At 32.7% G+C, this 60,206-nt stretch overlaps 4 protein-coding genes across 5 annotated transcripts; all 4 read left to right on the top strand.

Annotated features, from left to right (window-relative positions):
• Window positions 1–419: 419 nt before the first annotated feature.
• LOC134696437 (low-density lipoprotein receptor-like) lies at window positions 420–12,744 on the top strand. 2 transcript variants are annotated; one of them, XM_063558249.1, is made up of 10 exons: window positions 420–542; window positions 1,375–1,479; window positions 2,674–2,778; window positions 3,022–3,126; window positions 6,187–6,291; window positions 7,463–7,579; window positions 7,843–7,947; window positions 8,862–8,915; window positions 9,187–9,267; window positions 11,781–12,744. In XM_063558249.1, the coding sequence occupies exons 1-10, from the start codon at window positions 428–430 to the stop codon at window positions 12,176–12,178; spliced, it is 1,290 nt and encodes a 429-aa protein (XP_063414319.1). In that variant the 5' UTR covers window positions 420–427; the 3' UTR covers window positions 12,179–12,744. The 2 variants fall into 2 exon arrangements, with proteins under 2 accessions (XP_063414319.1, XP_063414321.1); XM_063558251.1 differs by lacking the exon at window positions 2,674–2,778.
• Window positions 12,745–15,036: 2,292 nt separating this feature from the next.
• Window positions 15,037–19,455, top strand: LOC134697670 (uncharacterized). Its single transcript, XM_063559952.1, has 2 exons — window positions 15,037–16,163; window positions 18,389–19,455. Exons 1-2 carry the CDS (start codon window positions 15,377–15,379, stop codon window positions 19,453–19,455), a joined length of 1,854 nt encoding a protein of 617 aa, XP_063416022.1. The 5' UTR covers window positions 15,037–15,376.
• A 6,372-nt stretch (window positions 19,456–25,827) lies between these two features.
• On the top strand, window positions 25,828–27,071 carry LOC134697217 (galactose-3-O-sulfotransferase 2-like). Its single transcript, XM_063559346.1, has one exon. The coding sequence runs from the start codon at window positions 25,845–25,847 to the stop codon at window positions 27,030–27,032; it is 1,188 nt and encodes a 395-aa protein (XP_063415416.1). The 5' UTR covers window positions 25,828–25,844; the 3' UTR covers window positions 27,033–27,071.
• Window positions 27,072–30,483: 3,412 nt separating this feature from the next.
• On the top strand, window positions 30,484–54,886 carry LOC134697671 (uncharacterized). Its single transcript, XM_063559954.1, has 19 exons — window positions 30,484–31,335; window positions 31,613–31,683; window positions 32,088–32,205; window positions 32,993–33,061; window positions 33,569–33,657; window positions 34,465–34,627; window positions 35,318–35,401; window positions 40,313–40,377; window positions 41,794–41,871; window positions 43,377–43,437; window positions 43,926–44,061; window positions 44,753–44,859; window positions 45,705–45,794; window positions 46,905–46,968; window positions 47,651–47,703; window positions 48,145–48,237; window positions 48,867–49,001; window positions 53,777–53,996; window positions 54,684–54,886. Exons 1-18 carry the CDS (start codon window positions 30,940–30,942, stop codon window positions 53,936–53,938), a joined length of 2,034 nt encoding a protein of 677 aa, XP_063416024.1. The 5' UTR covers window positions 30,484–30,939; the 3' UTR covers window positions 53,939–53,996; window positions 54,684–54,886.
• Window positions 54,887–60,206: the final 5,320 nt, after the last annotated feature.

Consider the following 60,206-nt stretch of genomic DNA (forward strand, 5'->3'; position numbering starts at 1 on the left):
TTCATATTGTTACTATTTCCGAGAAGACTCTGAGACGTTCACAACAAGGTCCTTTGGAAATCGTAATGGCCGAATAGTTTACGAAGTAATACTTTTTTTTATCTTTTTAAAAGTGTATATGAATAACGACAAAAGTACCTTGCAGCCATATATTTTTTAGCACTGCGATCACCCACAGTGTTTTACAAGTGGTTGGGTTCGTATTGTTTTGCTGTTTGAGTTTTTTTTTGTAGATTGATTTTTGTCTTTTATCGTCTTAACCCCAATTTCGTTTTTCATTTATTTAAAAAAAAAAAACAATTATGGTTAAGTTGGTAGACTCTGAAAATTTGCAATTATCAAAACAGCATTTATCAAGATATCCAATTCAGGAAATTACTTGTGCATGTTATATATTTCTTTTTCTTTCTCTGGTTCCAGCTGTACAATGGGAAAGCTTGTAATGTTGGTTGTGATTTTCGTATCAGTTATATCATTGGCCTTTTCGCGAAGTTCGGACTACAAAAAACTTTCAGAAAAGAATTTAAAACGACAGTACAGTAGTAAGTATGACTTCGTCATTTGGAAAAACTATTGAAAACATTGAATTTAAAATTACAATTTAATTTCAATGTTATGCATTTAATGACAATAAACTATATTCTATTTAAGTAAAAGATCAATAGACCATTAAATAATTTGGACTGATATTAAAGGTTAAGTGCTTTTTTAAGAGTTGTTGCAAAAATAAAACCCAACACTTTACAAAGTAAGAGGAGGTAAAGATTAAAAAAAAAGAGGAGAAACGGCTCTTTTTTAAAACGATGATTAATGAAGGCTATCTACAAAACTTTCAAAATCTAGTTTTTTTATTCAAAATTTGGATACTTAAGTATGATTAAAAAACAATATCCAACTTAAAAGATAAAAGTGTGTCGATACATCATGAAATTTTACCTACACTATTTTACTTTGTGTGCAATTGACATTGTTCACCACAGCAGTAATTTTAAATCGTCATTGGTTGCAGATAAATTCGTCATATTATTACGTGAGTGCAGTTGAAGTTCCAAACTGTATGTAATGTGTGTGGGAAAAAAAATGATTAAGATGTGTCATTTGCTGATTAAAGAGTTATCACTAATTTTATTTATGGACAGACTACAAAAATATACAAAAGAAATATTGGTGATAGATATGTATATAAAATTGAGAATGGAAATGGGGAATGTGTCAGAGAGACAAAAACCCGACCATAGAAGAAACAACAGCAGAAGGTCACCAACAGGTCTTCAATGTAGCGAGAAATTACCGCACCCGGAGACGTCCTTCAACTGGCCCCTCCTAAACAAATATATATGCGTTCATGTGTTTATCAGCTATTTCCTTTTGTAGGTTGTAGTTACGATCAGTTTGTTTGTTCTGACGATTTTATGACATGTGCATCTCATTGTAACGGCATAACAGAATGTAACAATGGTGAAGATGAAATGTATTGTGGTAAGTTGTTATTACTCAATTCATTTCACTTGACTGGGCGGATTTTAACCGGTTCGTTCATAATAAACCGCGGTCAATCTATAGGTTTTAGAATAAACTCATAACTGAAGTGTCCAGTCATTCTTTTATAAATCCCTTTAATGACACTGATAGATGATTAGAAATAAGTTATGATTATAACAACAATCATCTTAATAACACACATCTTCAAATAGACTGCCCTTGTGCAAATTAAAACGTAAGCTCCGCCCGATCAGTTGAAATCACACTGGTTATACTCACTGTTTAATGTTTCAGCTTTAATCTCATTTATCCCAATAAAGTCTTTGTTCTTAATTCGAGGTCAGCTTAAGGTTACTTTCTTTGTCGCTCTATCGTGCATTATAACGTATTCCTCATCTAATCTATAAAAGTTTTAGAAAATGTTACATCTAATATTTGGGATAACAAATATTTAAAACCAATCTGTACTAATATTAAGAATATTCAAATTTGGAAAAAACACGTTATAAACAAACGATTTTATACATAAAATTTAAATAGAAAACAAGTTCTCATATAGAAACTGCTTCAATAAATTATTCCTACAAAGAAATATCTATCAAAATGGAAAATTTCTGAGAATAATTAATGTTATATTGTAGAACTGAAGTAGAAGCTAACTTACATTTCTTTATTTCATATTCCTTTTTGAAGATTTTTTTAGAGAAAGTGTTTATAATTATCTTCATGCAAAAACGAATTTTCAAAACAGGATATTAGCCAAATATATAATCTGATCATGGGTAATATGGTTTCAACTATTTCTGAAAGGTTTAAGTTTTTGTATTTACAAGTCCTATTATGTTTCCGAGCAAAAAATTAAATGCTTACATGTGCATGTTATATTTCGGGGAAAAACTACAAAGTGTTATGAATGAGAACAAAACAGTATCTACAAATGTATTTTCCATGACTTTAAAAAGATTGAAATACAAGTATTAGAACCAAAAATTACATTTCATTATATTATTAGTATTTTCCTGGATACTTATAAAGCTTTTCAGAGCGACATGTTTTCGGAGCTTGGACAGTGAAATTATTTGTGAATCGGCAATCTGAAGAAAAAAGAATATTAATATGTCGCTTCTTTATATTACGAAAGATATCAAATTTATTTCATGTGAAAAGTGATACTAAATGCTTACTTGATAGGTTGTTCCGATCCTGGCCAATGGCACTGTGATGACGGTATTGAATGTGCAAGTACTTGTGACGGTTCAGCAACTTGTCCAAACGGAGAAGATGAAAAGTGGTGCGGTATGTATTTATATTTATTATATATCATATTATGATAACAAGTCATCAATTATTCTCTATCTGTGTTAAAAGGAGACAAGAAAGTAAAGACCAATAACAAATCATAAGAAAAGACAAAATCATTAAAAACACAACAAAAGCAACACGTCTATAAAACACTATGCACATAAATACAGCAGAACGAACATCTCTTAAAACACAATGTGAACACAGGTCGAGTAATAATGAATGATTACTTAATAGGTTGTTCCGATCCTGACCAATGGCACTGTGATGACGGTATAAAATGTGCAACTTCTTGTGACGGTTCAGCAACTTGTCCTAACGGAGAAGATGAGAAGTGGTGCGGTATGTATTTATCCATATCATGTCAATGAACAAGCTCATATAATTATTATTTTGTTTGTTTGTTTGTTTGGGTGTTTGTTTCGACTATATACCATGTCTCAACAGAAATTAAAGTCCTGGGAATAGTATAAAAATAAATGTTATTGTGAATGGGAAGGTACCGCTGCTTGTATTCTGTTAATAAAGTGCCGCACGAGTACTCGACAGTGATCGATTATTGTGTTGACACTATTCAAATATCGAGATATGAAGCTATTTCATTTTTTATTAGCTCACCTTGCCCGAAGGACCAAGTGAGCTTTTCCCATCACTTTGCGTCCGGCGTCCGTCGTCGTCCGTCGTCCGGCGTCCGTCGTCCGTCGTCGTTGTTAACTTTTATAAAAATCTTCTCCTCTGAAACTACTGGTCCAAATTGAACCAAACTTGGCCACAATCATCATTGGGGTATCTAGTTTAAAAAATGTGTGGCGTGATCCGGTCAACTAACCAAGATGGCCGCCACGGCTAAAAATAGAACATAGGGGTAAAATGCAGTTTTTGGCTTATAACTCAAAAACCAAAGCATTTAGAGGAAATCTGACGTGGGTAAAAATGTTTATCAGGTCAAGATCTATCTGCCCTGAAATTTTCAGATGAATCGGTCAAGTCGTTGTTGGGTTGCTGCCCCTGAATTGGTAATTTTGTGGAAATTTTGCAGTTTTTGGTTATTATCTTGAATATTATTATAGATAGAGATAAACTGTAAACAGCAATAATGTTTAGCAAAGTAGGATTTACAAATAAGTCAACATGACCGAAATGGTCAGTTGACCCGTTTAGGAGTTATTGCCCTTTATAGTAAATTTTAAACCATTTTTCGTAAATCTTAGTTATCTTTTACAAAAATCTTCTCCTCTGAAACTACTGGGCCAAATTAATCCAGACTTGGCAATAATCATCTTTGGGGTATCTAGTTTGAAAAATGTGTCCGGTGACCCGACTATCAAATCAAGATGGCCGCCACAGCTAAAAATAGAACATAGGGGTAAAATGCAGTTTTTGGCTTATAACTCAAAAACCAAAGCATTTAGAGCAAATCCAACAAGGGGTTAAATTATTAATCAGATCAAGATCTATCTGCCCTATAATTTCAGATGAATCTGACAACCAATTGTTGGGTTGCTGCCCCTGAATCGGTAATTTTAAGGAAATTTTGCTGTTTTTGGTTATTATCTTAAATTTTATTATAGATAGAGATAAACTGTAAACAGCAATTATGTTCAGCAAAGTAAGATTTACAAATAAGTCAACATGACCGAAATGGTCAATTGACCCCCTAAGGAGTTATTGTCCTTTATAGTCAATTTTTAACAATTTTCATAAAATTTGTAAATTTTTATTAACATTTTCCACTGAAACTACTGGGCCAAGTTCATTATAGATAGAGATAAATGTAAGCAAGACTAGTAAAGTAAGATTTACAAACACATCACCATCACCAAAACACAATTTTGTCATGAACCCATCTGCTTCCTTTGTTTAATATTCACATAGACCAAGGTGAGCGACACAGGCTCTTTGGAGCCTCTAGTTTAATTGATTGATTTTCAATGTATCGAACCAGGAGTAATTGTCCGAATACTAGTACTAGTTAAGGAACAACAGTACTGTAGTTGATGAGTTGCCACTGTTAATTGTAGATTTGACGGTTGCAAATACAGTTTTAATGGCGAAGCGTAACGGAGACATTAAAACAGAGATTGACGGTGGCAACTCTTCAACTACAGTTCTGTTTTTTCGATTCTAATGCATTACAAAAAGAAAAAGTCCGGGAAACGTCATGAATGATTTTGGCACGAAGAAGCCATGGCTAAACGTGGCGTCATACAAATGAAAACTAACAAACTGGAGGTTACATTAGCTGTACGCTTCAATTCGAATAAAAATACATTAAAACGGCAAATTCGAGGTTGGTGTTGTTTTATTTTCGAATATATAGTAGTAACCGAACATTTGTTGATTCAATCAATTCAAAATGGCGGGTCTCTCCTTAGTTTCGCCAGGTCAACTGTGGATTTGACGGCAACTTTTAGCCAATGAAAAAAAACGATACATCCAAATTGCATTAGAATAAGTAATAACTCTCATCAAACTTACATGCTACTTAGCACCTAAAAATTCATATTCAAGAGCTTCAGTACGAGATCAAAGTTTTCTGTCAATAGAAGTAAGAAGATGTGGTTTGAGTGCCAATAATACAAATCTCCATCCACGTCACAATGTGTAAAACGTAACAAATCTTATGTCAAAGTTCGGCCTTCAACACGGAACCTTAAATCACACCGAACAGCAAGCTATAAACGACAAAAAAATGACAAGTGTGGAACAATTCAAACAAGAAAACCAACGGTCTAATCTACGTGAAAAACGATAAACGAGAAATACTTATGAACCACATCAACAAACGCCAACCAATGTACAACAGGCTCCTATAGTGGTCTTTTTTGTCACTTAGTAATTGTGTTGTGTTTCCTTTTTTGCCGACATGATTTCTTCATATATTTTAACTATTAAAAAAAGAAGGACGAAAGATACCAAAGGGACAATCAAACTCATAAATCTAAAACAAACTGACAACGCCATGGCTAAAAATAAAAAAAACAGAAAAATAATAGTACACATGACACAACATAGAAAACTAAAGAATAAACAACACAAACCCCACCAAAAACAAGAGGTGATCTCAGGTGCTCCGGAAGGGTAAGCAGATCCTGCTCCACATGTGGCACCCGTTGTGTTGCTTATGTGATTACAAATCCTGTAAATAGTCTAATTCGTTAGGTCACATTCATGAAAGGGAAGGGGATTGTAGTTACGACGTAAGGAATATATCCCACAATTGTGAAACGTTCCATAATGGTCAACCAACTCGTGTTGGCGTCCGTAAAATTTATTTTTTCAAAAAGTGATTAAGTCATTTGAATGTTTTTAATAATTATTATTAATCACGTGTAGCTTATGAATAAATAACTGCATGCTAATGAAACGACTGAAAACTAAGTAATGATTTTGTTTATATAGGTTGCAGTGATCCATCTCAAGTTCATTGTGATGACGGTGCAACATGTGGTACTTATTGCGATGGTTCAGCAGACTGTCCTGGTGGTGAAGATGAGCAATGGTGCGGTAAGTGGCAAGCCATTTAGAAATGGACTGTTCCAAATTAACAAAACTTTACCAAATACTTATGTAGTCTGAAATATCAATTATATAACTTATGGCATTTGTTTGTCTTGTATGGGTTTTTTAATTTTGGTTCATTTATATGTTTAGTGTGACGTTCATTTTCGCCCTACTAGTACACATTTACGTGGAGGAGCTAGCTGAAGCCCATCTTGGTTGCGGAATTTTCTATTTGTGTTTAAGACCTGTAAGTGACCTTGGGCTGTTTTCTGCTCTTTGGTCGAGTTGGTGTCTCTTTGAAAAATACCCCTTTCTTTCTCAATTTTTTTAACCAATGATACATTTGTAAATTTTAAATAACAAATTATCAATGCATCAATTTAAAGGTGACACTGGTTGTTAAGCAACCAAAAATCAATTAATTGATTTGTAGGGAGCTTGATAACTTCTATTAACAATCTATCAAACACGTTATCCCATATACCTTTGAAGTAATTGTGTAGTTATTATCTCACACCAAACTGACTATGATGTTTGTTTCTTCTTGGCTCGATATCAGGGTGTTTTGATGTTAATATAAAAATCTAATATTTGGTGTGACAACTCTCTACAAGAGACCAAAATTACACAGAAATGAACAACTATAAGTCACCGTCACAACTTTGTTTGACAAATCTGATTCTGATTTGTCTCCGGCTTAAGAAACGTCGATACAGTTCCAAGACAAACAGACAATAAGACAAACAGACAAACAATAGTGCATACAATACAACTTAGAGAACTAAAGACTAAGTTACACAAACTCCACTAAACGGAGGATTATAATGAGCGTTAAATGCCGTTTCATTATATTGGTAAATCTTTATGTTATCCTGATTTTATCTCAATTAAAATGTCTGATATATGAAATGTTTTAGTGAACATATAAAAAGAAAAAAATGCATACTGTGGTTACGTCAAAGTAGGAAACCACCTCAATGAAATGTGATATTAGAACCGCAATGCATGAACAGTTGTAGAATGATAGCAACGTGGTCTCTCTGTCAGACTTTTTTTTTGTAATATTATTTTCAAAGGGTATGTTTGTTTCAAAAGATAGACATATTATGCATTGCCTTACTTGATTGGTTTATTAGACATGAGTGTATATGACGACATTCTTATAATTGCTTAGGTTGCTCTGATCCAATGCAAATGCAATGTATGGATGGAACGTGTGCTACTTATTGTGACGGAAATCCGGAATGCGCAGATGATTACGACGAGATGTGGTGTGACATGAATATGCTTGGTATGTTATTGGGGATTTATTTGATATTTTATCAATATATTGACTTATTACAAAAATTCTCTAAGAACAAGTTGAAATTTGTTGAGGACTCTGTAAATATATCATATATTTGAAACAAAAATTTATAGTTGATATGATGAATTGTTTTTTTCAAAATTCAATTGAATAAATGAATATGTATAATGATACATAAATGACTTACAGCCAATGGTTGGCCACTGGGTTTCAAGACACAAATAGTTTTGAATCATAAAATTTAATAGGTTGTGCTGATCCAATGCAATCCACTTGTAACGATGGTTCTACGTGTGCTTATTGGTGTGACGGCTCATGGGAATGCGCTGATGGTGAAGATGAACAATGGTGTGGTATGTTATTTTATATATCAAATGATTGGTATAAACGATGTTTTAGAGTATGTAAACATTATAAAATGTACAAAGCCTCTACCCTCAGTTTATACTTGTGTAATGTATGGGTTTGGGTTAGTGGTATTCATTCAGGTGTATCAGGAGACTTGGTCGATGACACTGCTTGTGTCCCGCGAGTAATTGTCGGTCTAAAAGATTAAACATCGGTGTTTAAATCAGTTAGCCTTGGTTATCTATAAATGACTATTTTAAAATGTGGTGTTCTGATGACTTAATTTTGGTTTTTGGGAGAAAATAAAAAAATATTATTTTGATCATACTATAGAATTTTATCCAATGCAACCCAGAATCAAATGTCGGTGGTATATAGTTATTAAAGGTACCAGGATTATAAGTGAGTACGCCAGATGCGCGTATAATACTCGTGCTTCAACGATCGTCCTTCAAAACACTACCTGCACGACAAACATGTCGTTATCTCGCCCACAAAGCCCTGGTAGTATTTAGTAACTCATGTTATGTTAACTCCTTGATAAGGATAATAGATGTTACAGATTTAACATATACCCCCTACATCACTTAATTATGAGGAATTCCTAAACAATCTAAGTCCGTTTCTCTGTGTTACATTTCAATTTTGTATCGTTGTTCTCCTCTTACATTTAATGCGTTTTTCTCAGTTTTAGTTTGTTACCCCGATTTTTTTTTTTAAAAATTCATGGATTTATGAGTTTTAAACAGCTATATACTACTGTTGCCTTTATTTAGACCTGATTTATGTTTCCTCGAAATGTCAACTTCAACGTTCTGCTACGTTTGCTTTATCTTAATTTCAGTTACAGTTTAAGTTTAGAGTGAAAAATCTTTGTCTAACGGAGAAATTGTTTCATGTGTTTTTCGTATATTTACAGGCGATATGAATTATGCGTCATCAACCCATAACCCCTCTGACGTCAGCATGTGTGGTAAGTATAGTTAACAAACGATAAGTTTAGACAATTGAAACAAAATTAATCATTTCAGAAAGGTAATGCAAGGATCGGATTCCTTTCTCGTTTATCGTTTATTAGTGAAAACTATCTGTACTTCCGTAACATGCATTATTTTCACTTTCACTGGACCTTAAGTAACCAACATTCAATCAGTTTCTATTTCCGACGTCGGATTCCATTATCGATGACGTTGAATGAAATAGTATGATGGTTTGTTTTTTAATTGAATGCACCTTTATTTCAGGGAATGGATATGTTAGCATTGATGACATCTGTATGGGGTATGAAATCTATTCAAGTGTTGCGAGCCACGACTTTTGCCAAGGTTAATGTATTTTTCATATTATTTTGAAATCAACTATAGATGCTACTTCATAGTTATAACTGATTAATACAAACTTTCAATGATAACTTAAGAAGAACATAGTTTCAAATGCACTTAAACATTATGAAACTAACAAAATAAATAAATTTCTCTAATTCCTACCCGATTTATCCTCTTAAATTCTAAATAATAAAAACCCTCGGCAAGCCTTGCGTTTTAAATCTGAAATATTCATTGAATTGACATGATAAATATGGTATCAAACTAGATGCAGTGGTAGAATGGTTATTCATTTAACCGTTGTTGTCGTCTGTTCATATATATAAGAATATGTGATATGAGTGCCAATGAGACAAGTCTCCATCAAAGCCACAATTTTTAAAAGAAAACCATTTTAGGTCAAAGCACAGTTTTCAACAGGGAGCCTTTGCTCACACTGAACAGCAAGCTATAAAAGACCCCAAAATGACAAGTGTAAAACCATTCAAACACAAATACGGTCGAATCTATATATACCCCAAAAAAAAGAGAAACGAGAAAAGCTAAATAAAATGAACCGCATCAACAAAAGACAACTACTGAACATCAGAGTCCGGACTTGGGACAGGTGCAAACAAATGCTTCTGGTTTTTTAATGTTATAATATATACCAAACCTTCACCTTTATCTGATATCTCAAATGATACATTAACACAAGTGAACTTACACTGAACGAATAAATTTTATGTATGATACATTGAAAATATGAGTACTGTTGAAATGTAAAGTTATGGGGGGAGGAATAAAAAAAAACCAATACATTTATCTATAAAAAGGTAGGCATCTGATATTAGAACAATTGTAATTCTAATATTTACTCATTATGTTTGAATACAATTTTTGATAACCTTATTTAAATGATAGAAGGTTTTTTTTTGTGTTTATCAGCATTATTGGTTCTTTTCTTTCCGATACATTTTTGGCAGTACTATATATTTAGCTTATTGTCATGGTTTGCATATTAAATTGGATTCACAAGACTAGAACTGTTGCTACGTCTTATACACTACTAAAATGACTAATGGACTCATCTACAGTACTTATAAACAAAGTTCTTCGTGAAAAAAAACAGTAAATTAACTTAGTTATTCTATCAAATATCAGTTAAGATGATTGTTCACATTACTAGTATATATTTTCAACATTTAATTTCCTTATATGGTGTGGTCTTCAGTTGAACTGAGGATGAATAAAGCGTCTGTTTTAATGTAATATAAAAAAAGATGTGTTGTGATTGCCAATGAGACAACATTCAACAAGAGACCAAATGACACAGAAATTCAAACTATAGGTCCCCATACGGCATTCAGCAATGAGCGAAGCCCATACCCCATAGTAAGCTTTAAAAGGCCTCGAAATGAGAAATATTAAACAATTAAAACGAGAAAACTATAACGGCCTTATAGATGTACAAAATATGAACGATAAACAAATATGTAACATATCAACAAACGACAACCACTGAATTACAGGATCCTGACTTGGGACAGGCACACACATACATAATGTGGCGGGGTTTAACATGTAAGCGGGATCCCAACCCTCCCCTAACCTTGGAGTAACAGTACAATATAAGAACGAACTACATAAATTAGTTGAAAAGGCTTTATTCATCAGAAGGATACAAGTAGAAATACATCTACCAAAAACACAGAGTGGACGTGGTAGAAACTCATAATAGTTACCAGGAATTACTTTTATACGCCAGACACGCGATACGTCAAAAGAATCACCAGTTATGCTTGAATCAATATTAAAAAGAACAAGAAAAGAAAAATAGTATATTTGATATATAAAAAAGAAAATGTGGTATGGTTGCCAATGAGACAAATCTCCCAAAATGACACAGAAATTAACAACTATAGGTCACTGTACGGCCTTTGTATCAGCAAAGTCCATATTGCATAGTCGGCTACAAAAAGCCCCGTAATGGCAATTTCAAACTATTCAAACGAGAAAATTTACGGCCTCATTTGTGAAAAAAAAAAACGAAAAACAAATATGTACCGCAAAAACAAACGACAACCACTGAATTACAGGCTCCTGACTTGGGACAGGCACATACTTACATAATGTGGCGGGGTTAAACATGTTAGCGGGATCCCAACCATCCCCTAATCTTGGACAGTGGTGTAAGAGTACAACATAAAAACAAACTATAAAAATCAGTTGAAAAAGGCTGAACTCATCACAAGGATACAAATAGAAATACATATAACAAAAACACAGAGCGGATGTGGCCGAAACGCATTATAGTTACCAGGATTAAGATTTTGAACACCAGACGCGCGATACGTCAAAAGAATCGCCAGTGATGCTAAACTCAATAATTAAAAAGATCCCCCCCCCCCCCCCCCATAAAAAAAAAATCAGAATTAAAAAAATAGTATATTTGAGCTTGTTTTAGAATTAGATTGGCTTCTTCAGTTTCCCTGCCATACAGCGTTTTTGAAATCCTCATATTTTTACTTCAGATTTTTATTATGCATACGGGTACATGAAGAAAAAGCTCACCACTAGATCAATGGGTAAGACGCCAAGTGAAAAGGATCTAAAATCAAAGGTTTATCAGATTGTCAAAGCTCGCCATGATCAAAAGCGGAATGACGACAAGATAAAACAAGCCAAACGAGGTTCCCACGTGTCTGACAAACGTCACGGAGACGTAGAATTAGAAAGCAGAAAACAAACGTATCAAAAAAAGATAAACGACAGAAAAACAATGCTGAAGAAAAACTCCATGCAGAAAAAAGAACACATGCAGAAGAAAGGAAATAAAAAAACACTTGGTAACCTTAAATATCTGTTAACTGCAAGACGGAACGAAGCACTTAAACAACGCATTCTCAAGAAGCTCGGTGGAAGTAAATAATTAATTGAACTGAAAATATACAAGCTTTTCATCTCTTTTTGTTTACGACCAATTCTCATTTTTTTTTTTTATACAATGACAAAATTTGTAAAAAAGCACTGTACTGTTATTTTACAAGCTGAGTTCTGATATTAGTCGTTGGGTTTTAATGCAAAGCTTTACTTTTCCTTTTTAAAAACCCTTATATTGCAGATAGCTATAAATAAATCTAATATATTAGCAAACAGGTCCAATCAAGTAAATAAAAATGCTTGCTATATATAGTGTACATTCTAAATATGATTTTTTATTTTTTTATCAGTATTATATCTGAATTGTTTTTTGATGCTGAGATTTATCTTAGGTTATCTATTCTACTTTTGTGAAGCTATAATCAAACTTTATCTATCTTTGAAATTAACATTGGTAACAGACTGGAACGTACATGGACTATGGCATTGCTTTTTTTTGTTTTTATTAGACGTTGACATTTTTGTTTGTTTGTTTACTGTGTATTTATGTGTATCTGCTAAATGTCTCTATTTTTTTTTTTTTTTATGTCAAAAATTAAATACTTACAGTTTGAATATCTGTTTTGTTATCTTTCAACTATACCAGTAATGTTATTTAACTATCGTGGCTAAAAATTAGATGCATTTAACTGTTTAAGTTAATCTAATAAATATATTAATGGAGAAAGAACTATACAGAAATCAGCCGATGAACTGCTATAAAGGAGGGACGAAAGATACCAGAGGAAGAGACAAACCCATAGATAAAAAACAAACTTACAACGCCATGGCTAAAAAAAAGACGAACAGACAAATAATAGTACAGAAGTCACAACATAGAAAACTAAGCAATACGAACCTCATCAACAACTACGGGTGATCTCAGGTGCTCCGGAAGGGTACGAAGATGCTGCTCCACATGTGGCACCTGTCGTGTTGCTTATGTTATTACAAATCGAGTGAATATTCTAATTCAGTATACTCTGATTGAATTTATCGCCTTTTAACTTTAATATTGGCCAATCATGGATCCTTTGCACTTTCTTTCAACAATGATTTTTGTTCATAAAATTGAGAATGGGAATGGGGAATGTGTCAAAGTGACAACAACCCAACCAAATGAAAAAACAACAGCAGAAGGTCACCAGCAGGTCTTCAATGAAACGAGAAATTCCCGCACCCGGAGGCGTCCTTCAGCTGGCCCATAAACAAATATATACTAGTTCAGTGATAATGAACGCCATACTAATTTCCAAATTGTACACAAGTAACTAAAATAAAAATAATACAAGACTAACAAAGGCCAGAGGCTCCTGACTTGGGACAGGCGCAAAAATGCGGCGGGGTTAAACATGTTTGTGTGATCGCAACCCTCCCCCTATACCTCTAACCGATGTAGAAAAGTAAACGCATAACAATACGCACATTAAAAATCAGTTCAAGAGAAGTCCGAGTCTGATGTCAGAAGATGTAACCAAAGAAAATAAACAAAATGACAATAGTACATAAATAACAACAGACTACTAGCAGTTAACTGACATGCCAGCTCCAGACTTCAATTAAACTGACTGAAAGATTATGATTTCATCATATGAACATCAGGCACAATCCTTCCCGTTAGGGGTTTAGTATCATACCATCATAACATATATGAGAAGAACATAACCCGTGTCATGCCAACAACTGTTTTTAGAATAAATGTGTTTAGTTCCAACGCAAAGACCTTATCAGTGACTCAATATTAACGCCAAAATATGCAATCTTTAATGACTTGACAACAGTATCGTAATTATATCCCTTCTTAATAAGTCTATTCAAAGGTTTTGTAAGTTTCTGAGGTGAATACTGACACCTTTGTGCTTTATAAAGAATATTTCCATAAAAAATTGGATGTGAAATACATGAACGTATAAGAAGTCTGCATGTTGAGCTATATTTACGAATGATGTCCTTATACCGATGATAAAATTTAGTAAATGTTTTGACTAGTTTGTGATATCGAAAACCCTGCTGTAATAATTTTTCAGTAATACATAAATTTCTCTCGTTAAAATCTAAAACATTGTTATATACACGAGCGAATCGTACAAGTTGAGATATATAAACACCGTAAAATGGTGACAAGGGAACGTCACCATCTAAAAACGGGTAATTAACGATAGGAAATGAAAAATCATCCCTTTTATCATAAATTTTAGTATTCAGCTTTCCGTTAGTGATATAGATATCAAGATCGAGGAAAGGGTAGTGGTCATTGTTAGTATTAGCTTTATCATGCCCATAAAAAAGTAATGAAAATACATATTGTAGGATCATATAACGTCAGTGTATGGACATGAGATGGAAAATGGGAGAAAAGATTATTTTTCTTTCAGTACTATGTAAAATACTTCAAGGAAGCATAATAAAGTGTCTTGAAGGGCTATATAGAACCAAATAAAAAAAGAATACGCGATAACATAAGCACAAAGAAAATTAGACCAACACATACTAGTTTATTATATATTAATATGCGGAGCATATTAGGTAGATATTAGAAGAAACAGCAATAGAAGAAATACTGGTAGCGAAAAATGACATAAAAATAGAATACAGAGACCAAACTGGGTCAATATTCCCAATGGACCTTGAGAGAAAGAACAGACTTATGACTCTCATTAAAAAAATAGTCCGCCATACACTTGTGGAAAGTGTGATTTTAAAAATTGACATAAATGAACTATAACTGGTGTTTTATAGGGCTGATGTGATGTGAAAAAAAGTAAACAAAAATAAACCTGATTTTTTTGGGTGTAATGGACATATTTTTTAATGACATTTATGGTCTGAATTTGGGATTATTTCATGAGGAGAATGCGTTTTTATTAAAATTATATTTATTATAATTGGAGTTTATTATGAACTTGTCACCTCACTCTATTGGGTAGTTAATTATCTTTGCACACGGTCTATGATGTCACAGTGCACATTCCATTCTTATCTATATTGCTACGTCATTACTTCTCACGATGTTGGTGTATGATATCTGATGCAAGGAATACATGAACTTCTATTGTTTTGGTCAGCTTTTTGGTCAGGGTTTTGACCTGAAACTGTGTACTTTGTTTATTTATACATCAAGAAGGACTTCTTCATATAGAATAACTTTGAGTTTAGTCTGATGTTAATATAATTGGACAAATTATCAGTGTAAAACGTTCGTCTCGTTATGGGTCCTAAAAGAAGGGATACCAGGAAAAGGACACGTGGTCCAGAACTAGATCCTAATAATCCGAATAATTGGACATCAACAGAGCTGAAAGAGAAATTAGCTTTGCTAGGGATTAAAATATCCGAAAACTTCACTAATAAACAATTGAAGCGTATTTTCTTGGATAATAAAAAAAGTAGTCCGGAAAGTTCTGACAATGGAAATACTGAAATTAACAACATCAGTGCTACTGTAAATACGTCTTTATCACCAAATTTAGAAGATGATGTTATTCTATCACCTACAAATACTCAAAATGCCGAATTTTCTAGCTTAATTCCGATAGCATCTACATCGCGGATGAATACAGTGGAACCCACGCCTTTACCAGCAGTAGGTGCTTCTGCGCATCAAAACCACGCATTTCCGCCCAGGACTGATATCAACACGCTTGACTATGCTCTTGTTAACAACACTTTGCAATTATGTCAGCAAGTTATTGCCGGTGTTCCAAAACAGACTAATAATAATAAATTCAACTTGCATTCCGCCATGAACTTTAACCCCGGGCCTGGATCAACTTTACCCGTTAACCAAAACACTTTTGGTGTTCAAAACCCTACGTTGGGAGAATTTACACAAACAAACCCCAATCAGATGAATTTTCCGAACAGTTTTGCATCACAAGTTCCTATCTTTTCCATGCAAAACCAACACATGCAAATGACAAAACATGGATATCCTGCCACAGCATTTTCTGGAGTTGATATGGTTTCTCCAGAGATTCGCACCAAAATAATCTCAGGTAAAGACATAAACTTAAACATTCTTCTACTTCCAAACTATGAAACACCCAACCAGCAAAAGTTTAAGGAAAATGATGACCGATTAAAACGGAATTTAACTTTAGACGAATTCATTATAGCTTTTGGAAGATTCAAAAAAATTATGTGTCAAGTTTTTCCAAACAGGGCAGAGGAATTGGATTGCTACCTATCACACATTATTGAAACCGCAAATGTGTGGCCAGGAAAATTTTTTGAATACCATAAAATGTTTAGCGCAAAATGTTCAATCATGTTACAAGAACACAATATTAAAATTGACTGGTCAAGGGGTGATTTAGAATTGAGACAAATGGTTTGTGCTGGATCTACAGTTAATATGTGCAATTTCTGTTCTTCAACACTTCACAAATCATCTATGTGTGGGAATAACAGGGGATATCAAAATTCTAAAACTCAACCTACACAGGATAAATATGGAAGAGATATTGTGGTGCATGATGGAATGCAAATCTGTAATAATTTTAATCAACCCAAAGGTTGTGTCAAACCTTATTGCCGATATGCTCACGTGTGTAAAATCTGCAAGAAAACCCATGGAAAGTTTGAATGTTCCACTAATAAATCTATGCCAGGAACCCAACAGGAACATAACAAATCATTCCCAGTTAGACAGCCCAACAGTAAATCAAAATGACTAGATTCTATTGATACAACAGATGTTCCGTCAACACCTATAAACATTGATCAATTAGAAAGGGAACTTTTAAATCATCCAGATAGGCATTTCGTGAACTTTTTATGTTACAGCCTTCGTTATGGATTTGATATGTTAGTTTCAGATGTAAATTTACCTATTTATGAATGTAAAAATTCTTTAACTGCCAGGAAAAATCCTGAAGTAGTCACAAGTTTGTTACAACAGGAGGTTGACAAAGGTTTTTTAAAGGGCCCTTTTTCTCAACCGCCTTTTTCAAGTTATAGAGTAAGTCCATTGGGTATTGCTACACACAAATATTCCAAAAAACAAAGGCTTATAATTGATTTATCATCTCCTCATAATTTAGATGAGCACTACAGTGTTAACGATTTAATAGATAAAGACCTATGTTCCTTGACATACATTAAAATTGATGATGCTATTAATGCAATTCAAAGATATGGTTCTAAGTCCCTATGTTGTAAGGTGGACATCTCAGATGCGTTCAAACAACTTCCGATTAAAAAAGAACAGTGGCATCTCTTTTGTGTCAAGTGGAATGGTCAGTACTATCATTACGTTCGTTTACCTTTTGGGTGTCGCTCTAGTCCCCGTCTGTTCGACTCTTTATCTACAAGTGTGTGCTGGATAGCTCAGAACAATTATGATATTAAAGTCATTTTCCATCTTTTAGATGATTTCTTAACTGTAGACAAACCTTCTGATTGTGGAGAAAGAACAATGGCATTGTTAAGCCTTATTTTTAACAAACTTAATATTCCTTTGTCAAGTAAGAAGACTGTTGGACCAGTTTGCGAACTAGAATACCTAGGCATTATTTTGGACACAATTAATATGCAGGCTAGACTTCCGTTAGACAAGGTTGAGAGAATCACACAATTTATAAGTTTTGTTTTAGATAAAAAATCTTGTACGCGTAGAGAACTCGAACAATTACTTGGACATCTTAACTTTGCTACTAGAGTAATTTTGCCAGGTCGAGCCTTTGTTACTTACCTATATAGACTGATGTGTTCTGTCAAAGAGAGCCACCATTATGTCCATTTAAATAAAGAGTGTAAATCTGATTTAACAATGTGGCTACAATTTTTGTCAACGTGGAATGGAATTAACATGTTCTATGAATCTCATTTAACATCTGCAGCTGACATGCATTTATTTACGGATGCTTCGTCTACCATTGGTTTTGGAGGTTTTTATCAAGGAAAATGGTTTTGTGACACTTGGCCTACAGACCTCCCAACTATTTCGGATAAAACTCTATCTATTGCTTTTTTGGAGTTATATCCTATCGTGGTATCAGCTGTTTTATGGGGAAAAGGATGGTATAAAAAGCGCATTTTATTTCACTGTGACAATTTAGCGTCTGTTATTATTCTAACTAAAGGTCGGTCAAAAGATCCAATAATCATGAAACTGATGAGACGTCTTGTTATGTGTGCAGCAAAATTTAACTTTGCATTTTACAGCGAACATGTGCCTGGAAAATTGAACTTAATCGCTGACTCTTTATCTCGTTTACAGATGAACAAATTTCATCAGTTAGCACCAGAGGCAGAGAAAGCAGCAACTCCTTGTCCAACCCTGGAAGAGATTATTTGGACATCGCAGTAGAAAATTTACAAACTTTCGCTGTTGCAGATTCAACTAAAGCTTTGTACAACGTGGGATATGAACATTATCTTAAGTTCTTACAATTACAAGGATCAACTTGGTCAACTTTCCAGTTACCACCAGTTTCTGAGAACTTGTTGATGCGTTTCATAGCCTATTGCGAATCTAAACATCTGAGATATTCCACCATTAAATCCTACCTATGTGGTATACGTTTCTATTACTTACTTAAAGGGGGTGTTAATCCATTAGAGAATTTTGTTGGTAAACCATTGCCAAAATTAAAATCAGTATTAGTAGGTTTGAAAAAGAAACATGCCATTATGCCTAAGAGAATTCGTTTACCCATAACATTTGATATTTTATACAAAATGTGTTTTTTACTACGCAATTGTATTTTTGATAGTTATACAGATGTTTTAATAGAAGCTGCATGTGTAACAGCTTTTTTCGGGTTTTTAAGATGTGGTGAATTTTCTGTTAATGATACAAAAAAATTTGATCATGAATCAAATTTGTGTCTGAGTGATGTTCAAATAACAAATGATTGTATTTTTGTGCATCTTAAGAAATCTAAGACTGATCCTTTTAGGTATGGTATTACTATTCCTTTGTTCAAAAACAATACAGATATATGTCCTGTATTAGTACTTCAAAAATACTATAGACTCAGAATGAGTATTTTTAGCAATTCCGAGTCCTTTTTTATTACTAATAAAGGTGATCCATTGTCAAGAAATTTTTTCATTTCTCATGTTAAATGTACATTAGACAAATTAGGATTATCCAGCGAAAAGTATAATGGTCATTCATTCAGAAGTGGTGCTGCAACTACTGCACACAAAGCACGACTGGAAGATCATCTTATTCAAACTTTGGGACGATGGTCCTCAGATTGTTATACCAAATATATTCATACCTCTCCAGATGTACTTAGACAAGCTCAAATTCAAATGACCTCTACTTTGAACAATTAAAATTTGTACTGACAGCAAGGAGTGAATTGATTTTTTTTTTCCTTCTCATTATTTCAACTTGGGGCTACAGCTGCAAGCATCTGTATTTGGCTATTTCGATACAAAATTTTTAGTCAATCTATGAAAAATTATCTCAATTCCAAGTTTCAAGATTTAGTTAGAGTTATCTCCCTTTGCATATGGAGATAGAACATTATACATTATTGGTTTTTAATTGCAGTTGTATAAGTCCCCAGTTGCCATATTGTAAATAAATGCATATACTTTTAGATTCTTGAATAAATAATAGTTTAGTACTTAGTCTTTATATATATTAATATACTTCTCATCACACTTACAGTTTATTACAAACTTCAGACATTTGTCCTTTAGAAATTGAGATTTGGGTTTATGCTTATGAGACAGCAACTCAAGGCATTATTATAATTTCTGTGTTAAAGAGTTTATGGGTGAACTAGAGACATTAATTTGGTATTAGATAAACCACTTATAATAAATCAAGAACAAGTGAAGTCATAAAATTAAAATTATATTTATTATAATTGGAGTTTATTATGAACTTGTCACCTCACTCTATTGGGTAGTTAATTATCTTTGCACACGGTCTATGATGTCACAGTGCACATTCCATTCTTATCTATATTGCTACGTCATTACTTCTCACGATGTTGGTGTATGATATCTGATGCAAGGAATACATGAACTTCTATTGTTTTGGTCAGCTTTTTGCCACCACCTCCCCACCACTCTCCTTGCTGTCAGTGCCATGGGGACTTTCATTGATGTATATATGTTGTTACATAGTGTGATGATTGTGTTATATACTTTTTGTTTATTATTAGAATTTTACAATTGCTTGTCATTATTTTACTTGATTATTTTTATTTTTTATTTTCTTTGTATTGTAATAACAAATAATATTAACAATTGAATCAATTTTTGATACCATACTGATGTATGGTCTAAATTCCTTATTTTTAACGGTCTTTGTACCTCATTTTGACACCATACTGACGTATGGTTTAATTTACATTGTTCCTTGATACTTATTACATATTTCTGATACCATACTGACGTATGGCCTGGTTACCTTTCTATGGCATCATACTGACGTATGGTTTAAACGCATCATTTGACACCATACTAACATATGGTTTTAATTTCTTATTTTGTCACCATAATGACTTATGGTTTAAATTACCTTTTGACACCATACTGACGTATGGTCTAAGCATCTCTTTTTGACACCATACTGACGTATGGTTTAAGCACCTATTTTTGACACTATACTGACGTATGGTTTAAGCACCTCTCTTTGACACCATACTGACGTATGGTTTAAGCACCTCTTTTTGACACCATACTGACGTATGGTTTAAGCACCTCATTTTGACACCATACTGACGTATGGTTTAAGCACCTCTTTTTGACACCATACTGACGTATGGTCTAAACATCCTATTTTTGATACCGTACTGACGTATGGTCTAAACATCCTATTTTTGATACCATACTGACGTATGGTTTAAACATCTTGTTATTTTATACCATTTTTTGTTTGGTTTATACTTCTATACAATGTATTGTTGGAACAATATACTTATGAACCTTTTATATTTGTTTGTTAAAATCTTACTTTTTCATCTATTTTATGAATGGCTATTTCGATACAAAATTTTTAGTCAATCTATGAAAAATTATCTCAATTCCAAGTTTCAAGATTTAGTTAGAGTTATCTCCCTTTGCATATGGAGATAGAACATTATACATTATTGGTTTTTAATTGCAGTTGTATAAGTCCCCAGTTGCCATATTGTAAATAAATGCATATACTTTTAGATTCTTGAATAAATAATAGTTTAGTACTTAGTCTTTATATATATTAATATACTTCTCATCACACTTACAGTTTATTACAAACTTCAGACATTTGTCCTTTAGAAATTGAGATTTGGGTTTATGCTTATGAGACAGCAACTCAAGGCATTATTATAATTTCTGTGTTAAAGAGTTTATGGGTGAACTAGAGACATTAATTTGGTATTAGATAAACCACTTATAATAAATCAAGAACAAGTGAAGTCATAAACATAATTTAATGGGGTTTAGCACTTCACGGGGAAACGAATCATACTTACCATAATTTTAATCGCACCACACATGCATTTGCAAGTGTCTTCGCTTTACAATGAGCCATAATACATATTTTATGATATGCCTGAGCAACAGATGAAAACGTTACCTTTTGATGAATACTTAAATCGTGCAATTATTTTTTCCTGAAAATAAATTATCAATTATATTGACGTGTATGAGACTAAATTGATTTTTGATTTTGAGTTATTGGTCTTCTAATATAAGTTTCTGAAGTATTAGTAGTAATGATGAAATAATGTTTCCTGATCAATTAAATAACAAATACTTTGAACAGATATATATGCCAGAGTAGCAAATGGAAGGACTTATACGTGGAAAATGTTTATCAATAATTGTCTATCAATATGTTGTCAACAAGTTATTTTGATGTTGTTTTAAACCTACCAAACAACATATTGATCGGCTTGCTAAATATCTTAGGTATGTATCTAATGACATATATGTTGAGTCTGACATAATAAGATTTAATATGGTAAGTTTCTGTTCATATTTTCTGATACTCCGTTTGCCTTAAAGAGGAAACGAAAAACACTTGAATAATTTACAGTTGAAATTAGAAGTTTTTAAACTTTTACAAAACCATCTATCATGTTTCAAGTTACTTGAAGGCGATATCATCTAAAGGTTGATATTCAAATCTTTTTTTATTTTTAGTATTATATCATTTTTGTATGTAGTACAGTATTTTATTGAAAGAAATAGATATGCATAAAGTAAAAATGAAGAACTTTATAAGCACGCCTGCTACTTGCTAGTATTGACATTATTTACACTTCGTTTAGTCCTCTATTGTGGCTTTTTAAAATCGTATGGTTTTGACCATGCTTTTGTTTCTATTTATGTATTCAATCACAGTTATAAAGTTTTTTCGACTTTTTATGTTTACTTTGGCTTCATGTTTTAAGAGTGAAAGCTCTTGTAAGAAATTTAAATGGAAAAGAATACAAACTCAAGTTTGATACCTTTTTTTATTTATGAATTGAATGAATTTTTTTTGGAACTTTATTGGGGTGCGCTTCATTCTAAAAATGTGCGCACGGTCAACGCTTTTACAGGCCTATGAAGAAACAAAAAGAAGCATTCAATGCTCAAAATTACTTTTTTCATCTAGGATCATGAAAACACGAATTTTATCATTTTTTTTTAATTTAATTCACCTGTGCACTTTATTGTGGTACCTCGTGTTATCATGAATGATAAGTTTTATTGAGTAATGCAATTGTTTAAGGAATAACACGTGATGTGCAGTTAGCCAATTAGAATAACGTCTTATAATGAAACATACATATAATGTAATTATATATGTATATATATAGAATTCTGATTCGACAGAATTCGTGATTAGTAAAAGAATAGAACACACACATTTTTTTACGATTTCAACATGTTGAAATCTATCACATTTCACTCAAGAAAGTAATCCACAAAGCAATGAGTGTACATTTTGGTAGAATCTAAAAGACTTTTTGATATTGCCTTTGTCGTTGATTCATGCCTGTCGTATGGGTTTTCATAAATTACATCTTTCGTAATTTATTTTGTTATAAATCAGGCCGTTAGTTTTGTCATCTGAATAGTTTCACATTTTTCATGTGGAAGCTTACGTATTATAGCTGACTATACCGTATGAGGTTTCGAATGGTTGAAAATCGCACATACGGTGATATATAGATGATTTTATCTTCGTTGTTTGAACTCTGATAGATTGTAGTTTCATTGACAATCAAAGCTTTACCATATATCTCTACTTTGATTTCCATGGGACATAAATTTATAAAAGTTATTGTACAAAATTAGAAGCTTCATTTTTAGGAGTTTTTGGTGGGGTTCGTGTTGTTTATTTTGAATTCTTGTATGTTGTGTCATGTGTACTATTGTTTGTCTGTTTGTCCTTTTCATGTTTAGCCATTGCGTTGTCAGTTTATTTATGATTTATGAGTTTGACTGTCCTTCTAGTGTCTTTCGTCCCTCTTTTTGAACATGTGGAGCAGGATCTGCCTACCATTCCGGAGCACCCAAGATCTATGAGTATGACTGTCCAACTGGTATCTTTCATCCCTCTTTTAGGATGTAAATATTTGGTTCAGAACTGAAAAAGGTAGTAAACCTTCACATAAACCAGTCTAGAAAGTTACAAAACTTGAAACATAGACTGAATATTGACCTTATTTTTGTAAATACCTCTTTTTATATAATTTTACGAATTGTTGACAGGCATTTAAACGGTTAATCATCATAAGTACATTATGACTTATTATATGGTTGATTATTAAAAAAATATGTATTAATTATTTTTTTGCTCAACTTCCAAATCCAGATATTTTATGTGACTAAAAGGAAAAAACTCATTTTATTTTATTGATTGATATTAGGCACAAGTTTTATTTATGTTTCAGAATGCGACTCCAGAAATATCTATGGTAAGTTTGTGATAAAGTTAAATATCAGCATTAAAACATACAAAAAGTAGATACCATCATCAATGCCGTGAAAAACCTGAATGAACATTGTTGAATGAAACATAATCACTATTTTATTCTTACAAGTTAGATGGTTTCAATCGAATCGGACATAAAAGACTATGGTCACAGCAGAAACAAAGTACACCGAAGGGAAGCAATGACGTATTACACAGATAACTCTTTTGGAGAGTTGTCTCACTGGCAATCGTGCAACATCTTCTTATTTGAAATACTAAAGACCTCTTCTTCCATGAAAATTCAAAACTGTCACCCAAACCCCCAAAAAACATCAAAAGCACGTTATTTATCTAAAAGTTCCAAATAATGTTTTTCTATATTTAAGGAATGACTGTAATATTGTTTCTGTCTATGAAGAATTAACATAAAAAATTTGGTGCACACTGAATAACGCGCGTAGCGTGTTATTTAACAGTGTGCACCACATTTTTTATGTTATTTCAAATAGACAGAAAAAATATTACAGTCCTTTCTTATAATTCCATTTTAAACCGTAGAAAGAAAAAACGTTGATGACACCACGGTCACATGACTAAATTATGTCTATGGGCTCATAACAAAATAATGTCAGCCAATCCGAAGACGCGTTACATCCCAAATTAAATTATTATATAATACCAATATATATCAGTTAAACAAACTACTGTGTAAAATATCTCAAAAGGACATTTACACTCATTTGTCGAAAATAAACGGATAAAAAAAGCCGGCCCAAAAAACAAACAACAAAACACAAAACACAACATAGAAAACTAAAGACTTGGCAACTAAAACCACACCAAAAACTAGGGATGATCTCAGGTGCTCCGGAAGGGAAAGCAGATTCTTGACCCTATGTGGCATCCACCGTGTCGCACATGCAAGTACAGCACACACACGGTGATCAGTCTTACTCAGTAGGTCTAAACTGCATTTACTGAGTAACATATTGACCGACTTCCTTAGCAATTGAGAGCTTTGGCGTGACCGACTACCTTAGCACTTGAGAGCCCTAGCGTGACCGACTACCTTAACACTTGAGAGCTTTGGCGTGACCGACTACCTTAGCACTTGAGAGCCTTAGCGTGACCAACTACCTTAACACTTGAGAGCTTTGGCGTGACCGACTACCTTAGCACTTGAGAGCCTTAGCGTGACCGACTACCTTAACACTTGAGAGCTTTGGCGTGACCGACTGCCTTAGCACTTGAGAGCCTAAGCGTGACCGACTACCTTAGCACTTGAGAGCCTTAGCGTGACCGACTACCTTAACACTTGAGAGCTTTGGCGTGACCGACTGCCTTAGCACTTGAGAGCCTAAGCGTGACCGAATACCTTAGCACTTGAGAGCCTTAGCGTGACCGAATACCTTAAGTTAGCACTTGAGAGCCTAAGCGTGACCGACTACCTTAGCACTTGAGAGCCTAAGCGTGACCGACTACCTTAAGTTAGCACTTGAGAGCCTAAACGTGACTGACTACCTTAACACTTGAGAGCCTTAGCGTTGCAACAATGTCGATGTTAATGCAGATAACTTGCAATCAAATTTTAATGATATACTTTTAGGAAATTGCAATTTAAATCAATTTGAAACATGATTTTTTACTGCGCTTTTTACGTGCAACCTAAAAATATAGATGTAGTTGGGCGAAATTTATAGAATCAATGTAAGATTTGAACAAAAACTTAATGCCACCTAATTACGTTACCTTGTCATAAAGATTTTATTATTTTTTCTTGGTTTTTTTCAGGTGTTTATCGCTTGTTTTTACAATGTTAACAACATCATTGTTCATTTACCATTTGAATAAACACGTCTTGTCTGATCAACAAATTAATGCGCTTTGTAGAGGGAATTGGCTTTACCTCTTTTGTAATCTGCCATTTAGAGCAATGAATGAAGAAAGCAGCTCTTTGATAAATAGCGATACAGTTGCGTTTGGAGAATCAACTTTTAATAGACAGTGCGCGAAGAAAACAACAAATGTGGCATTTTTAAAAGTTCATAAAGCGGGAAGCACAACTGTCATGAATATTTTCCTCAGATTTGCAGAATCAAACAGTCTTAATGTTATGTTACCAGTGCCAGACAACTATTTGGGATTCGATCAAACTATTAATTTAAATAATATTTTACCACCGCCAAAACATCAGACATACAATATATTGTGTCATCATGTCATCTATAACAGATCTGTCTTCCGTCAGTACATGCCACGTGACACAGTTTTTATAGCAATAGTACGAGATCCCGTAACACAAATTATCTCTGCAGCACAGTTTTTCGACCTCTTTATTGACCTCCGTAAAAAACTTGGCAAAATACCAGGACAACGACTCATGACTACGTTCCTTCAAAACCCTGACATTTGTACTAAGGCAGAGCAAAAATTTGTGAAAACTCGAATGTGTTTAGACTTCGGAATACCTCGCGAAGATCTGACTTCCAAAGATAAAATTATGTCTCATTTGGAGATTTTAAATGATGACTTTTCTCTGGTTATGGTTATGGAAAAGTTTGACGAATCTTTGGTTCTTCTCAAGCGATACTTATGTTGGGATATGAAAGATATTGTCTACGTTCCTTTAAACATCCTATCAAGACAAAGGGATGAAAAAGTGGTCATAGAAGGACAAGATCTGGACAACTTAAAGAAATATAATTGGCCTGATTTTATTTTGTATGAATATTTCAAATCTAACTTTGAGAAAAGAATAAGTGAAGAAGGGAACGACTTTAATGACGAAGTTAAAACTTACAAACAAATACTTTCACAAGTTGGAAGATATTGTAAAAATAAAACGAAAACAATGGAAGGTATACAAATTGATAAAACTAGATGGAATTCTGATTTTTTTATTTCAAATCGAGAATGTGCATTTATAACTAAACATGAACTTGTTCTCTTGGAGCAGCTTAGATGGAAGTACAAACAAAAACTGAGGCAAATGAACTCTTAATACACCTGTCGTAATTTTTTATGTGAAAGGAAAGGAATTTTGGGGAAAAAAACAATATTGATATCAATCTATACGTAAACCAATATTCACTGGAAGATGTTAAATCACTTGCATGCAAAAATATCAATTATTTTCTAATATAATTGTCATAAATTGAGATATGACTGAAAGAATTTCTTAACTGCATAGTTTTGTTGAAACCTAATTTTGATATTAGTGTACAGCAACAATTTAGAAAAGATACATTGTATATATATAATTTTATATTTGTATTATTTTAAATTCGTCTATGGAGAATAAATCCTGTAGCAAAATATTTCTATGTGCATATCCTTAACCAAACCTTAAACGGAAAGTACAAAACATATTCATCATTATGTCACAGTTACAAGCTTGGTTAATATTTTTACGTTTCACATTTTTTTACGAAACAAAAGTGCGCTTCTTTCAGTCCACACGTATTAACGTAAAAAATCAGCAAGGTTTTTAGAAAGGAAAAAAATGCTACATATATATACTTCTGCACAAATGAACTTAAATTGAAAAAAGTCCAACAGATCTTTGTATTTGTTTATCATCACACCTCACACATGATTTACGTCGTCCTTTGAGTAGGGAACTGTGAGACTGGTTTGGATTTCTGAAAGCGTAGATGCTCAGGAGCCTGTAAGTAAGTGGTTGTTGTTTGTTTATATGTAACATATTTGTTTTTCCTTCATTTCTTTAACATGAATTAAGCCGTTAGTTTTCTCGTTCGAATTGCTTTACATCGTCATTTCGGGGCCTATTATGGCAGACTATGCAGTATGGGCTTTGCTCATTCTTGAAGGCCGTACGGTGACCTATAGTTGTGAATTTCTGTGTCATTTTGGTCTCTTGTGGAGAGTTGTCTTTTTGGCAATCATACCACATCTTCTTTTTTATATGCTAGTTGTTTAAAAAAAAGCCCAATTTGTAATAGTAATCATTTTAACAGCGCATAAAAATGTCGGCATTTACCTCTAAAGCTAACAAAATCTTAAAACTGTCTTATTACGAAAGGATATAGTTACGATACTGTTGTCAGGTCATTAAATATTGCATACTTTGGCTTTACTATTAATTCATTTCTAGGGTCTTTACATCGGAAATAAACACATTTACTCAAAAACCAGTTGCTGGCATGAACGGTTTATATTCTTCTCATATATTTTATGATGGTATAATGCTTTGTAAGAATCAGGCGATTTAGCTAAAAATCAAAACATAGTCAGAAAAAACACACCGAGCTAAATTCATTTTATTTATTACTAACCATCATCCTAAGTTAAAAATAATTGGTCTTTCGTTTGTGTGTGTCTGGTAATATCAAATAACTTGGTTAGAAAATTGGTAAGAATGATAGCAAATTACAGAGTTATCTCCCCTTATTCACCAATTTCTAGTGCATATCAACCAAATTGTATCTTCTATTACCAGAACAGAAAACGGGAATGAATGTTATTTTTGTGCATAAATGCATTTTATGAACTGAAATCAATGTCAAATTGGGTGGGGTTTTTTTGTCATGTTTTCACCACTGCCTGATTCTTAGGCAGACTGGCACTTAACCACTAACGGGAAGGATTGTACTACTACTTGCTATTCATAGCTTGAAGACATAATCTTTCAATCAGTTTAGTTTGGGTCTGCAGCTGGCATGTCAGTAACTGCTAGTAGTCCTTTGTTAATTTATGTATCATTGTCATTTTGTTAGTTTCTTTTATTACCTATTCTGACATCGGATTCGGACTTATTTCGACTGAGTTTTACTGTGAGTATTGTTGTGTGTTTGTTTATTCTACATAGGCTAGATGTATAGGGCAGAGTTGATATCCCCACAAAATACGTTTAACCCCGCGGCATTTTTGAGACTGTCCGCAGTTAGAAGCTTCTGGCCTTTGTTAGTCTTGTATATTTCGGAGTTAAGCTTGACGTCCATTATCACGGAACTGGTATAATTTTTAGTTTAGGGGCCAGCTGAAACACGCCTCTGGATGCATTAGTTTCTCGCTGCATTGAAGACCCATTGGTGGCCTTCGGCTGTTGTCTTCTTTTCGGTCTGATTGTTGTCTCTTTGACACATTGCCCATTTCCATTCTCATTCTCATTTTTTATTTTTTAGTCATGGCGTCAACTGTCCGTTTTTTTTTCGATCTTTGAGTTTGACTGTCCCTCTGGTATTTTTCGCCCCTCTTTTGGGTATCCAGTGGAGTGAATGCATATAAGGTTCTTCATATTTTGGTACTGTTCCAAATGAACATACCGCATAACTATATGATTGTTCATAATGTCGAATATGTTCATATGTAGGGAGACTATGTAGATCATGCCTTGGTTTTCCCGTCTGAATTGTTTTACTCTAGTAATTAGTCATTATGTGGTCCTTTACAGTTTGATGTTTGATGTGAGTCAACTTGGGCTCATTGTTGAAGGCCGCATACTGTGACCTATAATTGTTAACCTTTGATACATTGTGACTTAGATGAAAAAGATGTCTCATTGTCACTATATATACTATATTGTCATGGTTACTACACAATAGAGTGGTTAGAATATTGATGCTTACACAGCTACTTTTGCATAGGTACTATTTCTGTACTAAAAATATGTAGTACTAGAAATTTACTTTTAATATTCAGTACTATTTCTATACTTTAGAATTATTGTAATATTTAGGTACTTGTATTTTACAGTACTTGATTTGTACTAAATATTTTGGTACAGAAATAATACAATACTCGATGTTTGAAAATCATGATTTTAAGAGATTTAAAATGGAAAAACTTTCAAAATGCTGAAAATGTAACGGTAGTAACCAAAAATCTGTAGTAACTTAATTTCAAGTACAAATTAAGTACTGTAAAATACAGGTAGCGAAATATTACAATAATTTTAAAGTAACAAAGTAGTACTGAATATTAAAAGCACATTTCCAGTACTACAAATTTTTAGTACAGAAATAGTACCTATGCAAGAGTAGCTGTGCACTTGAAAAGAAAGGGCATTCATAAAAAGACAAGTAAAAATATTGAGTGTGGTGTAATGAGTACATATACGAGTCATATTTTTCATTATATAGACGTCTTCTTATATTATTTTGTGTCATATTTGAGTTAAGACAATTTTGCATTGTCATTTTTCTACCTCCCCTTATAACTAATTAAAACGTACAATTGTTAACCAATCTAAGTCTCTATAGGCAATTATCATTTCAAAATTGACAACTTTATGAGAAGGAACAGACCTATATATAAAATGATAGAAATGATTTGTATTGTTCTTTTTGTTACGATATATCAAATGTGATATTTATACAAACAAATCTTCATTGTAACCTAAAAGCCAATTTTCATAGGTGTTGATCCTTTTAAAAATAATTGCTTTCAATCATTAAAACCCGTTAATAGGATAGATCCATACCTACCGAAAATCTTTGATTCGGATACGGTTTTATATCAACACATTTCTATTGAAATATTGTTTTCTTTATTGTGAAGTTAATTGATTTTAGGTTTTGATTGTGTATTTACTTACATTGATAACGGAAACAATTCTATCAAACTTCTCTGAGCAACGACTGAATTATCCTTTTAAAGTTGAAAGTTCTTCCTAAATAGTGTACGTTTATCCTTCAGAAGTTTTATTTATTAATTGTTTTAGACATTTAACCGCTTTTGTATCCACGTAACTTGTGCAATTTGTCTAGTTTATTGGATACATGTATTTGAAAAGACATATTGAACATTTTTTTAGTTAAACAAATTATCCTTTTTTCATTTACCGTGGATGTGTATTACAATGATTTCAGTGAACATTTAGTTTTCTTCAGCGTGGCTATATTTGAAATAAGAAGCCAGGAAACAGACAACTATGATAAAATAACAAAATGGGTGATTTACAAATTCCACATTTGAACGATCCCGGAGATCATAATAAAATAAAGCAGTATGATAGTCTAGATTTCAAAGTCCGAGTTGGAACTTCATTGGTCAGATCTGGGACTGAGAGTCAAGCTATTTTGATTCAAAAAGAATTTCAAGAGGAACAAAAAATTAATGATCTTATACTCCAAATAACAAGCAGAAGTATATCAAGAAGAACAACTCCTTCAAGTTCTAGAAGGAGTTCAATTGATATCAGTAATGGGTTTGGTATACAAGGAGTTGTTGATGGCAAGAGGGCCGCCAGATTTCTCCGTAGACGGAAGGATCACACTGCATTATTAAGGCAATGGAATACTAAACCGGAAGTAGTTAACGAAGGACATAGAAATCCAGCAGAAGTAAGTGTTGTTCTTATATCACCATAGATGTATCGACTTCATATGTTTTCTATTATTTCAATTACTTGTTATATAGAAAATGTGATATTCCTACTGATTCAACCAAAGAAATAAGGACAAAATATTTTACTTGTTATCGGATGCTTATGTGTGTTTCATTTGAACATTTTATTATCGACATCTTTACAGATGTACTGTTATTGAATCATTGTCTTCCCATACAATAATTCGCCGAAATTGAAGAAATAATGATTTATCTTCTCTGTATTTTATGAAGGCGTTGCAGAAATTTAGAAAGTTGGCTAGAACTGTTAAACTTCTATGTGGAATCCTGATCACTCTCAAGAGGTAACGCTTATTTTAACTGGATCATTTTTTTAAACCATCAAAATTTTTGCAGGACAATGTCGCAAACATAGCACTTCAACAAACAAATAAATCTTTAACTTCAAAGTATCATTGAAATACTCAAGCCACCTCTAATATTTTCATCATGCTGTTCTATTTGAATGGCAAACAAACATCCCTTGTGTATGATGTTGATCATATTGCAATAACGAACTCTGAACTACCTGATTGGTTACGGGATTTTTTTTAAAAAGGTCGTTTGAAGGGAAAGATAATAAAACAATTGTTCTGATTTAACATTGAATTTAGGATGTACACTAATTTTTAAGAGGTAGAAATGGATAAACTAAATGCATTGTTTTATTCAATAAACTAGACTGAGTATCTATCCCCCACCTTTGTAGTTATGTGAAGAAACCTGACACCAGTAATTGGTCATTTATGGAAATGTACCTGCATGTCCAGGATACATTCAATCACTTACTCACTTTCAACAAGAACAGTTATGGAAAGGTAGAACCGGTAGGTTGGTGTAATGTATTAATAGCAATTAATTTTTATATAAGCTTTGGATTTTCAAATATTTTGGCCTCGAGAATAAACCTAGAGATTTTTTATGTTATAATGTGCATCTGGTGCTAAAAAGTTGGTGACGTTTATGTCTTTTTTTTTTTTTATACAAGATGGAGACAAGAATCTCATCGTTTACCAAAGCATAGTCATATGGAAAAAAACACGAATAAAGGCATATTAATACGAACATGAGAAAAGAATTTTAAGATTTTCTAGGAAATAGTTCATAAATGTGTTATATTAAAGTTGTTATAGAAAAATTATGAATTGCCAAAGACAAAATTTTGATATAACAAATGAAAGGAACAAATGCCGTTGCTGTTCCTCTTCTTATTGGAGGCTGAAAAGTCAGCAAATGTTAGAAACCCACACAAACTTTATCAACTATATTTGTCGATAACTGTTATCTATCTTTATATCTTTGAAAAAAACAGCATATAGGGTACTATAAACTATAATGTATAAAACTAACAATAACTTGAAAGAAATCAACAAAAACAATATTTCAAGTAAGCTATTAAACAAATTGACTTAAATCTATGTTTAACCACAAATTATACATTACTTGCAAATTGCCTCTTCAGAAAACAAACGATTAATTATTAAACATGAGGACACGTTCAGTTTTAATCAATTGTTGTCCTACCTCATTTTACAGTATACATCCTATTTGAATAACAAGATGAATGATGTTTGTTAAAATAGTTATTATGCTACGTTCTGTTTGTTTTTGAAGCTTAAAGAAAAACTGAAGACGTTACTGTCAGTGAGCAAACAGCACAGAACAAGACAAGATGTCCAAACGGTTAGTTATAATCATTGTATTAATAGTAAACTTTTACTCTCTCTATATATATATACTTTTTTGCAATTATTGTTTATATGACGAAGATAATTTCGATACATTTTTTGTCTCGAGTAACTATAATAGCTTACTGTAAAAATAATGTATCATTTTTTTCGCGAGGCGGGGTGGCATTTATAATGGAGACAGTGTCGAACTTGGCACCATCCGCCCACGACAAGTAGCAAGTTCTTCGTTGTACTTACAAAATTTGATTGGTCCATTGGTAGACTATGGTGTACGGTGACCTACAGTTGTTAATGTCTGTTTCATTCTGTTTTTTGTGGATAGTTGTCTCATTGGCAATCAAACCACATCTTCTTTTTTTATAAGAAAAGAAATATCCCTGTCAGATTTTGTTGTGCGAGATCTGTTAAAGTTTTCTCTACAAAAATAACTTCAAAACTATTGGTTTTTAACGTACAAAATATCGTTTATTTAAAATGCTTTCCTTTTTATTGATATTAGATTATGGGTTTAATGAGAGACAACTTGTCGTTCCAAGATTATCCTGTTCATATTCAAATAAAATTAGCTAGATGTATGCAGTACCAAAGGTATTTAGATAAAACATACGGCAACTTAATGATAACATTTCGTTAGATTTTTATTTTCTTTACAAATAAGTTTGTACGTTCTTTTTTACTAGTTACCGTCGTTAGTTTTGTACTTATATACACTTATTCAAGTATTTTCTTTTGCCTGCACTGGGTGTTCGGTTTGACGATAACATAATATCTGTACAATAAAATTACAGAGACAGCACAGAAAGGAAAAAAAACAAACCTTATATAGATATAGGAAGATGTGGTGTGAGTGCCAATGAGACAACTATCCATCCAAATAACAATTTAAAAAGTAAACCATTATAGGTTAAAGTACGGCCTTCAACACGGAGCCTTGGCTCACACCGAACAACAAGCTACAAAGGGCCCCAAAATTACTAGTGTAAAATCATTCAAACGGGAAAACCAACGGTCTGATCTATATAAACAAAACGAGAAACGAGAAACACGTATATATTACATAAACAAACGACAACTACTATGCATACATAATGTGGGGACATCTAAAAAAGAAAGCACAAACTGGGGCATTCAAATGAGTGAAAAACAAAACTTCAGCAGCAATGCAAGATGGCAACACAAGAAAAAGTTATTCAAAAAAGGCAATTAAAGATCGATGTGGATCCGTCTAAAAAGGATATAAAAAGGCAAGCAGTCAAAGAAGGACAAAGCGAGATCGATCTATTGAATAGTATTAGGTTTGACGGAAGAATGTGCATCCGTGTGACATGAGTACGGCTATCGTAACACATAATATTTTTTCATCATTAAGATAAGATCTGTTTTCTTTTTAATCAGTTATGAAGCTAGAAGGGTAATTCTGAAACAAGGACACCCACCATTAGCTTTCTACATCATGCTATCTGGCGTTGCTATTGTCAACGCACGTGATGTTAATCCCAAAACAGGACATACATTTGTTAAAACAGTCGGTCAGCTGGTTGCAGGCGATACATTCGGGGTTTGTATGATATACGCATGTCGAACTATTAGTTTAAAATATATGCACTTTAAACACCATTATATAATGTAATGTAAATTAAGGAGACAATAGTTTACTGACGTTAAAATCTTTAAGGTCGATAGAAAGAGACAAATCAATTTGAAACAAAACCACTTCATCACTATCTTTATCACAACAAATCTTCCTCTTTGATTTCTAAATAGTTATTCTAAGGGAATATATGAAAGGAACTGTGAACTACTCGTCAATTAGACAGCAACAGAACGACAATGTGAAAGTCGGTTTACGTTTTTTATTGCAGAGAAGGTTTTTTCAATACTATATATTCCGAAAAGTTTCGAGTCTGGTAAAGTAGTGAATAAAAATAGAAGTTGTTAAATACTGTCAACAATATGAAATAGCCAAAGACTCTTCGTTTGATTTTTCTGAATTGTGACAGGCTTAAGATAGTTGTCTCATTGACGATTATGCCACATCTCCTTATTTTTATATGATCAATTTTAAACATTCAACGAATAGATATAAGGTCATAACAAATGGTTCATAAATGAACATAGATGAAAAACCAAGACATCCCAGAAAAAAAGTGTTTCAAAAGATAATGTTGCAATGTGAATAAGATAATAGTCATGATTAAGAAATGTTTACATGTCTAATAACTTCATTACCTCGTTGATGTTGTTTTAGGAGATAGCTCTAATTGAAAGTTGCCCAAGAACTGCATCTGTTGTGTGCAAGACAACATGTGAGTTTCTGGTGGTACAAAAACACGTATGTATATAAGTACTGATTACATTTTGTAATCCTTTTTGTTTCATTTAGTGGTAGGATGGGAAATGAATCATTCAACTTAATAAAAAGAGAAATTATTATCAATCTATATCTTTTAGAGGTCTGGTAAGTGACATCTTCATAAAAATTGCAAGCCTAGGTCAAATTCAGTAATATATATTAACAAGAAAGATTTTTGAAACTAGAAATATTACAGCATCTATTCAATGAAACCAGAATATCTAATAAGCAATAAATTCGAACCAGAAATACCACAATATCGATTCAGTGGAACCAAAAATATCACAGCATCTATTCAATGGAACTAGAATATCTAATCGAACCAGAAATATCACAGCATCGATTTGGTAGAATCAGAAATATCACAGAATCGATTCAATGGAATCAGAAATATTACAGCACTGATTCAATGAAACCAGATATATCAAAGCATTGATTCAATGAAACCAGATATATCAAAGCATCGATTCAATCAAACCAGATATATCAAAGCATCGATTCAATCAAACCAGATATATCAAAGCATCAATTCAATCAAACCAGATATATCAAAGCATCGATTCAATCAAACCAGATATATCAAAGCATCGATTCAATCAAACCAGATATATCAAAGCATCGATTCAATCAAACCAGATATATCAAAGCATCAATTCCAACCAAACTAGATATATCTAAACACCGATTCAATCAAACCAGATATATCAAAGCATCGATTCAATCAAACCAGATATATCAAAGCATCGATTCAATCAAACCAGATATATCAAAGCATCGATTCAATCAAACCAGATGTATCAAAGCATCGATTCAATCAAACCAGATATACCAAAGCATCGATTCAATCAAACCAGATATATCAAAGCATCGATTCAATCAAACCAGATGTATCAAAGCATCGATTCAATCAAACCAGATATATCAAAGCATCGATTCAATCAAACCAGATATATTAAAGTATCAATTCCAACCAAACTAGATATATCAAAGCATCGATTCAATCAAACCAGATGTATCAAAGCATCGATTCAATCAAACCAGATATATCAAACCATCGATTCAATCAAACCAGATATATCAAAGCATCGATTCAATCAAACCAGATATATCAAAGCATCGATTCAATCAAACCAGATGTATCAAAGCATCGATTCAATCAAACCAGATATAACAAAGCATCGATTCAATCAAACCAGATATATCAAAGCATCGATTCAATCAAACCAGATGTATCAAAGCATCGATTCAATCAAACCAGATATATCAAAGCATCGATTCAATCAAACCAGATGTATCAAAGCATCGATTCAATCAAACCAGATATAACAAAGCATCGATTCAATCAAACCAGATATATCAAAGCATCAATTCCAATCAAACTAGATATATCAAAGCATCGATTCAATCAAACCAGATGTATCAAAGCATCGATTCAATCAAACCAGATATATCAAAGCATCGATTCAATCAAACCAGATATATCAAAGCATCGATTCAATCAAACCAGATGTATCAAAGCATCGATTCAATCAAACCAGATATATCAAAGCATCGATTCAATCAAACCAGATATATCAAAGCATCGATTCAATCAAACCAGATATATCAAAGCATCGATTCAATCAAACCAGATATATCAAAGCATCGATTCAATCAAACCAGATATATCAAAGTATCAATTCCAACCAAACCAGATGTATCAAAGCATCGATTCAATCAAACCAGATATATCAAAGCATCGATTCAATCAAACCATATATATCAAAGCATCAATTCCAACCAAACTAGATATATCAAAGCATCGATTCAATCAAACCAGATATATCAAAGCATCGATTCAATCAAACCAGATATATCAAAGCATCAATTCGAACCAAACTAGATATATCAAAGCATCGATTCAATCAAACCAGATATATCAAAGCATCGATTCAATCAAACCAGATATATCAAAGTATCAATTCCAACCAAACTAGATATATCTAAACACCGATTCAATCAAACCAGATATATCAAAGCATCGATTCAATCAAACCAGATATATCAAAGCATCGATTCAATCAAACCAGATATATCAAAGTATCAATTCCAACCAAACTAGATATATCAAAGCATCGATTCAATCAAACCAGATGTATCAAAGCATCGATTCAATCAAACCAGATATACCAAAGCATCGATTCAATCAAACCAGATATATCAAAGCATCGATTCAATCAAACCAGATGTATCAAAGCATCGATTCAATCAAACCAGATATATCAAAGCATCGATTCAATCAAACCAGATGTATCAAAGCATCGATTCAATCAAACCAGATATACCAAAGCATCAATTCCAACCAAACTAGATATATCAAAGCATCGATTCAATCAAACCAGATATATCAAAGCATCGATTCAATCAAACCAGATATATCAAAGCATCAATTCCAACCAAACTAGATATATCAAAGCATCGATTCAATCAAACCAGATATACCAAAGCATCGATTCAATCAAACCAGATATATCAAAGCATCGATTCAATCAAACCAGATATATCAAAGCATCGATTCAATCAAACCAGATATATCAAAGCATCGATTCAATCAAACCAGATGTATCAAAGCATCGATTCAATCAAACCAGATATACCAAAGCATCAATTCCAACCAAACTAGATATATCAAAGCATCGATTCAATCAAACCAGATATATCAAAGCATCGATTCAATCAAACCAGATATATCAAAGCATCGATTCAATCAAACCAGATATATCAAAGTATCAATTCCAACCAAACTAGATATATCAAAGCATCAATTCCAACCAAACTAGATATATCAAAGCATCGATTCAATCAAACCAGATATATCAAAGCATCGATTCAATCAAACCAGATATATCAAAGCATCGATTCAATCAAACCAGATGTATCAAAGCATCGATTCAATCAAACCAGATATATCAAAGCATCGATTCAATCAAACCAGATATATCAAAGCATCGATTCAATCAAACCAGATATATCAAAGCATCGATTCAAGCAAACCAGATGTATCAAAGCATCGATTCAATCAAACCAGATATATCAAAGCATCGATTCAATCAAACCAGATGTATCAAAGCATCGATTCAATCAAACCAGATATAACAAAGCATCGATTCAATCAAACCAGATATACCAAAGCATCGATTCAATCAAACCAGATATATCAAAGCAACGATACATGAAACCAGATGTTTCATAGCATCGATAGAATGAAACAAGATATATCACAGCATCGATAAAAGAAACCAGATGTATCACAGCATCGATAGAATAGAACAAGATATATCACAGCATCGATAAAAGAAACTAGATGTATCACAGCATCGACAGAATGGAACAACATATATTTAAGCATCGATAAATGAAACCAAATGTATCACAGCATCGATATAATTGAACAAGATATATCACAGCATCAATTAATGAAACTAGATGTATCACATCATCGACAGAATGGAACAAGATATATCACAGCATCGATAGAATGGAACAAGATAAATCACAGAATCGATAAATGAAACTAGATGTATCACATCATCGAAAGAATGGAACAAGATGTATCACAGCATCAATAAATGAAACTAGATGTATCACAGCATCGAAAGAATGGGACAAAATATATCAAAGCATCGATAAAAGAAACTAGATGTATCACATCATCGATAGAATGGAACAAGATATATCACAACATCGATAAATGAAGCTAGATGTATCACATCATCGATAGAATGGAACAAGATATATCAAAGCATCGATAAATTAAACCAGATATATCACATCACTTATCAACTACATAGCTGTTAATGATAGAGGAATGCTACACTAGTGTAACTATCATACATGGAAAATTGAAATTAACTGGACTTTACTGACAAATAAGACATATGAAAATATTATCGAAAATACAGAATTCAAACCGCAAACGATAGAAAATAACACAACATCCAACCAACCAAAATAAAGAATCATCATAACTAAATACATGAATGTTGGATTTATGAATACCGAGACAACGTCGTAAAGAAATGCAAATTCATACCCGTAAAAAAAACCATTTGCTGGAATAGGTCACGTTCGGTGCTTAGCAGGCATGTACAAAAGACATGAATTTAAAAGCACAATCTAAATTGTAATTAGGTATCAAAGGTACCAGGATTATAATTTAATACGCCAGACGCGCGTTTCGTCTACAAAAGACTCATCAGTGACGCTCAGATCTAAATTGTTATAAAGCCAAATAAGTACAAAGTTAAGGAGCATTGAGGATTGAAAATTCCAAAACATTTCGCCAAATACGGCTAAGTTAATATATTCCTATGATAAGAAAATCCTTATTTTTTTCGAAAATTTCAAAGTTTTGTAACAGGAAATTTATAAAATTGACCATATAATTGAAGTTAGTTCAGACACAGACACATACACATCGTATAGATCAACAAATTCGTGATGGTGTAAATAAATTTGTAATTTCATTTTTAATCTCTCCTCCTCATAACTCTATTGGGGCAGTTTCTACGTCAGGAGCACACTCCAGTACAAGCAGTTGGTATAGTGTGAGCAAGTACGAGAATAACGTATTCGTTAAGATATTTTTGAAAACACTATACGACAGAGCAGCTGGTTTGTTACTGCTGAAAAAGGGAAATTGCAATGCAATATGTACCGTTTAATGTGTTTGACAAATAAACCAAGGTTATAATATCCTCTTTTAAGACTATTTTTATATATATATATATATAAATCAATTTAATTGTGTCAAGTCTTCTTTTGAGAACAATAAGACGAACTCATACAAGGCACAATTAGTAAAAAGTTAACCATTATATGTCAAAGTACGACCGTTTTTGTATTTTTCAGGATTTTGACGAGGTTATCAAGGCACCTTTACTTAAAGAAAGAGAGGATCATATTGATTTTTGCAAGTAAATTTGTCGTCTGTACTTTTCCATGCTTTACTCATATTTACACTTCTTCTCTCTGTGAATAAATTCACCGTGCAGTTTCGACGTTAGTGAAATAATGAATAAACACACCATCCAAAATGTGCAAACACCTTTAAGACATCTATATAAATGTGTTTTGAAGCATTATAATAGAATACTGCAAGAAAGTTACCAAGAAAGGTCTTACCAAAAAGGAAAGTCTAGAAAAAAATGGCAGAATCAAAAGCTCAAACACATCAAACGAATGGCTAACTGTTATATTCCTGATTTAGTACATCCATTTTCTTGTGTAGAAAAAGGTGGTTAAACCTGGTTTTAAAACTAGCTTAACCTCACTTGTATGAGAGTAGCATGACATTTAATTATATTGACAACGATATGTGAACATAAAAACTAGACATACTAGGTAAAAGGTCAAAATAGGGGTATAGCAGTCAACATTGTGTTATAATCGTAAACACTATAAAAACAAACAAATATGTAACAAAGAAGCAAAAACGGCATATAGACCAAGCATATTAGGAAAAATTATAGACAAGAATAAACAAATTTACTAGAGTACAATAGCACAATAACGGAATGTAAAAGTACAGAGCCACATCATATAGTTATCAAAGAAACATAAAAAGGGCATATAGACAAAGCACATTAGCAAAAATGAAAGACAAAGAATACACACATTATTTACATCAGCACAATAACGGGATGTATAAGTACAGAGCCACGTCATTAGTATAAGAAAAACACCAAAAAGCATATATTTAAAGCACAATAGCAAAAATGAAAGACAAGAATACGAGAATTAGTATACAATACAATACCGGAATGTACATTACAAGTACCGAGCCACGTCAAATGGATATCAATAAAACAGACGACTTACAGTAAAAGTAAACAAATAAAAGAATACTACTAGCATAACACGTTAATAAGATTATAAATTGTTCTTTCGTCAATCGTACCTCTACGTACACTTTTGTAATCCCCATATCTTTGAATTTGAAAAAAGAAAAACATGTCGATTACATCTTAAATGTCAATTTCGAAAACAAATGAACATAGAAAACTCTATAGGATGTATGCCCGTTGGAAATTTCTAACAAGGTAAATATTGCTGCTAAAAAGCAAATCTTGCTAAAAGACATATCCTTTGTCCACGATTTTACATTTGTACACAAGTTCTGATAAAATTCAAGTTAAAACGTTCCTAATATTGCAAGCATTGTTGAGTTTAAAAGTATGAAAGTTGATTGTGATTGATTAGTCATTACTTGTTGTTTGCTATAAATTGACTCTTTAAAGAATGATTATTTCTTCTCAATGCGCCAATTTAAAGTTGAATGTCAGTTACCGTTGTTGAAACATGATACTAAACAAAAGGTTTCTCTTTTATAGATCATTACCATTTTTAAAAGACTTTCCATGTGATATGTTGCGCCATCATCCAAAAGAGTTTTTCTTCCAGTACTTCAAGTAAGTTACTGTAGAGTTATAGGAGGCCAAAGGAATTATATAAAATCGATGACAAAACCCTAGTAAAATAAAACAAAAAACCAGACAGAAAACTAAATTTAATATCAGAAAAAGCCTCATCATCGCGACACATTTCGACAGAATCCGATTAAATACATTTTCAACTAAAACAAGACGAACATACTATTTAAGGTCAAGGAACAGTAAATGGGCTATGTCGCAGATTTTGCTAAAAATTTGCATACATCTTTGGCTCGTTGAACTACAACTGAAAATCGAAAAAATAATACATTTATCTCTTTTATTATCTGAAAAATTGCAGATTGGTTTCTTTTAATATGGGTGAATATTTGTACAGAAAGCACATAAAATCGGCGAAAAACCTTCTAAAATATGTCTTACAATCGCCAAATCTCTAATTCTACTCCATAGATTTTTCTTAAAAAACTATATATTGTTGACACATACATTTCTGTTTTAATGATATAAAATAATCATAGGGTCATCGACTTCGTTTTTTGTCTAATAATCAATTTGATACATAGTTGGTGGTGAAAAAGGTCAAAAACCAACGTTTTACGGCCTGCAACGCGATAACGTTACGATAATTTCGACGTTTTGTTGGATTTTTTTCCCAAAGAACGCAACTTTGAATGATGTATACCGTAAAAACGAAGTCGGTGACCCTATCTTTATTTTCCATCATTAAAACGGAAATATATGTATCAACAACATATATTTTTTTAAGAAAAATCTATGGAGTAGAATTAGAGATTTGGCGATTTTAAGACAAATTTAAGAAGGGTTTTCGCCGATTTTATGTGCTTTCTATACAAATGTTCACCCCTTTTGTAAAAATTCAAACAGTAATATTTCAAATGATAATTGAGATAAATATATTATTTTTTCGATTTTCAGTTGAAGATTATCGAGCCAGAGATGTATGCCAAATTTTACAGAAATCTGTGACATAGCCCATTTACTGTAACTTGACCTTAATACAATTTTATATTCCTTTTGAATTGTGACGATTGAATGAGACAGATTTTAGCAAACTAATATAACTGTTATTTATGTATTAAAACGTATTTGATAATGATATTATTTACAGATAATCATAAAATAATTTGTCAAAAGAGGAATTAATTGTTCATACACATTTTGACAAATGCAACAAAAAGACATAACAAGACTTCAATCATCACTGTACATGTGTCTTTGTCAAGTAAATTTGTTGCTTCCAATATTTGGTTTTTAACGCTATGTGCATATACTGGGTATACTGATAGTCAAGGTGACAAATTAAAACATAATTGACCACAATATCAACATGATTTTACACTAACCACGTCAGCATTATAGAACATTTTAGGTAAAATGCCTAGTGTCTTCTAAAAAGTAACCTAGATGTATATAACAGTATATTTAAATATTATAGGTCATTACCATTTCTACCAGAACCTATCGCCAAACGTCAATAATTATTATAATTTCTTTTATTACAGAGAAGACGATATCATTATTAGACACAGTGTATCAAGCAAATACATTGTCATCGTTAAATCGGTAAGAATTATCATATCTACTCTCTAAATGATTGAATTAAAATGGCAGAAGAATAATAAAAATATATCTATTATACAACCAGCCTTATTTTATACATAATTATCTAATTTTTAAGCCAGTTGTAATAGAACTTTATCAACACTTAAAAAGGATTATCATTAAGGTTTAAAATGCGTTTTTGACGTTGGATATATTGTGTCAATGTAGTGCTCTATGTATATAGTTTTGCTATTAAATTAAGCATTCGAAATGGATTTATGCGGTTTAAAACATAGATACTAATACACGTCTTTTCCTTCTTGGTCTAAATTAGGAAAGACTCTAATGAATGCCTTATCCTATTATGTAAAGTAATGGTGTAATAACACAGGTTTTTCTAAAAACTTGAAAATACTCGAATTTGGAGATGCCTTGTAAAAACTCTTTGCGATTTGGTTTTAATATGAGTGTCATTCAGAAGTATAAATATTTCGTTTTGACTATTTTAGGGTAAATGTAAGCTTGTAAGTGATTTCACTGAACTGCCATCAGATAAAAGACGTGTTGAATTTGATGCTGACTTAGAAGAAGCGTTTCCATTATATACTACTATGTTGAGGGTAAAATCGAGAGCACCTGTTCCGAGTACGTATTTTTCTTCTTCTGAACTATCAATAGCTATCATTCTTACATTTATAACAGAATGCTAATTATTATGTAAAATAATTATCATAGTTTTTAATGCAGTGAACATTCGATAGAATCTGACTTGTATAATGTTGGAATCAAAATTATAAGCAAGTTTGCATATAAAATTGGCAGGCTCTCGATCAGCGTCAGAAAAAGAGATTACAAAAATTTAAAACTAGCTTTTATTACGTATTATTGTCACACTTTTAATTCAGTTTTGAGCACTAAATTTTGTTTTAAATATGGAAATTTGAATAATGCAGTGTTTTGTTTGTTTATCTTAAGAGACGTTACGATAAAATAAAATCATACTGTAAGTAAGCCGATATTTACATACAACACAATAAACTGACAACGCCATGGCAAAAAATGAAAAGGACAAACAGACAAACAATAGTACACATGCCACAACGTAGAAAATAAAAGAATAAACAACACGAACCCCATCATAAAATAGGAGTGATCTCATGTGCTCCGGTAGGGTAAGCAAATATATTACATATTCAGACTCAGGAGTTACTTATGTGTTTTCATAACTTCTCCATCTGTTTAAATGCGGTTTTATGAAACTGTTTCGTTTGCTCTTTTAAAATTCATTATTCGATGTTAAAAAACTCTAAATGATTGGGTTTATTAATTTGAACAGAATCAGGTTCAACAGACTCAATTTCACGCATACAAATTGGACTGTTAACGGGTACAGTTGATAATACGGTCCTTGCAGCAAAAGCAGAGAAAACAAATATGAAACTGGTAAATATTTTGATTATATTGTTCCTTTCTGTGTGTGTTGCATTTTAACGTTGAGCCGTTTGTGTTTTCTCTTATTTTTGAGCTATTGAGATAAGACGTGGCACGGTACTTGTCTATCCCAAATTCATGTATTTGGTTTTGATGTTATATTTGTTATTCTCGTGATGCTTGGTCCGTTTCTGTGTGTGTTGCGTTTCGGAGTTGTGTCGTTGTTCTCCTCTTATATTTAATGCGTTTCCCTCGGCTTTAGTTTGTAACCTCGATTTTGTTTTTTGTCCATGGATTTATGAGTTTTGAACAGCGGTATACTACTGTTGCCTTTATTGATTATAACTTGCTACAAATATAACCAATACTACAATTGTACTGCAAGCCCAACAAACAAAACAACTATCGGTATCACCACTGACAGCTGCAGTGAATAACGCAATTGTTATAATAACTCGTTCTGTCTTATAAATTAGTTTATCATTTTTCTTTATTAGAGTTGAATTTTTAAAAATTTCTCGCGTAAAAGCATATAAATAAAATTCATCGACTTGTCTCACTTTTTATCTGGTGGTGTTTCAACCGAAAGAAATACCAGACATAAAAGTAGCCAGTCCTAACCAGATAGCAATACCAAAATCTTAAGATTTCTTTGAATCTCATTGTAAAAATAACGAGTGAGACGAGAATGACGGAATAAAATATGAAAATATTTCTGTTTGTTTGTTTGTTATGTTTTTGTTTTTTACGGAAAGGAAGCTCTGTGCTAGGTTAAACTTTTTTAGGTTTTTGTTTTTAAAATGATGTTTTATTAACTACATTTAAATTTATGTCAAAATGTTCTGGATTTTTTTCAGGCGAGAAGACCAAGTACCGTATCTTTAGCCAAACGAGGATCTATAAGCAATTTATTCAATAAGCCAAATATGGAACGAAAGAACAGCATGGTAAAACATTCAGAAACTTATTATGTTTTTCCATCTAATTACTGTTCTAGTTTTTTGAATATATATACTTAAAAAACTTGCTGTTTTACAGTTTTGTTTATTGCACACAAAAAACAGTATACTTTAAAAACTCTATTTTTTCCACATTTGCTACTGGTCGACTTGTTTTTAACTCTTCATAAGAACGATCCATAAAAATAATTTTCCCAAAGACATTGCGAAAAAGATTCTTGCTAAGTTCTTTGATTTTCATTTAAAGCTGACCAACATTTGAATTGGTGCTCACCTTGCATATCTCAGAGGGTGGTGCAGGGTTATTTTCGTGCAACGTGATCGACGTTTTTTATTTCACGTTCAACGTGTTTTTACCTTTTTATTTGACGTTCAGTCGTGCAAGACGGGTGCCTCGTTCAACGTGTTCTGCTTATTTAATTTTACGTGCATTGTGATTTTTTAAGTCTTATTTTGCGTACTCGGTATTTTTTTAAATAAAATTCAAACACTTGGCAGGGATCGTCAAGAAATACTTTTTTAGAAGCCATAAACCAATTATATCATAAATGTTTATACTAAATCGGGAATATCAAATTAAACCAAGATTTAATATATACAAGAAGACAGTGACTCAGTCACAAAAGGTTCACATAAAAGTATTTATTTTTCGTGCAACGTTCATTACAGAAATTATTTCACGTTCAACATGAAATTATGTCTTATTTCACGGTTTTTCTTCGTGCAAGCACCTCCTCTTTACCACCCTCATCTCAGTGAGTCAGGGATGAAAGATATTCTGCTTCGTACTTTTATCCTTACCTCCTATTTTGACACAAAGAGATGTCTCAAATCCATAAGAAACGTGATGATATCAACCTACATTTTAAAAGTTTTCATCTGCCTCCTTTATTTGTTTTTTCTTGATTAACGATATTTTAACTTCGATAAACTACTGTTACGTTAACTATAACATCAGAGAAATGAATGTCAACTAAACAATGCCATCCATTTCTACATTGGCGCATTATACTATTTGAATATTGTTGGGCAAGATTTGATTCTGATACTCAGTGGATATATGTTTTCATTCCTAGTATATAATTTCTTTTCTGGCAGATAACTAGTCAATTACTCAGAGAAAATCTTCTACTTCAAGAGTCACAATTAACCAAGATTGAAGGTACGTCTCAAAGTTTGGATAAAAACGTATTTTTGAATCCGTTCTAGATAATATAAAGTAGAGATAAAAACTTTATTAAACTAAAACTAAATGACTACCGTATATGGTTAAAAATATCTTGCTCTTGACAGCATATACTCTTCTGATGAATTATTTCGCTATATCTATAAATAATATTACGTTAGGTAAACTTCTAACCTCGTTGAAGTTATTTATTTGCTATATTTGGAATCTTGCTCATTAATTTGTAGGGATCAGATTAACTTTTAAAAAAAACTTGAAAAAGATATTCCATTTAAAAAAAGAGAAATAATATTTGTATTGTAATAACTAGTCATGCTAAAAAGAATTCAGGAACAGCAAGATCCCAAATGGACAGTCAAACTCATAAAACGAAAATAAACTGACAACGCCTGGCTAAAATTGAAAGAAGACAAACAATAGAAAACTAAATAATAAGCAACATGACCACCACAAAAAAACTAGGTGTGCTCTCAGGTGGTCCGGAGGGGTAAGCTGAACCTGCTCCACATGTGGCACCCGTCTGACACGATCTAGGTCAACACAACTAGGTTGCGATGTATTGTTTTGAAAGTCTAGATAGTACATTTTCAGTATTTACGGACTGTACGTATAGACACCATGACAACTTATTAATTGTTGCTTTTCTTTCTTCCAACAGAGAAACCGCGACCTAAAACAACTCAGGGTAGACACCAATTCACTGCCACCAAGGTTGTATGATAAATTGATATGTATCTTTGTTACGTAAAATATGTTCTATGTTCATTACAAATGTAAATATGCACATTATGTTCATTACAAATGTAAATATGCACATTATGTTCATTACAAATGTAAATATGCACATTATGTTCATTACAAATGTAAATATGCACATTATGTTCATTACAAATGTAAATATGCACATTATGTTCATTACAAATGTAAATATGCACATTATGTTCATTACAAATGTAAATATGCACATAATCAAATAATGCAATTGTTCTTTGTTCCTTCTCTAATTGACTTATCATTTATTTTAATGAAATAATTTTTCTTTGGTCCTTGTAAATCTGAAAAAGAACTTATTAACGCAATGTTACATTTTATGTCATATTTCTTGTACATCTAAATATAAACCAAAAAATTGATTTTGTTTGACAGGAAAAAAAATTAAATTCCAAAGAAATTAAAAAGAAATCCAGTGATGACAACCGTACAACTCTTGCCCAGATATCACAGCTGAAAATCGGGGATGTTTTTGTAAGTTTATTGTGAGAGGGTTAGAGCTATAGAAACAGGTTTAATTCACCATTTTCTATATTTGAAAATGCCTGTACCAAGTCAGGAATATGACAGTTCTTGACCATTCGTTTTTTATGTGTTTTGTTATTTGATTTTGCCATGTGATTGTGGACTTTCCGAATTGATTTTCCTCTAAGTTCAGTATTTTTATGATTTTACTTTTTACTAAACTAAATGTGGAATACCAATTGACATTGTTTTAATACATATATTTTATTATTGTAAAAAATGACAAGGAACTTACAAAGCAGGAAAAAAAACCTAAATGAATTATCATTTTCAGATAAATAAAACATTCAAGACTGAAAGCAACAAACAACAATAACTATATACGCTGTATTTGAAAACACTTCGTCACATTCATATGCGAATCAAGAGGTTAATACATACAAAATACAATAACATACAATCATCAAAAGGTAGAGTTTAAACACAATGATTTTGGTATCAGTTTACCTTATATGGAATTTAAAATTCAACTTTGCTATACTTATATTTTAGAGTTATGTTTCTTATATCAGGAAGAATAATTTTACGAGTGTTAAGTATTATTTTATCAGTCTTAAAACTGTTATTCGTTGTTTCAGGGCTTGGAATCATTGGTTTCTAAACCATCAACAACATTAAGTTTAGTTAGTGAAGGTGCAGAGTGTATTTTGATATCCAAAAGACTTTTCTTAAGTGAAGCCAGCATAAAAGTGCTCAGAATAGTTAATGATTTAGTAAGTATATAAATATGATTGTGTCTCTTCAATACTACAAATGTGTTAAGATAATGAAACAAATCAATCTCAAATAATACACCCAAGCATAAATAAATACATCACCGGTCAGGTTAACAGATGAAATTACAAAAAAAAGTGTTATAGGAAATTTCCATCGTTTTAGTTATAAGGTGATCTGTTTTCATTTTTGGAGTTTATGAAAATAAGTTACTTAGTAAAAGATCAGTTTTGTTTTATGTATGATTTTTTAATTGATTGTTTTTAGTTTTTGAGTGTGTCATTAACCTGCCTAATATTGTATATCAGATCAAATGATAACTTTAGATTCTTTATTTCATCATGTTTTCTGAAAATAAGTTTCAAAATGAATAGATTTAATATAACAAATCATTCATATATTGAGGAAGAAAATAAACATAGATATAAAATAATTTCCGATTTCCGTTAGCATAACCTTTTTTTTTCAAATACTTTGATCCGGAAACAAGGATACCAAAATGTACAGTAAACTAAATGCATCAAAAAATTCAGATAATAAAAAATAAAAATAATTGCATATACAGTTAAAAACAAAAAAGGCATAATTTTGTTTGCTTAATACAATGGGAAAAAATCATCGAACATTTCATACCTACAATTTGTTTTTCCAGACGATTGAACCGTTTCGTCTGAATAAGGATTATAGTGCTTTCAAATAAAAAAAATTCAAGAGCCTAATTAATAACGATTTCCAAGAACTTTGGAAGCCAACGTTCCGAAATAATCGTGTCCCAATATGGCGTAGGCTGTCAGTACCTCAGGAAGAAAAACAGTTGTCTTTTTCCCAAATAATTTCCTTTCAATGATATTGCCTGTCAACACAAACAATGTGCTGACCACTGGACTTACACGTAGAAAAAAGTTTTCCGGAGGAGTTGCTTCTATAGCACAATCTATTTACTGAAAGAAAGAAAAAATTAGAATGAGGAGTATAACTAGCTATAAAACAAGGTTTAAACCTTTATTTTTTACATAGGAAAATGCCTGTTCTAAGTCTGAAATATAGCAGTTGCTATCAATTCGTTTGGTGTGTTTGAGCTTTTGATTTTGCCATTTACTTTGAGACTTTCCGTTTAGAATTTTTCTCAGAGTTCGGAATTAGTTATTTTACTTTCTATTAAAGTTATATAATGATACCATTTAATAAGCAGACAAAACCTTCAGGAACTGACATTCAAACACCATGGGTGTTAACCTAGTTGTTGGATTATAATGTATGATACATTTTCATTTAACGTGGAAATTGGTTAAACCAAAGTCTTCTTAACCCTTAATTATTCTGGTTTGTATGGCCTTGCAACGAAGTTGTCCGTGACATATAGTTTTATCCTTGTCCGTAATTCCGAAATTCTGAAATTCTGAAATTCCTTAATTCCGTCATTCTGTCATTCCGCAACATTTGCTATGTGAATTAGCCAAGATGAGTTACAGATCAAGTTTAAATAATGTTCTCCTCGGCTAATTTTTGACGAAATTACAGGCTATGGAATTTGTTGAAAATCATAGTTATACAAACTTTTTTTCAAAACGGTTTCAGATATTGTGCCGATTTTTTGGTATCGTTTGAGTTACTTGTGAAGAGTTACAGATCAAGTTTAAGTTTCGCTCCGCCCCGCAACGTTTGATATGTGAGACTACCATCATGTTTGTGGTCCTATTTGTTATTGAAATTGCAGATTTGGACATCGGTTAACTATTGTTTCCTCAAACTTAAGTTTTTAAAACACGCATTTATGAAGACATGCCCAACTCCGTATCTTTCGAAAGTTATAAAACGTGCTTTGTGGATAATTTTAATATTGTATTCTTGAAGACAAAATTATATGTCAAAATAAAAGTATGTAAAAGAGGGACGAAATATACCAGAGGGACAGTCAAACTCATAAATAGAAAACAAACTCACAACGCCATAGCTCAAAATTAAAAAGTCAAATAGACAAACAATAGTACACATGAAATGACATAGAAAACTAAAGAATAAGCAACACAAACCCCATCACTCAGGTGCTCCTGAAGGGTAAGCAGATCCTGTTCCACATGTGGCAACCGTCGTGTTGCTCATAATATAACAAATCCGGTAAATAGTTTGTGAACATCAAAATCAAATTTATTTATTTTTAACACAGATAACATTTGTACTTTACAAATGTGCGTCATGTGTACTATTGTTTGTCTGATTGTCTTTTTCATTTTTAGCCATAGCGTTGTCAGTTTATTTTCGATATACGAGTTTGACTGTTCCTTTGGTATCTTTCGTACCTCTTTTACAAAAGTTCAAACAAGCAAATATAAAAAAGTTTTACTAAAACAACCTGTTGCAACTATAACAAATGTTTTGGTTTCTACTTCTGAAAGTGCAATCTATAAGTCATTAGTTAGTTGAATACAGACAATTTGTCCACAATGCTTTTTTAATAACCAATAAATTAAGGTATTGTTCTTTTTAGTTTTGCTTAATCTAAATATAGTTGTTCCAACACCTTCCCTTGAAGATAAAATCAAATATCAAATGAGGCTTATAGAAAATAGAATGGTGTTTTGAAGTAATTAGCAACAATACAAATGACAATTTGACTGATACATTTCCTGTTGCGTTGAAACAACCAGTAATTATAAAAACATTGAATTTTCATTAAAAATAGGTCGTTACCCTATTTAACATTTGATTCAAGCAACGCTTGGATTCGTGATTTACTAACCAAGGCATTCTTTTTTATATTACTTAAATGATAAATGGATGAACGGAAAATAGTTGGTATTATATTTAACGGATCAATAAACAACTGTGTACAACTTGGATGTTTATCTAGCTATAAAATCAGGTGTAACTCTCCTTTTTACGGGAAGTGCCTTTATATTACATGTTAGTTACGAAAGTGTGTCACTGTTTTTGCTATCATGTTGTGTTGGTCGTAAGTGTACTATGTTCGTTGTCATTCAGCGGTTTGCATGTTGTATCATATAGTTTAAACTATTTGTGTGCTCGTTTTTCTCTTATGAATGTTTTGCGTGTGTTTTTGCTGTATGTCTGTAACGTAGTATTGTAGCGATATTTGTTTAAACTGTCATAAAGCGGGAAGTTAAGCTAGTCGTTCAATCGGGTTCTTACAATTTCGTGTACCAAGAATAGGGATAGGGCAGTTTTTTATCTAATAATTCGTTTATATGTGTGTTGTTGTTGTTGCACTTTTGTGTTCCCGCTGTTCCTTTGTTTTCCTCTTATAGTTGATGTGTTTCCCTCGGTTTTGGTTTGTAACCCGGCTTTGTTTTCTCTAAATCGATTTATGATTTTTTTTTACATCGGTTTACTATTGTTGCTTTTATTTACCATGTCAGGAATCTATCATTGTTTTACATTCATTCCATTGTTTGATAAAGTCTGGTTTTGTCAGTTTCATGAACTTCACCTTGTTACATTTGGATTAAGTATTTTAGTTATACGTTAATAAACAAACGTGAAATTGTATTGAATAGTTATTCGTTTGGTATAAATGCCTCGGAAAACGTTGACCACAGATTATTTTGTATAATTGGTTTAGGTCCTTTCTTAGCGATAAATCTCTAAACGTGGCAGCATATTCAATGTTTAGATTTTTTCGTTGCTTGTTTATTTTCAAATTTTTTCATACCATGGCGAATATAACAATGTGTAAGATTTGAAAAGTTATTTTAAGACTAACAAAGATGTTAAAGAAGATTAATTGATTCAAAAGGATTTAATGACGAAAATGAATGAATGATAAATTATATAAAAGTAATTATTAGGATTATGAGAATAATTAAAGAAATATCATAAATTGGAATTAATAACATTTAAAGACTGTCAAATGTTACGAAGAAAACTGTTGTAAATACACATACATAGGGAATGACAAATGCGTTGAACTAATAGATATGTTCTAAAAAATCAACATATAACGACTGGTTTTCATGCAGTTAAACATTTTCAAGGAATCTTCGTTTGAGCAATTGGTGATTGAACACCAGTATTTTAAAGTATCAAACATTGCTATTGCCATGAAGTAATTTTTAAGTAAAGAATTTAAATACAAATGTAACTTGGTTAACTGCTGGCCTAAATTGGCTATGGTTTGTTTATTACAAAGACCCAAAAGAGCGTTGTTATTTGTTAAAACATCCATCACAGCTAAACACACTCAGCTGCAAATATGGTCCTGTATATTCCTATAGACCCTAACATTTAATGTCTCGGATCAGTCACAACCTGGCTGCATTTTTTTTCTTTCAAGGCAAACGAATCTCAACTTAAAAGAGTTCATTATTGCACATCAGTACTAGACACTAAAGTTTACAAAACGCATCACGTGTCATTTGTGAAACGGGCAATGATTTCTTTTTTGGCCAACACAAATGGCTGATATAGATGCTACTCTCTGTGGAATTTATGGATTAAATCCGTCCTCAAAAAGAAAACAACTCTATTTTCTATTATATGTAAGTACTCAGTTGGCACCTCAATTGAGTATAAACAGACAGATACCATGAATCAATTTATTATAAGTTCTCCAATAGATTAAAAACATAATTGACAGCTATTTATAAAGCAGGAAACTTTTGTTGGGGTTGGCCTACCTAGCTTACTGTTTTTTTTTGCTGTGAGTGTGGATGTGTGTGAATGGGTGTGGCTGGGTTGAGGATTTCAGTATTGATTTACAATCTCGATTGTGTTTTAAATTTCTTAACCCTTGTATTTGAATTTTATTATATTTCAGGTACAAAATTATCCATGTCATTCCTATATTAGAGATCAGGTAGATTGCTACCGGAAGTGGGTACAATATAAGCATGACATAGAGGAGGAGGTTCTGACTTCCCATCGACAGAAAGACAGGGTGTGGGTTGGAGGTGTTCCAGCATTAAAATGTGCTTCTTAACAATGTTTTGAATAATTTTACTATTTCTTGTTATTCCTATTAATTAAAACATATTCAGGTAAATGAGTTTTATCATTATTATTAGTGTACCTTACCAAAAAATTTATGTAACCATTTTTCTGTATCTGCTTATTTATATCGGGTTCATCATGACTAACAGAACAATAAAAACTGTCATAATTCAATCAAGGCAATATGATGAAAAAGAAAATTTAGGGAGATGTGTCTTTTTAAGCCACACCTACGATAGTAGAGGGGCATTATGTTTACTGATCTGTACTTCCATTCGTCTATCTGTCTATTTGTTCGTCCGTCCGTCTCGCTTCAGGTTAAAGTTTTTGGTCAAGGTAGTTTTTGATGAAGTTGAAATCCAATTAACTTGAAACTTAGTACACATGTTCCTTATGATATGATATTTCTAATTTTAATGCCAAATTAGAGTTTTGATACCAATTTCACGGTCCAATGAACATAGAAAATGATAGTGCGATTGGGGCATCCGTGAACTGGTGACACATTCTTGTTTAATGCTTAATTAACAAAATTTGGCATTTCAATCATTTTTGATTAGAGCTTCACTATGATAGGTTTAGGTAAAGTACGCTATCTGTTAATATAATATATTCGCAAAAGGGTATTGAGTTGAACATTTTGGGAAAATATGGTACGACAGGGAAAGATTGGAAAAACACAGATTAATGCAAAACGTTAGTGTCACTGATGTAAATCAATCATTTTTTTAAAGGTACATGTTAGAGTAAGGGCATACCATGACGGATAACAAATGGTCCAGAAACCATGACTGTGGGCAAGGCAGAAAATGTGGTACAGATAAACTAGTTTTACGTGAGCACAATCCCCTTTTTTGTGAAACACACAAAGATAAACTGTAATGTCCGTCTGTCAACAGGACGACACACAACAAGGAATTAAAAGACGTCATCTAGTTTAGAAACAGGAGTATTGAGTGTACAACGAGTAATGATATATTTGAGAGATATTAAAACTGTATTTGAAGCTTTCTGGAAGTCGATCTGTAGTTGTACTGTTGCAAACTGAGCTTAGAAATTTGCAATAATAAAAACTTCCAGTGGACGTCAGCAAACATGATTCAATATTTGGGTTTACAATTTTCATCAAACAAAAACTCTTCGAAACGCACCTAAACTATGCGACGTCATATGTATGCTTTCGATGACAAACGTTACTACCATGCTTTTTCTGGCTTTATATCTGCTCAGGCTAGATAAAAAATATGTATCAGGAAGTATTTTAGTTGCAAAATGTTACGTATTTTCTGCTTATAATTGGAGAAATTATGCTGATTTCATTACATCCCGGACATCAAAATGTCGGCTTTCCTTAGTAACAGACAGTTAGTAGATAGATAATTGTACGCTGATTTTCATCCAATCATTACCATTGATACAAAATATAATTGCATTAAAATTATGTAAAACTACATTACAAAATGACAGTTCTTGTCCATTCGTTTTTGATGCGTTTTGTTTTGTTTAAAAATGGAAAACAACAATAGTTTTACCCATACCAATGATTAACAAATATCAGTATATAATTTTACCATAGCGAACAAAAATGTGTGATGATATCATCTTTACTTCTTGTCTGTACATTGTTTTCAAATTTTCTATGAACCCAACAAGTGCTTATGGTAATCTAACTCATTGTTAGATTAAATACAATATACACAAATAATCAAAAATACATGCTATGTTGAATAATGAAAATATTGATAATGTCAGTTGAGTTACATAATGAACATAATAAAAATGCAAGTATTAAGGTGAAATGTTCTTGAAATGCAGAAAAGGATTTATAGCTTCTTTATCTTCTTGTTTAAGAATATGTTCAATATGGGCTACCATGAAACTGCACGGGGAGGTCCCTGATGATATTGGTACGTTACATTGTAGATTTGGGGCTTTGACAATATTTAAGTCTAGATCAGGTATATTATATCTCGAAACGGTCAGATTACTGAGATAAACATCTATTTGATTGTTTCCAATGTTCTTGACAACATTTACAAAATAATAATACAAGTTTTGCAAACCTTTTCTTGTTTAAAAATGTCAAAGAGCCTTAGAGGACAGTTTCCTTTCGAAGTACATAACCCATATATGTAGGACGAGGTTTCATTATTGACCAGAAATCTTTCGATTTAGAACCCTCAGTACATGTTTGGTCACTCTTCATTGAAGCATGCAATAAAAGGCTGCATTTATATTATCAAGATGTATATAAAAATATTTGTTGAGGGGATGACAATGGCTTTTTGAATGTGTGATATCTTCATGTACATTGTACTTTGAACTGTCTGACAAACTTGACCAAACTTAACGCTTCCGGTGGGCGCAAGAATTAGCTATGGGTGCAATCAACAGTTTTTTTCTATGACGTCATATTTTGAGGGACCATCTATAATAGACCCTTAGTGGTGTTAATGTTAATGAAGATACTTGTATAAAACTAGATATCATTAGAATCAGGATTTTCTCTAGTTTATAATGAAATAAAAATAAATTGTACTTTTAATAGTACCAAAAAGTTTTATCCAGAGAAAATGGGAAAAACATTGCCTAATCTATGCATAAAAAACATGAAATCAGGCCATGTGCACACCCATGCAGACATGATACATGCACATTTTTCATATTCAAAACTGTATGAATTTCATAGGTTTTTACCTGGTCTTTCTAAAAATGTATGCTTCAGGCTACGTTCGCCTGCTCCGAAAAGAGCTACAGTGGGTGCAAATAAGTTTTGCACTTTTCACTGCCAAAAAAACAGGATGATTACAGTTTGTCTCCCCTTAAAACATTTGTATTTAATCTAATTTTTAAAAAATATTTTAATCATTCAACCTGTTTTAATTGAAGCTAATTAACTTATTTTTACAATCAAATATAAAAAACATGATACTTTTTTACCAATTATGTTGATAAAAAGGGACTTCCCTCCAAGTCTATTTTTAGTCGGGGAATAACCCGTAGTTTTTTATACGAAACTGTTTATAGCACCCTATAGGGAAATAGAAGATTAAAACAAAAATATATGAGCAAGCACAAAGTTTATCAGGGGAAAAAATATAATAAAGTCAAATAATAAATGAGGGGGTATTAATTTGTTTTTCGTTCATCTGGCTGGAACCAATCCAGGCTGTGTACCGGTGAAAATAATCAGCTTCGGTCCATCATTTGACTTACTTGGCAAACGGGAGACTGAACAGATTAGAAACAAAATGTTGAAAGATCCCTCTCGAAGGATACCAAGGAGGGAGCCTCACTATCGTTGTTGATAAAGAGTTCCAAACGATGACGGTTCTTGGGGGAAAAACTGCATTTGTAGCCATTCGTCTATACCAAGTATGGGCTGACTTCAAATAACACCTACTCGCCAGACTAGACAAAAACACACCATGAAAAATCAAGTCTAACAACAGACTTTCATGGATAACTTGCAAGATCGAGAAAATGCTGAAAAAAACACCTGTATAACCAAGCCAAAAAATAGAAATCATGGACAACTTACCGAGATTACCAAAAAACATGCAAAAGAGAAATCAGGAAAGTGGAACATAACTATGCCGGGTATTAACAATGCCATAATCGAAGGAATGAATAAGAACAACACAATAACCTTTCGGAAATATCAAATCAAGGGAGCAGGATTCAATAGAGTTGTACCACTAAAGAGACAAAGATGTCTCATAAACGATAGCAAAGAGAATGTCCAAATTCAAGGCAGGAATTTGCGTCTGTCCTCACAAAGGAAACAACACAAACATGACCAAAATCAGACATTAGAGTAAAAGACTACATACATCTTATCAACATCAGAAGAGAAGAGTTGAAAAAGAGGTTACAAAATATTAACTCATGAGAAGCATTTGCCCAGACAACATACCAAATAGAGGACTAAATCCATGCGCCGAACATCTGGCACCAATACTGACATCCATATTCGAACTATCCCTAGACAGAAGTACACTACCAGAGGTCTAAAGAAATGCCAACATCTCTAGCATTTTCAAGAAAGGAGACCGACATGCGGCTTAAAATTAATGGCCCGATGCACTGACTTATCATATGCCAACATATGCTTAAACATGGCTTCAGATCCGGATATTCCTGTGAAACCCAACTTGCCATCACAATCCACGACATGATCTAGTTATACGACAAATGAAACCAGGTAGACATTTGATTCTGGACTTTTTAAATGCATTCGACACTGTACTTCATGATCGCCTCCTGTACAAAATTCAGTATGGAATAAGAGGAAACATCCACAAATGTCTTACTTCTTCATTCATTACTGAAAGAAAAATGCGAGTTCAACTTGACGGAGAACACTCAAGTAATACATCAGTCGAATCCGATGTTCCTCCAGGAACGGTTCTAGGACCAATTCTATTCCTGTGTCACAAAAATTATCTACCAGATGCATTAAACTCGTCAGTCCGGCTATTTGCAGACAACTGTTTGCTGTACAGGGAAATCAAAAACCAAAATGACCACAACAAACAATAATAGGGTTTCAAATCACGGGAAAAATGGGCAGACGACTTGGGTATGCGCTTCAACGCCAAAAACACTCGCACATGTGTAATCCAACCCATATCTTGGGCTACAAATACAAGAAGATCTTAAATGGATAGAACAATTAACAAAGACATGCAAGAAAGCCAGTTCCACGCTAGGCTTCCATAGGAGAAACCTACTACACTGCCCTATTGTCAAACAGAATGTATCGCACTCGCAAGATCTATTATTGAGTATGGATCAATTATTTGGGACTTGTATGCCCAAAAAGACATCAACAAATTGGCTTCCATACCAAAGTTGCATATAAATCTTGCGAGTATAATGTAAGGCCTCGAATTATTCATGTCGTTTCGAACTTACAAGGCTGTCATTATATAAATAACATATAGCGGAGAGGGTGATAGAGCAGTTTTTACTCCGAGAAAACATTGTTAAACGCGGCAAAGCCAAGGTTGACAATGCTTGATTTTTCGAGGGGTACCAATCTGCTCTATCACCCTCTCAGCTATGTGGTATTTGATTCATTATACTGAATGTCCTTTCGTTATTGTCATTTACAGTTGAATTTCAAATTCAAAGCATTTTACTTTGACATCACGTGCATAGCAATGATACGGCAAGTGAAGCAAGATGCTTTTGTGTTGTTTTTTTTTATTTTGACCACTCAGAAAGTACTGAATTAAAACGTTGAACTTAAACTTTGTCTTTCATTACTTGATCTAACTTCTATTCATTGTCCTTTGAATTGTCGAGTTTTGATTGGTCTTCCCCAGAGAGTGACACTTAAAAAATATCACCCGCTCAGCCATGTGATAGAGTAAATTGTCACCTTTGTATAAGCCAATCAAAATCTGGCGTTTTAAAGTGAAGTATAATAATAGAAAATAGGATAATGTTATCCAGTATTAAATTCTGGAAACATTTAATCACTTCAGAGGGAAGTTTAGTTCACCAAATATGCATTGCTACAAAAATCAGCAACTAATTGGGTTACAAGGTTGCAAATTTTATTATTCAAAATTTAGTTTTAAAATATATTTGTCAAACGTTAAACCCAATAATAAACCCCTTTTTGGTTTTACAAAACAAAGAATAATTGACCAGGGTTTTCAAGAAAAACATACCAATATTTCAGCATCTCCAATTTTAACATTTTTCAACAGTATTTACAAAATAAGTAAACGTGCAACTTATGTTGATGCTTTAAGAAATAGAGCCAATCAATCCTCAATGTGTAACTGAGGAGTTAGTGCCACAGGCACTTGTATCAGAAACAAATATTTGCTTATGCCTGATTATAAAACGGTTATAGTAAGGCTTATATGAAAAGTTGTTATGGGCGGTGTGTTTGAAGAGCGGTCTTAAATGCCTCTACAGAACCTGCATGCGCAACTGTATCTGGTAGTTGGTTCCAGTGGATAGTTGTTTCCACAAAAATGAATGTTTGTACTGTGGTTTGTTGCTATTTGGAACTTTAAGTCCTCTGATGTTTTTGATAACTTGACGTTCAATGATATTGTCAGTTTCACAGTTTGAATATGTTTTGGCTTTTATCGTTCGTTTAGGTCGTGCTGGTATGACAAAATTGTCGGCTGGTATAGCCGGCCCCAGACCCTCAACCACCTTGTAGATCAGGATAAGACGGAGGCTGTGTCTTTTTCCTTCTAGTCATTCCAAGCTGGCATTTCATATTAGTTATG

The sequence above is a fragment of the Mytilus trossulus genome, chromosome 14 (genome assembly GCF_036588685.1).
Source record: "Mytilus trossulus isolate FHL-02 chromosome 14, PNRI_Mtr1.1.1.hap1, whole genome shotgun sequence".
Taxonomy (NCBI): Eukaryota; Metazoa; Mollusca; class Bivalvia; order Mytilida; family Mytilidae; genus Mytilus; species Mytilus trossulus.

Coding starts and splice junctions, on each gene's coding strand:
- LOC134696437 (XM_063558249.1), top strand. CDS start 428: ATGGGAAAGCTTGTAATGTTGGTTGTGATTTTCGTATCAGTTATATCA. Junction 3,127..6,186: donor AGAAGATGAGAAGTGGTGCG/GTATGTATTTAT, acceptor TTGTTTATATAG/GTTGCAGTGATCCATCTCAA. Junction 7,580..7,842: donor GTGTGACATGAATATGCTTG/GTATGTTATTGG, acceptor AAAATTTAATAG/GTTGTGCTGATCCAATGCAA.
- LOC134697217 (XM_063559346.1), top strand. CDS start 25,845: ATGTTAACAACATCATTGTTCATTTACCATTTGAATAAACACGTCTTG.
- LOC134697671 (XM_063559954.1), top strand. CDS start 30,940: ATGGGTGATTTACAAATTCCACATTTGAACGATCCCGGAGATCATAAT. Junction 32,206..32,992: donor GTTATGGAAAGGTAGAACCG/GTAGGTTGGTGT, acceptor TTGTTTTTGAAG/CTTAAAGAAAAACTGAAGAC. Junction 47,704..48,144: donor ACCAATTCACTGCCACCAAG/GTTGTATGATAA, acceptor TGACAGGAAAAA/AAATTAAATTCCAAAGAAAT.
- LOC134697670 (XM_063559952.1), top strand. CDS start 15,377: ATGGGTCCTAAAAGAAGGGATACCAGGAAAAGGACACGTGGTCCAGAA. Junction 16,164..18,388: donor TCGCACCAAAATAATCTCAG/GTAAAGACATAA, acceptor TCTCGTTTACAG/ATGAACAAATTTCATCAGTT.